The 71,320-nt window shown below is 38.8% G+C and overlaps 7 protein-coding genes across 7 annotated transcripts; all 7 read right to left on the bottom strand.

The window, feature by feature from the left end:
* Positions 1-2,728: 2,728 nt before the first annotated feature.
* On the bottom strand, positions 2,729-3,709 carry LOC133055803 (olfactory receptor 51I2-like). The gene has a single exon (XM_061140930.1). It carries the CDS (start codon positions 3,707-3,709, stop codon positions 2,729-2,731), a length of 981 nt encoding a protein of 326 aa, XP_060996913.1.
* A 3,650-nt stretch (positions 3,710-7,359) lies between these two features.
* On the bottom strand, positions 7,360-8,319 carry LOC133054110 (olfactory receptor 52Z1P-like). Its single transcript, XM_061138797.1, has one exon. The coding sequence runs from the start codon at positions 8,317-8,319 to the stop codon at positions 7,360-7,362; it is 960 nt and encodes a 319-aa protein (XP_060994780.1).
* A 13,190-nt stretch (positions 8,320-21,509) lies between these two features.
* LOC133055703 (olfactory receptor 51V1) lies at positions 21,510-22,463 on the bottom strand. Its single transcript, XM_061140853.1, has one exon. It carries the CDS (start codon positions 22,452-22,454, stop codon positions 21,510-21,512), a length of 945 nt encoding a protein of 314 aa, XP_060996836.1. The 5' UTR covers positions 22,455-22,463.
* Positions 22,464-31,635: 9,172 nt separating this feature from the next.
* Positions 31,636-32,905, bottom strand: LOC133060916 (hemoglobin subunit beta-like). The gene is made up of 3 exons (XM_061148866.1): positions 32,786-32,905; positions 32,434-32,656; positions 31,636-31,843 (listed from the first exon to the last, which is right to left on the bottom strand). The coding sequence occupies exons 1-3, from the start codon at positions 32,869-32,871 to the stop codon at positions 31,715-31,717; spliced, it is 438 nt and encodes a 145-aa protein (XP_061004849.1). The 5' UTR covers positions 32,872-32,905; the 3' UTR covers positions 31,636-31,714.
* A 15,326-nt stretch (positions 32,906-48,231) lies between these two features.
* On the bottom strand, positions 48,232-49,425 carry LOC133060913 (hemoglobin subunit beta-C-like). Its single transcript, XM_061148851.1, has 3 exons — positions 49,334-49,425; positions 48,983-49,203; positions 48,232-48,362 (listed from the first exon to the last, which is right to left on the bottom strand). The coding sequence occupies exons 1-3, from the start codon at positions 49,423-49,425 to the stop codon at positions 48,232-48,234; spliced, it is 444 nt and encodes a 147-aa protein (XP_061004834.1).
* A 6,691-nt stretch (positions 49,426-56,116) lies between these two features.
* LOC133060905 (hemoglobin subunit epsilon-4-like) lies at positions 56,117-57,545 on the bottom strand. The gene is made up of 3 exons (XM_061148821.1): positions 57,454-57,545; positions 57,106-57,328; positions 56,117-56,245 (listed from the first exon to the last, which is right to left on the bottom strand). Exons 1-3 carry the CDS (start codon positions 57,543-57,545, stop codon positions 56,117-56,119), a joined length of 444 nt encoding a protein of 147 aa, XP_061004804.1.
* Positions 57,546-65,218: 7,673 nt separating this feature from the next.
* On the bottom strand, positions 65,219-66,823 carry LOC133060907 (hemoglobin subunit epsilon-1-like). Its single transcript, XM_061148836.1, has 3 exons — positions 66,732-66,823; positions 66,393-66,615; positions 65,219-65,347 (listed from the first exon to the last, which is right to left on the bottom strand). Exons 1-3 carry the CDS (start codon positions 66,821-66,823, stop codon positions 65,219-65,221), a joined length of 444 nt encoding a protein of 147 aa, XP_061004819.1.
* Positions 66,824-71,320: the final 4,497 nt, after the last annotated feature.

Here is a 71,320-nt window from a genome sequence, read left to right as displayed (position 1 = left end):
CCATAATTGGAGGAAACAGAGGTCAATAAATGGTGTTCTTATGAATATCCAAGGAGAAAATGGTCTATATAATTTCCTGATATTCTCCATTTCCATTATTTAAATTTGATTTTAATGATATTTAATTATTTTATGATACTCCTTATAATATGATTGGTTAAAGAATGTGGTTTTGAATTGCCTAGTTTTGAATCTGGATTCTGCCACTTACTATTTCTGTGGTACAAGGCATGGTATTTATCATCTATGTTTCCATTTATGTAACTGCACCATGTAAGAAATACTAGCAATGGATTCATATATTTTTTATATAGATTAAATTATCTTAATCTATGTAAATCACTTAGTATAGTATACTGTATAGAGCTTTTGTCAAATTTATGACTTCTATTGTGATATTACTGAACCTAAAAATCAGAATATATAGGCTTTGTGAATTTTGGCTGTGTGATTCACAGACTTTTATCAGATTTGGTGGGAAAGTAATGACTACAACAAAGTTTAAGTACTTTTTGAGCAAATTCTACCAGAAACTATGCTTTACATGAATCATTTAATCTTTAAGCCATCAAAGCTAAACTGTTTTATCCTCTGTTCACAAATGAGAAAAGTTAAATTCAAACAGGTCAAGTCACTAGCAACATTCCATAGATATTAATAGTGAGAAAACTAGTTTTTGGACTTCAGTCTGATTCAACTGTTTAACACAAAATTGCAGACTCGGTTTTGGCAAGAACAATTTTTCATTGTGTGGCTTTGAAAAATTTACATAAATTCTCTTAGATTCTTAATTTGTATGATGAGAGTAATAATAGTTTCTAATTTATGGGATTATCATGGGGATTACCAACATTTACTACTATAGAATGTCTTTTCAACTACGTTGAAAATTTAAGGACTAAGCTATTAAAAATATCCTATTCCATTTGTATGATTTCACTGAATTGAGTACTTTTAAAGATAGATATTTGAAAAATGGGAAAAAATACGTTGAGTGAAGTATACAAAAGCAGAAAATATACATATATAAATGATGCCACATGTCACCTTTTACACTTATCTTTTGTTATAAGACAGTAACCTCTCTTAACTGACTGGTTATCATTCAAGACTGAATGATTTATGTGGGTATTCACTGTAGTTTGTGGAAAGACAAAATCATCTAGGGGGAAAAAATATAAAAGCTGAGTCATACAGGCCCTGCCTTAGGGGACTGCATCAGCTTGTTTCTTCTCTATGTGCCTTCCTGTTGATAAGGAGTAGGTCTACCGCTAAATTGGAGAAGGAAATGGAAACCTACTCCAGTATTCTGGCCCGGAAAACTCAATGGACTGGGGAGCCTGGCGGGCTGCAGCCTGTGGGGTGGCAAAGAGTCAGAGGTGACTGAGGACACACACCCTACTACTAAATAATTCAGGTAAACAAATCCACTCTCTCTACCATGCTTCAGGATTAAGCAAGCATGTGTGAACTTGCTCCTCAAGACCAGAGTCCAGGCTTCCCGCAGCCATCCTGTTAGTCCCACCAGCCCTCCAGCCAGCCAAAGGGACTTGACTTTCTCCTGGTGACAGACTTCAGGGCTGCAGTTGGCAGTGCCCAATATATGACTCAAACCACTCACTCCCCAGGGAGAGCTTCTACCCATGTAATCCCCCTCCTCCTCCATGTCCCCTTACAGTGACACAGGTCCTGACCTGATCTCATGTCTCCTCCCTTATTACCCACTTCCATGCTTCCATGAAATTTTTCTGACAGCCTCAGTAGCTACAAGAGTCTTTCTACCAGTCTGCAGTTAGTTTTCAGCAAGAATTGCTCCACAGGTAGATATATTTTTTATTTCTTTGTGAGAGAGAGGTGAATTTTGTTTTTCCCACTCCACCATCATGATAGGAATCCTCCATTAGTATATATTTTTTTAATTATTACAAAAATTGCAAACATACAGAGTAAACAGACTATTAGAATGAACTTTCATCTACCCATCAACCAGCTTCAACAAGTTTTCATTGTTATATTAACAATATACCATTCTCATATCTTCCATAATTTCACCCACTGTGCAACCCAATTATTATTGTTATTATCTTTTTATCATTATTATCTAGAGGTTTGCAGGTAATTTTGACATATACTGAAATGCACAAGGCTTAGTTTAGCTATACCATTTTGACAAATGGGTACACTCATGTAACATATAGAACATAACATAGAACATGTATATCTTCCCAGAGATTTCATCATGTTTCCCCAGCCATTTTCTCACCTCTGCATCCATCAGAAGTAACCACTGTTCTGATTTTCTTTACATTAAGTTAGTTATACTTATTCTAAAGCTTTCTATAAATGAAATAATACAATACATACTCTTGTGTCTTGATTCTTTTCACTCACAAAACATCACTAGATTGCACGTACCAGGAAACAAACAAAATTCCTAGTATGTATCTACCTATTTCCAGGGAGAAAAACAAATGAATAAAATATTCAAGGATTCAACGGTAAAATGATGTCCTCACAGGAAAAAAAAAGACATACCCATGTCCCATGCTTCCTTCTGTAAATATACTTCAGAGTAATGATATTCTCTATTCTCAGGAGGAAGGAGTCGAGCCATTTCTCTTCATCTACTAAAGTTTATAGTTCATGCACAAGAAATCATAAACTATATAATTTTCCCATTTGAAAGTTTAATATTCAGGCAATAGCTCTGATCCAAGTTCCTGTGTTTTCAGAGTATCCTCTGAGATACCACACCCCTCTTTTTAGACAGTGTGCGAACAGTGCTCCTGCGAATTTCCCTGGTTTTGATGCTATAAACAATGGGGTTGGCCACAGGTGGGAAGAAAAGGTAGACCTTGGCCATGACTGTCTGGAGGAGTAGAGGTAAATGATGCCCAAAGTGATGGATCAGGGAAAGGCTGACAACGGGCGCATAGTACACAAGCAGAGCTGAGGTGTGTGACACACAGGTGTTCAGAGCCCTCCACCGCCCTGCCCCAGAAGCAATACCCAGTACTGTGTGAAGAATTAGCACGTAAGAAATCACTGTGAGCAATGAGTCTAGCCCAAATGTGAAAGAAATGACAAAGGGACCAAAGATGCTATTGGGGCGGGTATCTCCACAGGGCAACTTGATCAGATCTGAGTGGAGGCAGTAAGCGTGTGTGAGGGCATTGTGGCTGCAGAAGGGCAGACGCTTCAGCAGAAGAAGCAGTGGGAACATGAGCACCACACTGCACGAGGCAATGGTGACACCCATCCAGCTGATGCGGGGAATTGTCAGAATGGTGGTATATCGCAGCGGGCTGTATATGGCCACAAAGCGGTCTACAGACATGGCCAGAAGGACGCCTGATTCCATGAGGGTAAAAGAATGCATGGAAAACATCTGTAGCAGACAACCACCAAAACTTATATCATTAATGCCAAAGAGGAAAATGCCCAACACAGTGGGCAGGGTGGAAACAGAGACGCCAAGTTCCACAAAGGCCAACATGGCCAGAAAGAAGTACATGGGTTGGTGCAAAGCAGGATCAAACCGGACGATGTAAAGAATGATGCCATTTCCTAGGAAAATGATGGTGTACATCAGGCAGAATGGTATAGATATCCAGATGTGCTCTGCTTCCAGCCCTGGGATGCCAACAAGAGTGAATGTTGCAGGTGTGAACTCAGTGGAACTATTGTAAATGTCATGATGAGACTTCATCCAAGGGTACTGAGAAGCACATGGACACTGGAAAATAAGTTGTTAGTTGTTATACATCAAATCCTGATGTATGTATATCATACTTAGGATATTTTCTTACAAAACAGATGGAAAGCTTATTTCTAAAACAAGAGCATATGCAAAGCACAGTATATGGAAGAGAAATCTGACTAGATGTATGGAAGAATGGTCCTACGTGAACTACAAGCCAAACGCTTCTCTGTTAAATAGAAATCTGTGCATTAATAGAAATATCAAGCTGGATTATTTATGGTGGTGAAATGATAATGATAATAATATAATGATAATGATAATAAGCATAGAGATGACAGCTTCATGTGGAAATTGATAACTGAAGGATCAGTTAGGTTTCTGAAGTTCGAGCAAGATTGAATTAGTAGCAAAATTAATGCAAGAAAATAATAAAGATAATTCATAGTTCTTTTAATAGACTTATGGCCTTGGGAAAGTCACTTAAGTTATCTGAGATCCAAGATTTCAATATAAACACAATAATAATAATACATAATATATGTTGTTTACTATTATATTTGGATTATATTTGGAACATAGTAAATGGCTCAGATGATAAAGAATATGCCTGCAATGCAGGAGACCTGGGTTTGATACCTGGTCAAGAAGATCCCCTGGAGAAGGGAATGGTTACCCAACCCAATATTCTTGCCTGGAGAATTCCATGGACAGAGGAACCTGGAGGGCTATAGTCCATGGGGTCGCAAAGTGTTGGACACGACTGAGTGACTAACACTTTTACTTTTCAAATATTCAACACATGAAATAAAAACAATTTAATATATTAGAAAAGAGGGACAGTTTCTTCCAGTTTTTAATATTTTCCAATGTCTTTTTTTTAAACTTATCAGTTCACTCTTTGTCCACCTGCTATCCATGGACAATGGGGAGTGCTTTTCTGTATTTTGCAGGAGGGTCAGTGTCTCTTGTTGAAATCTGGGATCCAAATTGAGAATATCACCAAAGCCATCAGGATATCACAAGCTGAGTGTGATGATGGTACTAGGGCTCAGGACCAGGGTTCTTTATCTGGGAACAAATTTATACACACTAAAATTCTACTCACTTCTAACAGAGCCTTGTGTATTAAGATAGGAGTCTCTGAATAAAAATGACTTGACTTGTACCCATTGCCAACTTCTTTGAATACTCCCATGCTGAGCAGTTTCAAGTAACCAACTGATACCACTGAATGCAGAGCCGATAGGTGATATGTTTGTAACCAGCTTTCTCAAACTGGTACAAACCAGAACCAGGATGACATTGGGCTTAACTACAGCTGGTCCTACATACCAGGTACTTACGCAGGTGGAACTGAGAGGAGGCATATGAATCCATGCATCCCTCTCCTGTGTTTCCTTCCCACTGGACTGTGGGTATAGTTGCTACCTCTCCTTATATGTGCTTAATTGATTGGCAGAGGAGGCAAGATGAGTCAGGACTCTCCCAGGAGCAATTAACCAAGCATGACTATTCTCAGAAACATCAGATATGTATTTCAATATGTATTTAATTAGGCTTACATTACATTGAATTTATAGGTCATTTCGAAGAGAATTACTAACCTAATAACGAACAATATACAATGAGCACAGGGCCCTTCAAAAATTCCAGGACAACAGTTCAGAGATGAATTTAGGAGACAACCACAGACAACAATATCCTAATTCCTTCTAGCATCTACAAACACCCAAACCCTCAAGCTGAAAGTTTCTTTAATATTGAAATATTGATTCAAGGGGGGATCGGGATTGGATATACATGTAAATCCATGGCTGATTCATATCAATGTATGACAAAACCCACTGGAAAAAAATAATAATAATAATAAAAAAAAAATTAAAAAAAAATAAAATAAAAAAAAATAAAATTCTTATCATATTTCATACATTATAGATGTGAAATTGGCATTTTCTTATTTCTCCATTGCTGTAATCATGTATAAAGAAGTCTTGTGTTTTAAGATTTATGCCACTTGAGTATTTTGTCATCATGCTGGCATCTGTTTATTCTCTTCCTGCCCTTCATTCCTTGAAGAGCTTTCCCCTGAATCAGAAGTGTCTTTGTTGCAACTCTTGTCAAGATTTTATTCAATGTCATTTTCTATGAAGTCATTTTGCTATAGATTATTGGCAGTAGGGCTAGACTCAGTTTGGTGAATTGGGTTTTTAGTGTCTATATTCATAACAATCATTATCATTCTCCAAATTTAAAAGTTAAATGCTATATCCCTTATATGGCATATTTATTTAATTATCAAACCAATAAGAAAGATTCTAAAATATCATCCCTAAAATATACTCCCTTGCTGAAGTAAAAGTGAATATATGTCAAATCATAATTCAGGACTTCAAAGGTCAAGGAAACATCCTTTCATTTCTTATGTTGACTGCTATATATAGGTGTGTTAGAGAAAAAAAAAAAAAACTGGAAAATTTGCAAATATTCAAAAGAATGCCTCTAAGCTTTTATTTATTTATTTAAGTGTGAAATTGAAAAAAAAAAAAATGTGAAAGTGTTAGTCAGTTAGTCATCTCTGACTCTTTTTGACCCCGTGGACTGTAGCCCACCAGGCTCCTCTGGCCATGGGCTTCTCCAGGCAAGAATACTGGAGTGAGTAGCCATTCCCTTCTCCAGGGGATCTTCCCTATCTAGGGGAGGAACCCAGGTCTCCTGCATTGCAGGCAGATTCTCTACTGTCTGAGCCACAAGGGAAGCCCCAAGTAATGTCAAATTTCACATTCTCATGACAGGATATTGGGCCTTAAAAAAGCAGAGACTATAAAAATGTTTAATGAAAATGAAAGAATTAGGTGAAATCTAGACATAGGCTATAGATAATTACATTTGGTGTGTTTAAAGCCTTTTTAATACGAGATTTTGGGTAAATATTCTAATCTTTAATTGCCTTTGATTTTTTTTTGCCCTGGGTATAAACCTTTCCAATCTTCTAGTCCCTCCATGAAACCTTCATTGATGATTTGGGTCTAAAATTCCCAATATGTAGAAAAAAAAATTAACTGAAAATATACCATGTACCTATTTTTTGTAGTAGACTTTATAGGATATTAGTGAATTAGAAAATATATGATTTCAGAACTCATGTTTTAACTTAAGAAATAGGTACAGACAAAAATAACTATAATATGGAGGCTTCATGCCACTCATCCAAGTATTTGCTAACTTAAGCAGGAATGCTTTGTATTTCAGCTGAATTTATTTTATCAGAATTTCAGCAGAATGTTTATAAAAAATGTATAGACTCTCACCACTCCTACTCCCCTGATCTATACAGGAAAATTCCGTTTCGATTGAGTCCTAAAATATATTTCTCTTTTTCACTGTTATCTTTATGTGCCCTTAAGAATAAGTTAAAAGACATAATAATAGCATGTTTAGCTAGGAGAATTGAAAATGACATTAATTTAAAATATTCTTTTCTAAACTCTTTAAGAACTTTAGGAAAAATGCACTGGCGTTGGCATTTTTTGGCAGATCCTAACAGTTTTTGGTGTGTTTTAATATTTTTGTGATTTTCAATTTTTCCCATTCCCCACTGAAACAGACATTTAGGCAGTGAGTATTTTATTCAGAAATACCCAATATTTAGCCTTATTTTAACAACATATGCTGATGGGGGAGAAAAATAAAATCACTTGGTCCTGAATCTGTTTGGTTTTTACCCCATAGATAATGGGGTTTAGCATTGGGGGCACCACCACATAGAGGTTTGCTACTAAGATATGGATGTGATGAGGAATGGTTTTACCCCCAAAGCGATGAGCAAAAAAGGAAAAGAATGCTGGAGCATAGAACATAAGTATGACACAGATGTGGGAACCACATGTGCTAAGGGCCTTAATTCTCGCAGTCCAGGAAGGTATCTGAAACACTGTGCAAAGGATCATTGTGTAGGACATAATGATGAGCATTATATCCAGTCCTGTAGACAGCAGGGCCACAGTCAAGCCATAAATGATGTTGATATTGATATTGTCACAAGCCAGTCTGGCAATGCCCATGTGCTCACAGTAGGAATGGGGAATGATGTTTCTCCCACAGTATATAAGTCGATGTACCAGAAAGATGAATGGAAAACATATGATAAAGCTCCTGACCACAGCTGCTATGCCAATCTTCCCAATGGCTGAGGAGTTTAAGATTGCAGTGTATCTCAGTGGATGACAGATGGCAACATAGCGGTCAAATGCCATGGCCAGGAGAATAGCAGATTCTGCCACAAAGATGAAATGTATGAAGAACATCTGGGATACACAGCTACCAAAGGATATATTCATGGAGTGGAACCAGAAGATGGCCAGCATCTTGGGGGCTGTGGATGTGGCAAGCAGGACATCTGCTAAAGCCAGCATGGAAAGGAAGAGATACATGGGCTCATGGAGACGCTGCTCCCTCACAATCAGGAAGATCAAGAAGAGGTTACCTACAATAGCAACAATGTACATAAAACAGATGGGGATGGAGATCCAGCTGTGCACATCTTCTAGTCCTGGGATTCCAATCAGGACGTACCACATATCCTGAGGACTGGTGTAATTATAAGAGGAAGGAGCCATCCCTTATGTGACTGCTTATCCCAGACTCAGGACCTTCAGGGAAAGACCACAGGGCAGAGTTAAGGTTCAGGTGCCACCTTAGTCCATGTGATGTCTGATCAGGTTTCTTTTCTGATCTGTTATTGTGAAAGGACAGTGAGATAGATTAACAAGCCTAAAATTGTACTCTTGATTCCCTCCATGGAATAACTGAATCTTGTATCCTGGAAAAGATATTAGTTAATGTTTGGTAAAAGTGTAATATGTGTCATAATACTTCATGTATATGAACTTGTTACATATATTAACCTGTTGAAAATACCTTTATGATAATCCATAACATGGCTACTATTGTTATCCCTATAAGATGAAAAAAAAAAAAAAAATCCCAAAGCTTTTAGACTCTTGCTCTAGATCCCACTGGATTTAAAATCAGCCAGAGTGAATTTGAAAGCTTTGAACTAAACCACCATCTAACACAATCTATCAAAATAAAACTAGTTACAAAAGCATGTTATCAAAATTTTCACTGATTATATCCCTAAGTAAAATAGATACATGAAAAATTGAAGTATATAGCTTATGAAAGAGGGAAGGAATTAGAGTTTAACAAAATAGGTTTCAAGGTATATGCCCTCTTCAACATTAATGAACCACCAACTTGATGCTAAGCCCTATGCCAGGCATTGAGGAGACACAAGTGAATCAGATTGATCCTGATCCTTCAATACATTTCTTAAAATTGTAGGATGCACATTGAAAACTTAAACTATGTACAATGCCAGACTGAGTTGGCTTCTTAGATGGATTTGCCTAGCATTTGCTAAAGGGAAAAAATATTCTATCTCACTTCTATCACTGATTGAAAATTAGACTATATATTTTGTATTTCTAAATATCACCACAGCAGCAAATCACAATGATTTCACATTATAAAGCAAGGGTTCACAGTCCTTCAGAAAAAGAGAAGGGTGTTATTTGTTGATCAAAATTGTCTTTAGTTCCAAAGGAATGTGGATAGAAGCAAGGAAGATGCTGAGTAAAAAGGCAGGCTGGGACATACAGTATGTGTGTGTGTGTGTATGTGTGTGTGTGTATGTATACACATAGACATATAGTTGCAAGTATAGTTATAGACATATGTACAAAATAAGTGGATTACATTCTCCCCTAGTCTCTATTCTCAAACAAAAGTTAGTTAAATTTCTTATTTTACGAGAAGGCATGTGAGCTTTAGAAACAGATGCCTCTTCACCCCTTAATTCTACTACAGTTCAGAATATTAATCATTGTACAGTATGCTTTACTACATTTATTCTTTATTAAGTATTCAATATCTTGACCTATTGTTTTTTTCTATTGGAATGTTCCAATTTGAACCATTGGACTTCCCTGGTGGTTCAGATGGTAAAGAATCTGCCTGCAATGTGGGAGACCTCAGTTCAATCCCTGGGTTGGGAAGATCCCCTGGAGAAGGGAATGGCTACCCACTCCAGTATTCTTGCCTGGAGAATCCCATGGACAGAGGAGCCTAGCCAGCTACAGTCCATGGGATCTCAAAGAGTTGGACATGACTGAGCAACTTTGTGACTGACTGATTAGAATGTTCAGACTTCTGTTTTTTGAGTTACAATTTAAAATATAAAATACTCAAATAGTCATCCCATTAGGCCTTTTCTTAACTGATATGTGATTCTTTTAAAATGCTGGAATAAAATTGAGATTCTTATGTCTATGGATCTACTTTTTAATTACATAAACCAATTATTCAATCATTTAACATATAGCCAAAATTAACTGCTTGAAATTTCTTTTAAAATACATATATTTCAGAGCGTTAGTAAAGGTTAATTTTGGAGTGTGTCTGGCACATATCTATGCCAGGGCCATGTACATGAGTGGAGTGTAGTTAATGCGGTGGAGGCTTAGAGCTGGGCTCCATCAGGACATTAGGGATGGGGGAGAGAAGAGTAATGTAATTGAAGGAAACATAGAAATGAAGATGGGAAGGAAGGAAAACAAATTTTCCTATCTTTCTTCTAATGCACTGGTGATCTTTGGGGACATCCATGATCTGCTTTAACTGTAGCCTTATAACCTGCAGTTATTAATTTGTAGGTCTGGGGATTATGGTGTTATTTTGTAATATTACTGATGGCATAATCTGACTGAGCCTGAACATGCGCACACAGGCAGCTTGTGATGAATAGAAACAGTGTAGTTCTAGGGCCACATAGAATTGTATTCAAGTGCTGGTGAAGTCATATTTTAACTACATGACTATTAAAAAGTTATTTAATTTGAAGTTTAGTAAGATATCTACAAATAAACATCAATTAAAACACGAGTCAATCACAGACAGAGAAAATTTATGATTACCTGAGGGGAATGAAGGGATAAATTAGTAGTTTGGGAATAACATACACAGAATACTATATATAAAATAGGTAAACCAAAAAGACCTACTGTGTAGGACAGGGAACTATATTCAATATCTTGTAATAACCTATGATGGAAAAGAATATGAAATGCATATGTTATGCATATAAAACCGAATTACTTCACAGTCCACTTAAAAATAATACAGCATTGTAAATGAACTATACTTCAATTTTAAAAATGTGAATTAATTCTGTAGTTAGTATTTTATGGTGGTTGATATATAACTCAGATATATTTTTGTCCTCAAAATATGAAACTAGGGCACATGCAAAATTATCATTAAGACCAAGACAATTGTCACTCAGAAGAATCTTAATTCTCTAGACTTCAGTCTTATGATCCACTAAACAGCTACTGAACTGACTTAAGGTATCCAGAAAGGCCACGACATATTTTCTTTTACCAGACATGTGGTCTCAACTGGTAATTTTCACTCCAAATCTGGCATTTTACTTTTATAAGGTGAAGGTAGTTCAGCATAGTCATGAACACCTGGGCTTAGACATGGAGTCTTATAAAAAAAAAAGAAAAAAAAAGAGAAAGAAATGGAGTCTTATTCTTGTTCCATCAGTGATGCAACATCTTTGTTATGTATAGAAGGCAGTTATAGTCTCTCAGTTTATTAATTTGCCTAGCCCAGAACCTGACATATATTACATATTCATTAAATTCTATGGGAAAATCCATGCATATATTTACATGCACGTGCATATATACACATTATATTTAATTACTAAGCTTGTTTAACTACTGAACCTTGTTTTTAACTTTTAGAATATAAGCTTAAACTTCTAAACACAACATTCAAATCTTCATATCAAAGAAAAATGACATCAACAGATTTTAAAAGAAAAAAGAATTATTTCTGCTCTTTGCAGAGTGCCCATTTAATGAAAAAACACAAAGAAACTGCAATTGTAGGTCACATGCAATTAATGTCTAATACTTCATAGGTCAGAGTTGAAAGAAATGCAAGATATTTAAGTTCTGGAAAGAATGAGCTGTTTCTGCAGTTTCCTGACATTTTCTTCACTGTTATCTTTTTCTACATGTTTTCACTGAACATTACTCAGTTTACTTACCTATGCTTCCTAAGCTTCTGAAGATATTTAACTAGTTGAGTTGCCCCAAACCTAAGTAGGAAATCTGGAACTGTCTATTTATATCTCCTTCTAAGTATCTCTCAGACCCAAGATCATCACCCCCGGGGGACTGAATTTAACTCCTCTCACAGAGATAGTTTGGAGCTGGCTCTGGTACATAACCCTCAGGGAGAAACACTCTTATTTTCTCTCCCTTTACACTTTGTGTGGCTTTTGCTCTGGTGAGAACTCTTCAACACACTAGTTAAAACATACTGCTAAATATCCAAGTTTCCTTTATGTATCAGAGACTCAGACCACAGCAGTGATGTCTTGTCTCCATGGAGTCATCTGAAAATTTGAGTTGTCAATGCCACATATTGAAGAACTACACACTTTTGAGAAGGCATTTAAAATTGGATTTTGTCATCTTATTTACCTTGAAAATTGAAGGCTCTTCGGCTTCGCCCCTCTTTCATTGGTCACATGGTATGACTTGTCAGCATCACAGGGAATCTGCCAGCATCACAGGTTGAGAAATACTATTCAGCTATTGCAGAGATCCCTTCCATCCTTTGAGGGATCCAGATGGAGGAAAGAAGAGGTGACAACAAATTCCTTGATAGACGGGAATCAAAACTGACTCCATGCAGATGAAAGATATTTGTGGAGGAAGATGTTTTCTCATTACCTTCCTCAAGTGGATCTTTCCAAATAGCCATTATATACTGATACTTAGCAAGGACTCCCAGGAAACTTTTTTTTACCTATATAAGTGTAACTTTCCCATAGATATGATGCCTGACCATTAGCTGACTTTGATTGGACAATCAATGCTAAGCTAGTACCTGAATCATCCAATCAGTTACCTAGACATTTTGTGCTCACTGGCTAAGAGAGGCTATATCTTATTCAGTCATTCAGTTCAGTCACTCAGTTGTGTCTAGCTCTTTGAGACTCAATGGACTGCAGCAAGACAGGCTTCCCTGTCCAACACCAACTCCCAGGGCTTACTCAAATGCCTGTCCATTGAGTCGGTAATGCCATCCAACCATCTCATCTTCTGTCGTCTCCTTCTCCTCCCGCCTTCAACCTTTCCCAGCATCAGGGTCTTTTCCAATGAGTCAGTTCTTTGCATTAGGTGGCAAAAGTATTGGAGTTTTAGGTTCAGCATCCATCATTCCAATGAAAATTCAGGACTAATTTCCTTTAGGATTTACTAGTTTGCATTCCCTGCAGTCCAACAGTCTCTCAAGAGTCTTCAACACCACAGTTCAAAAGCATCAGTTCTTTGGTGCTCAGATTTTTTTTTTTAATTTTGTGAATTCAAACTTTACTTAGTAATACTGTATCACATGTTAATTTCCTGTTTTCTTTTTCCATTTATTTTTATTAGTTGGAGGCTAATTACTTTACAATATTGTAGTGGTTTTTGCCATACGTTGACATGAATCAGCCATGGAGTTATACGTATTCCCCATCCCAATCCCTCCTCCCACCTCCCTCCCCACCCCATTCCTCTGGGTTTTCCCAGTGCACCAGCCCCGAGCACTTGTCTCATGCATCCAACCTGGGCTGGTGATCTGTTTCGCCCTTGGTAATATACTTGTTTCAATGCTGTTCTCTCAAAACATCCCACCCTCACCTTCTCCCACAGAGTCCAAAAGTCTGTTCTGTATTTCTGTGTCTCTTTTTCTGTTTTGCATATAGGGTTATCGTTACCATCTTTCTAAATTCCATATATATGCGTTAGTATACTGTATTGGTCTTTATCTTTCTGGCTTACTTCACCCTGTATAATGGGCTCCAGTTTCATCCATCTCATTAGGACTGATTCAAATGAATTCTTTTTAATGGCTGAGTAATATTCCATGGTGTATATGTACCACAGCTTCCTTATCTATTTGTCTACTGATGGGCATCTAGGTGGCTTCCATGTCCTGGCTATTATAAACAGTGCTGCGATGAACATTGGGGTGCACGTGTCTCTTTCAGATCTGGTTTCTTCAGTGTATATGCCCAGAAGTGGGATTGCTGGGTCATATGGCAGTTCTATTTCCAGTTTTTTAAGAAATCTCCACACTGTTTTCCATAGTGGCTGTACTAGTTTGCATTCCCACCAACAGTGTAAGAGGGTTCCCTTTTCTCCACACCCTCTCCAGCATTTATTGCTTGTAGACTTTTGGATAGCAGCCATCCTGACTGGCGTGTAATGGTACCTCATTGTGGTTTTGATTTGCATTTCTCTGATAATGAGTGATGTTGAGCATCTTTTCATGTGTTTGCTAGCCATCTGTATGGCTTCTTTGGAGAAATGTCTGTTTAGTTCTTTGGCCCATTTTTTGATTGGGTCATTTATTTTTCTGGAATTGAGTTGCAGGAGTTGCTTGTATATTTTTGAGATTAATCCTTTGTCTTTTGCTTCATTTGCTATTATTTTCTCCCATTCTGAGGGCTGTCTTTTCACCTTGCTTATAGTTTCCTTTGTAGTGCAAAAGCTTTTAAGTTTCATTAGGTCCCATTTGTTTATTTTTGCTTTTATTTCCAATATTCTGGGAGGTGTGTCATAGAGGATCTTGCTGTGATTTATGTCGGAAAGTATTTTACCTGACTGTAATCAGAAATCTTCCAGCAAACAAAAGCCCAGAACCAGATGGCTTCCTAGCTGAATTCTACCAAAAATTTAAAGAAGAGCTAACACCTATCTTACTCAAACTTTTCCAGAAAATTGAAGCGTCTTTTAATTTCATGGCTGCAGTCACCATCTGCAGTGATTTTGGAGCCCCTCAAAATAAAATCCCTCACTGTTTGCATTGTTTCCCCATCTATTTGTCATGGGATGATGGTACCATATGCCATGATCTTAGTTTTCTGAATGCTGAGTTTTAAGCCAGCTTTTTCACTCTCTTCTTTCACTTTCATCAAGAGGCTCTGCAGTTCTTCACTTTCTGCCATAAGGGTGGTGTCATCTGCATATGTGAGATTATTGATATTTCTCCCAGAAATCTTGATTCCAGCTTGTACTTCAAAATAATATCTTCTTGCACAAGTGTAAATGCTGTTTGGAAGGACAGACACTCAATGTTCCCTGCATTTCAAATACTTTCCATCCAAAGGTTTTGAAGCCATAAATGATGGTTAACAGAATAGTTTCTCCTTGAGGGTTTGGATGTAAAAAAAGAACAGTACTTATCTGCCCACTTGCCCTTGGAAAACAAGTTAAGGGAACCAAAGCATGTTAAAGGAAAAGAGATTGAGAAAGAACAATGAGGAATTAGGTGACCATAGGAACTGGCCTCTGAATCTGAGTATCTGGTGGTGATCAGAAGAACAAAGAATATAATCCAGAGGAGGAGGCTATAGGCTCTACTGATAACTCATTTTAATATTTCAAAAATTTGGAAATACATAGCTCTAGTTGTCCCATTTACCTGAAAAGTTATGCATTTTTGACCAAACGTTTTTGTTAAATAATGATTTCAGAGATATATAATCTCAAAATAGCAGTGAGCCTTTACTAGTTTAAAATCCATCTCCACTAATACCCTACACAGATGAATGAATCATTATTCATGACCCTCAGTGTGTTCAATCTCTCATAGATATCTATGGGGCTTCCCTGGTGGTTCAGTGGTAAAGAATTCACCTGCAATGCAGGAGACGTGGAGAAGCAGGTTTGATCCCTGGGTCAGGAAGATCCTCTGAAGAAGGAAATGGAAATGCAGTCCAATATTCTTGCCTAGAAAATCCCAAGGACAGATGAGCCTGGTGGGCTCATGTCCATGGAGTCACAAAGAGTCAGACACAAGGAGTAACTGAGCATTCACACACAGATATCTATAGTCTGTTACCTGAAATCTTGGGGACATGTGTTTTAGGAAAATAATTTTCCAGAGTTTAGAAAAGTTACAAGATCATATTCTTGATGTTAGATAATTATGTCATGGGATCTTGATGATTTCTTCCTAATTCGATAGATTGACATTATTTCAAAGAGCCTATGAATATTTAGTTATGCAGGATAAATAAAGATGATAAATATCCTTACATCAGTTCACGTCAGGTTTTGCCATCACTTTGGATCAAGTCGTGCAGCCAAACTTCAGGTATCAAACTTCTGTGGATTTCAAGGGACGTATAAGATATCACGGTTTTGTAACTAAGATAGTGATAGAAATTTGTTGAGCTTAAGCTTTCTATATGTTGATATTGAACTGATGGGGATTTTAGCTCTAAATCTGTTTTAGCATTTAAGAGTATCAAAACTGTCTCTGGGGAGCTGTTTGATAGGCAAGATAGAGTCCTGAATGCTAATTCCTCAGTTAGAAATTGAGAGAATTCTCATTAAGCTTTCAGTTTCCTATAGGACCTAAAAAAAGAACAGTTAGAAAGGAACCCCAGAGATTCCTTATTTGGGACCGCTAATTTGGACATAACTGGATGTTTTCCTTCTTTTCATTCTTAAGACAATGCTGCTGGGAAATTGTATTAGACAAAAAAGCATAACTATTTCCTTTTCATTAGTAGGATGTATCATTTCTCAGTGATTGGGAGGAGTGATTCTGAAGTCTTAAACTTTTCTCAAAGTAATTTGTTCTGCCACATTGAAGAATATGTTTAGTGACAGCAACTATTCTGTCCACTTGTTCTCTGTAAATCACTTTTGTGAGGATCTTTATCTGGGAAGAATCACTAATGTAGTATCTCTTAGATTTGCTACTATAAGGAACTTAAGGTTATTAGGTAACTTGTTCTGAGGAAAAATATACAAGGACTATCTGTAAGGCTTAAAGAGGTTTGTGCTTTTTCTAATATATTGCAAAGTTTGGGCTTTACATAGACAAACTAGCATAGGGGCCAGTGCAACTGCTTATATTAAAAAGAACAAATTTCAATCCTTTATTTTGCCTTTTTTTAATTCAGTATGTTTTATTAGGTTTTGTTTAATTAAAAGAGTGAGGCATGCTCATTATAACAAATCAAATGTAAGATACTTAAAGCAAATGTTAGTCATCTTTTTTTCCTCCTTCTGATGATATCCAATGTGATCAGGATGGAGTCATTTTACCCCTTTGTCTGTGCTTAGAGACATGAAAACTTTATGTAAGTATGTTATCCCAGTTGGGAGATACTACATGTCTTATTTAGCATCTTATTTTTTCACAAAAGAAATCATAGATTTCAATTAAGAAATCATTGAATCCCTAAATCAATGAATTTGATATATATCCTTGTTTGTAACAGTTATATAATAATAAGTAGATGGATGTATGAATAATTTATGCCATACATAAATTATTTACTATTTGTCTTTCCTTGAACGCAAGTTTTCCTGACTCTGCTCCTAGATGCTAACTAACCATGTTCCGTTCCAAGCAACTCAGGGCTCTAAGACACTCGGGCCTGCTTGTATTTCCAAGTGGCCTCACATCCAGAATGGTAGGGTTCAATATGGTGACATCCACCTCTGTATGAGAGTGTTCCTTTTCATTTTTCCCCTTTGCTTAAGCAAAGGAAGCAGATAGAGGAGAGTCTGAGCCTTTGATCCTCCATAACTGCTCACTTTTAAGCAAAATGAGGGCATCCCTGGTGGCTCAGTTGGTAAAGAATCTGCCTGCAATGCAGAACTGGGTTTGATCCCTGGGTTGGAAAGATCCCCTGGAGAGGGAACAGCTACCCATTCCAGTATTCTGGCCTGAAGAATTCCGTGAACTATATAGTCCATGCAGTCACAAGTAGTCAGACATGACTGAGTGACTTTCACTTCACTTGTCTTTCCTTGAGTATTCAGATTTGAATGAGGCAAAATTATCAGGGGAGAAAGATGTAATGAAATACATTGGTGGCAAGATAAGATAGACTGACATGGTAATAGGTGGAGAATGAAGATTACAGCTAAAAAAAATGCATCCATTAAGTAATGCAGCATATAAAATGTATTTGATTAGTAGTTTTTCAAATTTATAGCAGTGTGTTCATATAGCATCGAAAATAATTGTTATGTTATTTGGTAGAAATAAATACATAAAACTTAAAGACTGAACAAAACATGACTTGATATGACATATGAAGATGCATAAACACCAGAAACAAACTGTAATCTGACATAATGAGGTTTATTGACTCACTGCAAAGAGGAAGACAGCATATCAGAAGAACCAGAGGGCATTTCCCTAAGAAAATAATAAAGTCATTATAGATTCTGGGGAAAGTTGAGACATAACTAAAATTTAAATAAATCCATTTTTTACAGTTTTATCAAAGTACAGTTGCTATACAAAGACTGCACATATTTAATGTTTACAGTTTTACAACATCGTGTTTTATGCCTAAGAAGGTAAATCTCATGTTGTATTCTTATAACAAAATGAACAAATAAACATACACAAAAGACACAAAGAAACTTTTGGAGGTGACAGGCATGTCTATTACCCTGACTGTGGTGATAGTGTCACTGGTGTATGATATATATCCAAACTCCCCAAATAAAGTCATATTTTAATAGGCAAAAGCAAGTACTCATACAGATTCTGATTCAGTAGGAAGACTAGAGCCCAAGATTCCACATTTCTTATGAGTTCCCCAATGGTGCTGAGGTTACAGGATTAGAAACCGCACTTTTGGTAGAAAAGTTTTTAAGATATAAATTTCCACTGTAAAAGAGCTCTTGGCTGAATTGGTAGTATTTTTAAAGTGTTTATCAGAAACAGTCTAGAAAATGATGCAATTTCATTTTCCTCCTCTGGAAGTCTCTATTTATTACTCTATCAGAGTCTTCCTTTTTCAAATAATTGTCACAAAAATCCCAGGGAACAGAAACATAGCCTCCTGTAGAAAATCCTTTGTATATTTAACAAGATCATTTTAGGAAAATTAGGAGGTATAGTATACAGTGAGTATCTGATTATGAATTTGTTATAGCGGATTATTTTTTTACTAAAATCACAGTTCTAATCCATGGCCATGTTCTGTCATTTGTAAGAATCACTGATCTCTCCCATTCTGGACCTTAACTTTTTGATATGAGAGCTAAATGAATACCAGCTGAGCCAAGACTTTCTAATTTCCTGCACCCTACTTCTGCCACCACACCCCAACTCTTTTAGTTTTCTCATTATTTGTTATGATTTCATTTTAGGGAGCAGTGTGCAATGACATCGGAGAAGGCAATGGCACCCCACTCCAGTACTCTTGCCTGGAAAATCCCATGGATGGAGGAGCCTTGTAGGCTGCAGTCCATGGTGTCACGAAGAGTCAGACATGGCTGAGCGACTTAACTTTCACTTTTCACTTTTATGCATTAGCGAAGAAAATGGCAACCCACTCCAGTGTTCTTGCCTGGAGAATCCCAGGGATGGGGTCGCACAGAGTCGGACATGACTGAAGTGACTTAGCAGCAGCAATAGCAGTGCAATGACATGGCAGTCTACCTATAATAAAAGGAAAAAATAGGAGAACCTATGTTTTTATAAACTTACTGTGACTGTTTTAGAAGTATTTCTTACCCAAGCTGGATTATACCTTTTAGGCTTTATAATAAGGTCATGTCAACTCCTAAAAAGTCATTATTTCTCATTGTCTCTTCAGGCCACCAGACTGACAACAGCCCCAGGGACTGCTTAATTCATAGATGACAGATGTCTTAGTCCTTGGAAGCTGGATTTCTAGATTCTATGGAATAATGGCTCTATTGATCCCTCCTAAGAGATTATAGAATTATTTAATTGATTGTCCTCTTTGTCTCTGCACAGATATCTAAGTGACTCTTGTGTTCCTTCTTTTGAAAACATAACTAAATTCTTTAGAAGGGAACCTGTGTTAATTTACATTTGAACTCAGAATCAGTGGTAAACAGACAGTTTCACATTCACCTCTTTAGATTTAAAAGATTCAAAATAAATTGGCTTCTAGCCCAAAGGCAGTGAAGTCTACATATAAAATGTAACAATTAAGTCTGCATATAAAAATAACAAGTGTTATATAAAATATAACAATTTAAATTAGATTCCACAAAAGTTAAATCCAAAGTCATATTTTGTTATACGCCCTCTTTACATTCTAGATCTACACTGTTTAATGCAGTAGCTACTGCATTGTCCAGTGTAATGGCCTTTTAACATTTACAGGTAAATATATAAAACACAATAAAATGGGGCTTCTCCAGTGGCTCAGCAGGTAAAGACCCACCTGCAACCCAGGAGACACAAGAAACATCAATTCAATCCGTGGGTCAGGAAGATTTCCTGGAGCAGGGAATGGCAATGCAATTGCAGTATTCTTGACTGGAGAATTCCATGGACTGAGGAGCCCAGTGGGCTACAGTCCTAAGGGTTGCACAGTCAGACAGAACTAAGAGATTAAGCACATTAACCACAATAAAACAGAGTTGAAAATGTAGTTGCGCAGTTGTACTACCTACATTTCAAGTGTTCAGTAGCCATATGCAGCAAGCAATCTACGTTGGTACTTATTACTCTATTTTAGAGAACATCTTTATCATTTTAGAAAAATTATTGTTGTTGTTCAGTCACTAAGTCATGTCTGGCCCTTCACTGCCCTATAAACTGTAGTACACCAGACTTCCCTGTCCTTTGCCATCTCCCAGAGTTGGCCCAAGTTCATGCCCATTGTATCGGTGATGTCATCCAACCATCTCATCCTCTGTTGCCCTCTTCTCCTCCTGCCTTCAATCTTTTCCAGCATCAGGGGTATTTTCCAATGAGTCAACAGCTTGAAGCAGGTAGTCAAATTATTGGAGCTTCAGCATCAGTCCTTCCAAAGAGTATTCAGGGTTGATTTCCTTCAAGGTTGATTGGTTTGATCCCCTTGCATGCCAAGGGTCTCTCAAGAGTCTTCTCCAGCACCACAGTCTGAAAGTAACAATTCTTTGGCACTCTGCCTTCTTTACGGTCCAGTTCTCACAACCGTACATGGCTACCGGAAAGACCATAGCCTTGACTATATGGATCTTTGTTGGCAAAGTGATGTCCTTGCTTTTCAACACACTGTCTATGTTTGTCATAGCTTTCCTGCCAAGAAGCAATCATCTTCTAATTTCATGGTGTCTTCTAATTACTGCTGTCACCATCTGCAGTAATTTTAGACCCCAAGAAGAGAAAATCTGTCACTGCTTCCATCTCCTCCCCCTCTATTCACTATGAAAAACACTAGTGAACAAATCTGGCCCAGACAATCATCACAAAATTTCTGTCAGTTGGAAATCTTCCCCATTTTAAAGATTAAGTAACTGAATCTCAGATAGTCGAAAATGCTTCAAGTTACCCACTTTTGAAACTAAAAGACCAAGTATTTAAATCTTACTTTGTTTCCGTGCAAAAAAAACTGCTCAAAAAGCTATTCTGGGCATGTTAAATAGGTTTATACATTTTTGAATATGGTCACAATTATGGCATTACCTATGTCTGTCTTGTTTACATAAATTTAGAAGGAATCCATGGAATGCTTCAGATAGAATCTCCCACCTCCATCCCTAAAAACAGCTGACTTCCAAGACATGGGCTAGAATGGGACTTGTCTGAGGTGATTCTCTACATTTAAAGTGTGTTTTAAAATCAAGGATCATGGGTTCAGGGCTAAAGTCTTAATTCCAACAAAGTGTATTTTTGTATTGATATTCACTGGTTTATTTTTATGGCTGCTATTTTGTTTTTTGAACACTGGAATATCTCAACATATTTTTAGAGAAAAGAGTCTGAGGATTCTGCTACGAATCTGTTGGATCTTGACACTGTAGATGATAGGGTTCATCAAAGGTGGAAAAAGGATGTAGATGTTGCCCATAAGGACATGGACCACTGGGGAGAGATGCTTGCCAAATCGGTGCACCATTGTAAGGCTAATGATAGGAATGTAGAATACCAGGACAGCACAAATGTGGGAGATGCATGTCTGAAATGACTTACGCTGTTCCTCCCAAGAAGCGATTGCCAACACTGACTTAAGAATCAGGACATAGGAGAAGAGGATAAGTACAGCATCCAACAATAGTGTGCAAATAACCAGCATCAGGGCATAGTAGCTGTTGAATCGAATGTCTGAGCAGGCTAGGCGGAGAAGGTCTTGGTGCAGGCAGAATGAGTGAGAGAGGATGTGGGGACGGCAGTAGTAGAAGTATTTCAAACGGATGATAGGGGGTGTAATAAAGAAGAAACTCCTACCTAAAATGGTGAGCCCAATTTTGGTAATTCTGGAATTAGTCAGGATGGAGGAATAACGCAGTGGATTGCAAATTGCAATGTACCGGTCAAAGGCCATAGTCAGGAGAACAGAGGATTCCATGAAGGACAGACCATGGATGAAATAGGCCTGGGTAATGCAGGAATCCAGGCTGATCTCTTGAATCAACCCCAACAGGATCCCCTGCACTGTGTTCACTGTGGACAGTCCCATGCACAAATCAGTGATGGCCAGCATGGCCAGGAAGTAGAACATGGGTTGGTGCAGGCTAGGTTCTGTCCAGATTACATAGAGCACCAGGCAGTTACCCAAAAGAACAACAGCATAAATGGTGGAGAAGGGAACAGAGATCCAGGGATATTGCTGCTCCAGACCAGAAAATCCAGTAAGAAGGAAGGAGGAGGAGTTCATGTTAGGGCTTACTAAAGCTATCATTCTGGATCTGAGATAATTTTTTTAGGCAGCAAGAAAGTATTTTTCAAAGAGAATGCTCTGATTTCAGATGAGGTAGAATTTCCAAGTCAACAAAATTATGCTAAAAGTTAACTAACTTTATATAATGTAGTCAAGCAACTCTGTCCTTTAGAGGCATATTATCTGTTGGCTGGAAGAGAATGGTGCTCTCCTAATGTCATTTATGTGTCGTTATCCATCCACTGGCAGAGATACCTTAGAAGACACCTGTAATGATGAACAGACTGGAGCAGGAAACTAATTTTTGGGAAGGATATGTTGCCTGGGACATTTTCCCAGGGATGCTGGTGAGATGGTATACCTATAAAATTGAGAGAGAAGATTCTCGAAAGAATGCTTAGTTTCCTCCTTCCAACTCATAAAGCATTTAGAATGAAGAGTACTATTTGACCTTTAAGTTTGCAAAATCCATTTAAGTAGTCACTCTGCACCCATACTTTTCCATCTGTGTTGTTTCCAAGCATATTTTCCTCCAAATAGTACTTAGTGAAAATGTTCCTGTTTTCTCCCACTGACATAGCCAGCAATTAGTTTTTCAACCTTAGTGATAAGCCAAGAGGAATATTTATGCATGAGACCTGTGGCAAGTGATTTCCCATGAGAGCTCGTACCCTCTGGGATGTTCAGCCCATGAGTGCTCCTGTGACTTGGAGACTCAGGTTGAAGACACTTTGCCTCTGACATCAACCCAGAGTTCTGCACCCACTTATTCATTCATGTCATCCGTTGGCTAAGGATTCATTTAATAGGCACTTATTGAAAGGATGAGCAATTATTTTCCCTTCCTTAGAAACTGCCATTCTAAAGATCAGAAGGTCAATGTTGAATAACTAAGACTAAAGGCCTCTTTGCAGCAGAATTGATTGGCTTGTTTTTCACATTATTATCCTGATTTGAATTCTGGCCCTGGAAATCATTACAAAGATTTAATGGCTCATATCATGTAGGCAGGTGTTTAAAACTTTATACTGACTTTCATATTTGATTATGAAACATGTTGATTAGTCCAACGTGTTAAAGTGGCTTCGGATTCTGGCTTCCATCTGTAGCCTATCCTTCATCTTTATCATACCAGTCTCATCAGGCAGCTTCTTCTAGGAGCCTATCCATTTTTATTTCTTGCTCTGAGCTTCCCCCATGACTCAATGGGTAAAGAATCCACCTGCAGTGCAGGAGACATAGAAGATGTGGCTTCAGTCCCTGGATTGGGAAGATCCTCTGGAGAAAGAAATGGCAACCCACTCCAGTATTCCTGGCCAAAAATCCCATGGACACAGGAGCCTGGTGGGCTACAGTCCAAAGGGTTGTAAAGAGTTATACATGACTGAGCAACTATGCACAGGCACAAGCAAGCCCCTCTCAACATTAGATAACTTAGTTCACTATTTTTAGCACATTTTCTTCATTGAGTGCCTGGACTTTCTTCGAACACATTTATTTTTCAAAACCACCACTGCTCTTTTTTCACAAGATTTTTCTCCTGGTGTTCTCTCTGCCAAGATGTGTTTCTCCATCTTCTACCCAACCTCTTTATTCTATTTTTCAAACAATGCTGCATTTTTCCTCTTCATCTGAAACATCACTTTTCAGGAAGCCCCTTAACTTGGACAGATTTTCTCCAGGTACCTATTATTTTGGTAACATACATTCATCTTTATATAACTCATTCAATTTATAATTTGATAGTCATTAGATGACTTATTTCACTAAGGTTTCTGTTACACAGTAAACTGTAAGTTTCCTGAAGGTGAAGAGAGTGTCAGTTTTTACTCACTATAGCACCCTAAAATTTACAAGGCTAAGTTTTCACCCCTTCTGTGACTTTAGACTCATGGATATAATTGTCTCCTTGATAGCTCCACTTTGGTATTTAATCCAAAAATTATAATTATGGAAATTAAGTACTTCATTCTCCCCCCCCCAAATAATTCCCTCCCTATTTCCTCCAAATATCACAAAATGACTCCCTCAACCTACTGCTTATAAAAACTCTAGAACCGTTCTTGCTATTTCTCCCCTCTCCATCAAATCCTTTATCAGTTTCCATCATTTCTACCCTAAAACATACCCTGAACCTGCTCACTTTTCACCCATAGACCTGTATATTCCCAGTATCTTGGTTCATAACATCATCATCTTTTCTGTGGTTATTGTAATAATTTGCTATCCAGTTTAATTTTTTTTTGCACTTGTCTCTAAAAAGGCAGAGGAGCCAGACTGCTTTCCTACAAAACTCTACTAGATAGCATAAGCCTTTCTTTAAAAAAAAAATTCTGATGGATTATTATGCTCTTAAAATAAAATGCAAATTATTTATCATGGTATCATGATCAGAAAACTTTACATGACCTGACCCATCCACATCTACGTCTACATCATAGACCACTGTAGGCTTCACTTCCGAATCTCTAGGCATCTTTCTCTTTCTCAAAGCAAATTAAGAGTATTCATCTTTCAGTATCTTTGACCTTGAGCTTTTATCTGCTTAGAATTATTTAATTCAAGTTCTTTGCACAAAATCTCCTTTAATCATTCAGGCTTTAGTTCAATGTTGCTTCTTTAGGGTGACTTTTGTAACCCTGCCATTATTGGTTCCATTTTCTCAAAGAAGTCACTCTCATTGCTATATCCTGCTTGGTATTTATACTATTTGTTATATGCTGATTGTCCATTAGATCTACTGGAAGTTCTAGAAGACCAGGAGTTATGTGGGTTTTGTTTTTTTTTTTTTTTTGTCACTGATATATAAAATGAGATTTAGAATAGAGTGAGCATTTATCAAACAAATATTGTATTAATGAATTTTGTTACCTTCAGTTCAGTTCAGTCACTCAGTCCTGTCCGACTGTTTCCAACCCCATGAATCGCAGCATGCCAGACCTCCATGTCCGTCACCAACTCCCAGAGTTTACTCAAACTCATGTCCATCGAGTCGATGATGCCATCCAGCCATCTCATCCTCTGTCGTCCCCTTCTCCTCCTGCCCCCAATCCCTCCCAGCATCAGGGTCTTTTCCAATGAGTCAAATCTTCTCAAGAGGTGGCCAAAGTATTGGAGTTTCAGCTTTAGCATCAGTCCTTCCAATGAACACCCAGGACTTATCTCCTTTAGGATGGACTGGTTGGATCTCCTTGCAGTCCAAAGGACTCTCAAGAGTCTTCTCCAACACCACAGTTCAAAAGCATCAATTTTTCGGTGCTCAGCTTTCTTCACAGTCCAACTCTCACATCCATACATGACCACTGGAAAAACCATAGCCTTGACTAGATGGACCTTTGTTGGCAAAGTAATGTCTCTGCTTTTTAATATGCTATCTAGGTTGGTCATAACTTTCCATCCAGAGTAAGTGTCTTTTAATTTCATGGCTGCATTCACCATCTGCAGTGATTTTGGAGCCCAAAAAAATAAAGTCTGACATTGTTTCCACTGTCTCCCCATCTATTTCCCAAAAGGTGATGGGACCAGATGCCATGATCTTAGTTTTCTGAATGTTGAGCTTTAAGCCAACTTTTTCCACTCTTCTCTTTCACTTTCATCAAGAGGCTTTTTAGTTCCTCTTCACTTTCTGCCATAAGGGTGGTGTCATCTGCATATCTGAGGTTATTAATATTTCTCCCGGCAATCTTGATTCCAGTTTGTGCTTCTTCCAGCCCAGCATTTCTCATGATGTACTCTGCATATAAGTTAAAGAAGCTGGGTGACAATATGCAGCCTTGATGTACTCCTTTTCATATTTAGAACCAGTCTGTTATTTCATGTCCAGTTTTAACAGTTGCTTCCTGATCTGCATATTACAGAATTATAAAAACAAGATAAGTTTGCAAATAGTTGCCATGTGGCCTAAGCACTCATATCTTAAGGTACTCATATCTTGTCCCTGTTGGCCACACATTTTCAATCTTGGGTCATCATATGTAAAATTTATATGATATGTAAAACAGATGTCATCCTAGAAATTCTTGCTGATTTTGGTCATAAAATACAAAATTTGAGTATGATTCCTATCATGCCCAGCGTGATCCAGACATATAGGCTCGACCCTGGGATTGATGCCAAAAGATGCAACTATTCTGTGAATGTAGGCCTGCACTGAAAGAACATACTTTCCTTCAACTTCTTCAGACAAGCCGTGAATGTTAATGGTACTGCCAAAGAGAAAATCAACATTACAGCAACAGGAGAGTAATAAATATTGGAATCTTTTTTTTAATTCTGTTTTGAGATGTAGGATGTGAGTAAGGAAAATACAGTGTTGATGAGAACAATAAATGAAAATTTCATAGGGAAAGTATTCAGAGATGTCCGATGCTTCACCTGTACCAAGAAGGAAAAAAGAGACCCATTATTTCCCCAGACATCATGCTGCGTTATGTGACCACCACAATCAGGATACAGAATACTTTCTGAATTTTGGGCAACCAGAATAATGTCTGGCATAAAATAAATAACTGGAGAGGGCAAGCATAGGTGAGTTTCCATCCAATGCAATGATAGGGTCATGGTCTTCCTCTGTGCACTTTGTCTGGAATGCTGATTTGGAAGCATATCTGGGACCAATTAAACAGAAAACGTTTTTCAGGACAGTCTTTTCTTATATTCTACAGTTTAAACTGACTTATGTGTTCAGATACCTATGGTATTTTTTTTTTTCTGTACTTTGGAAATGATTCTCTATGTGACTACTTCATGACTTTTTTTGGAATAGGTAATGACCAACAATCTTTGCTTAACCTAAAAGCACAAGAAGTGTTAGTTGCTTAGTCATATTTGACTTTTTGCAACCCCGTGGACTGTAGCCTGCCAGGCTCCTCTGTCGATGGGATTTTCCAGGCAAGAATATTTGAGTGGGTTGCCATTTGCTACCCCAGGGGATCTTCCTAACCCAGAGATGGAACCCAGGTCTCTTGTGTCTCCTGCATTGGCAGACAGATTCTTTACCACCTGGAAAGCCAAAGGCACAGAGGGAGAGTAGAGTGTTAAGTCTAAAAGTCAGTATCTTTATAATTACACTGAATTAAAAAAAACTCTGTATTCCAGGACAATCCAGATTTTTGCTTGTACTTCAGCATAATTATTTAATGGCACCCACACTGGACCTGCCTTGAAAAATTCATGATAGTGTCACTCTTAAATAGATGATTCTTCTCATGATGCTATATGGGAACCAGCAGGGGGCAGGAACAGGCTGTGAAATTTTCCCTTTCTTCAGAGATGCTTAATGTGCTTAATAGCTCAGTCCTGTCAAACTCTTTGCGACCCCCATGGACTGTAGCCTGCCAGGCTCCTCTGTCCATGGGGATTCTCCAGGCAAGAATATTGTACTGGATTGCCATGCCCCACTCCAGGGCATCTTCCCAGGTCTTTTCCAATGATCGAACTCAGGTCTCCCACATTGCAGGCAGATTCTTTGCCATCTGAGCCACCAGGGAAGCCCAAAAGAGGAATAAGATGCATAAGGCAGATTTGTTCCGAATTGAGTGGATACAGGTGAGGTCAAGTATTTAAGAGTTTTGGAATGATTGAAAAGATAAGAACCCTTTATAAGCCTAGTCTAGAGAACTAGATGTTCGAGGGTTGTAAATACATTTGCATCAGAGACAGCTTACTTGCCACAAACCTAGAATAGTCTTAAAATCACAGTTTACGTGAATGGCTATAACTATTCATTTCTTGAATGTTATCCTTTATTATGTACTATCTTTATGTATGTTTACATATCTATACATATGTATGTTTACATATATTTATGGTAGCTCAGCTGGTAAAGAACCCACCTGTAATGCAGGAGACTCAGTTCCATTCCTGGGTTGGGAAGATCCCCTGCAGAAGGACGCGACAACCCACTCCAGTATTCTGGCCTGGAGAAACGCCATGGACAGAGGTGCCTGGTGGGCCACAGTCCATAGCGTCAGAGTCGGACATGACTGAGTGACTAAGCACAGCACACTATTTTACTTACTACGTATTGCATAAGACATCTATAAATAATATTCTTATAATGAATGAGTATTGAAAAATGACTATCCATTACTTAGAAGCATGATAAAAAATTATGTTGCAGGGTGCATCTAACTGCGGTCATCTGGGTGTTTGAGAAGTACTCATCAGGATTTGTATGATTTGATTAGACTGTAGCATAAATGAACATCCATGATCTTATAAACCATCCTTGAAAATACTCAGCAACAGCAAAATAGAAAAGAGGGCATTTGATGATCTATGCATCAGCCAACTGATTGACAGTTTTATATTATTTGATACCTTTGTCTCTTTTTTGTGCTCTGTGTTACTTCAACTGGATTGTTCTCAAACTGCTTCCTACCATCAAACATTTTCATTTCTGATTTGAACCCCTAAAACCTTTGACCTAAAAATGAGAGACTTTTCTTTAACTTGTTGATTCCAGACATTCATAGTAATTCAGCTTTCTTCTAGACATGGATGCTGCTAGCATGGATGCCTTGTTGTTAAGGTCCATTAAGAAAAAGGCCCCCAAATCCCCTACTCTTCAGTATTGCCACCCCAGCCTGAGATCTTTTGCACTTAGGAAGAGATGTAAAATGAGTCAGCCTACTCTATGTAAATTCTCACCTGACATTAACTTTTGTTAAAAGTCAAAGTAGGGAATTGTGTTGAGACTTTTTTTTTTTTCCATTTTCCTGCAAAATGTAAAGACGACATGTTTATACACACATTGACAGCTGATTTTTCACAAGGTCAGAGATAATAAGCAGTAATTTTTTTTTTCAGTCCTGGATGTATGATTTCAAAATGATGTTCTAAAGTGTTAAACTATCTTACTTGTCAATTGGCAGTGCAAACATCTCGTGAGTAATGGCTGAAATGTGTCCTCTTGTTTATGAATTTTTGACTTTAAGAATACCCTCCACCGTGTTCACCAAAATTTATAATCTATTCTATTTTATCTCAGACAGTTTTGCTTCAGTTGTCCTTCCTGTTTACCTGAAATTTTCAGAATACACACATTATTCATCAGTGATTTGGCCTATGCTAGCCTTCTTTTCTTTTCTGACTTTTGTCTTTTTGTCTTTTGGACAATTGTCTATACTACTTATCTTTACCACCCATTTCATACCAAGGGCTTCATCCTCAGATCTCATAAAAGCTTTGTATACTCATTTACAGTCACTTGTTAGGTGCATTACTTTCAGAAACTCCCCAACTAGATTCAGAATAGGGAAAGGAGTAGGTCAAGGCTGTGTACTGTCACCCTGTTTATTTAACTTCTATGCTAAGTACATTATGCAAAATGTGGGGCTGGATGTAGCACAAGCTGGAATCAAGATTGCTGTGAGAAATATCAATAACCTCAGATATGCAGATGACATCATCCTTATGGAAGAAAGCAAAGAGAAGCTAAAGAGCCTCTTGATGAACGTGAAAGAGGAGAGTGAAAGAGCTGGCTTAAAAGTCAGCATTCAAAAAACTAAGACCATGGCATCTTGTCCTATCACTTGATGGTAAGTATATGGGGAAGAAATGGAAACAGTGAAAGATTTTATTTGGGGAGGCTCCAAAGTCACTGAAGATGGTGACTCTGGCCTTGAAATTAAAAGACGCTTGCTCCTTGGAAGACAAGCTATGACAAATCTAGAAGCATATTAAAAAGCAGAGACATTACTTTGCCAACAAATGTCCATCTAGTCAAAGCTATGGTTTTTCCAGTAGTCATGTGTGGATGTGAGAGTTGGACAATAAAGAAAACTGACCACTGAAGAATTGATGGCTTTAAACTGTGATATTGAAGAAACTCTCGAGAGTCCCTTGGACTGCAAGGAGATCAAACCAGTCAAGCCTGAAGGATATCAGTCATGAATATTCAATGGAAGGACTGATGCTGAAGCTGAAGCTTCAATACTTTGGCCACCTGATGTGAAGAACTGACTCTTTGGAAAAGACCCTGATGCTAGGAAAGATTGAAGGCAAGAGAAGGGGACAACAGAGGATGAGAGGGTTGGATGGCATCACCAACTCAATGGACATGAATTTGAGCAAGCTCCAGGAGTTGGTGATGGACAGGAAAGCTTGGCATGCTGCAGTCCATGGGGTCATAGAGAATCGTACACAACTGAGTCACTGAACTGAACTGAACAGAGATTCAGAATTAGGATGCAAGGATTACTAAAAATTCACATATCATTTCCAGAATCAAGTGTCCGGGTAAGTGATTATTGAAGAAGAGGATTAAATTGGCATATGTTGCTTCTGGTAACACTATGCTAATGACTACAAAGGCAGAGAAGCCATCAGAGACTGGATAAAGAAGAGGGCAGACCTCTAGTCACTTCCGTGATGTAGATGATAAAGCATCCTGAGGAGAATGGAATTCTATTTAGTGGAATCCCATGAAAGGATTGCAAGACAGCAGTGACTATCAAGTCACAAAAGTCCCTTTTTACATTCTTGTCAATCCAATATTTATCACAATATTATAATACAAGCAAAGAGAGACCAAAATGACCTCCCCCCTGCAGTCCTTGGGATCACAAAGAATCATACACAACTGAGCCACTGAACTGAAGTGAACTGAGATTCAGAATTAGGATGCAAGAGGGAACAAAAATTACTCAAAATTCATATGTCGTTTCCAGAATCCAGGCCAGAAGGTTCTGTCCTTCTTGTAGTTCTTTATAAGATGACAGAGAAAACTAAGATAAAAAGAGGTCAGGGGAGAAAGAGCAATGGGGACAGTAAAATGCCTAAAAAACATTTTAAACAGTGGTGTCCATAGGCAGAAGAACTTAATGGATTTAAGTGAAGTTCTTTACAATTAAAGAGAGAGGAGACATTTACAAGAAATGTGAAATAACATAATTGATTTAAATAAAACATACCAATGATCTAACTCCCAAATCAAGCTTCAACTTGAATTCATTAAGGAAAAGTAAGACTAAGGAGCAGAGTCTGTTTTCCACTAACATCAGCTATTTACAACCATTCCTGTCATGGGGTCCAAGATACTGATATATTTCCTCAAGGTCTCAACTTAGCCCTTCATTTCTTTATGTCTTCAGTGCTTTGCCCTCCCATGTGCCCATCTGAGTAAGAGACAGTGAAATAATTTAAATACACCAGTGCAATGAAAATAAAAGTTTTTATTAGGCAGAGGTCAGATGCTCAAAACACTCCATAATTTTTCCATATTCAGTTTTTGGGCTCTTAGGATGAAAAGACCTTTCCTGGAAATCAGGAAGGGGAACTTAATGATATCTGTGGGCCAGGGCATTGGCAACACCGGTCACCACCTTCTGAAAGCTAGCCTGCAACTCCGGGGTGAATTCACCACCGAAGCGGCGAGCCAGCACAACCACCAGCACATTGCCCAGGAGCTGTGTGGAAAACATATTAAGCAAGGGCAGGGTTAGTGCAGGTACCCAGGTTAGATTCAGAGTATTTCAGACTCATCCCAAGCTGTACCCCTAGGATATTAGCACAAAGATGACTAAAGTATAGATGCTACTACTGATGTGAAGGTACCCATATCCAGCCTGAATTTATATTTAGAAATGTTTCTCTCTTTCTACCTTAATACAGAACTTGTTATCATTTTTATTATTTTGAATCATTTCAAAAAGCAATACAACATTTTATCCCTTGAAAGAAACAGATCAGAGGAAAATATTAGATATCATTTTTAAAGTAGATAAAAGAAGAAATCTTTTTTCAAATTGAACATTCAAAGAGCATAACTAAAAAGAAAAGACATTGCAGACCACAGAGAACAAGAATGAATCAGAGGAAATGATGGTTGTGAGCAAAGAGGTTAAAAGAATCTAAATGGTTCTGAGGACTCCTTAGCACTCTAACCAGAATACATCTTCTCCATTCTAAACTGCGTCCTGCCATTCAGACTTCTCCCCATGACACGAGCTTCACCATAAAAAGAAGAAGGAGAGCACTGAGGATTCCACAAACTCACCCTGAAGTTCTCAGGATCCACGTGCAGCTTATCACAGTGCAGCTCACTCAGCTTAGCAAAAGCACCCTTGAGGTCGTCAAGATGCTTCAGGCCATCACTAAAGGACTCAAGTACCTTCTTGCCATGGGCCTTCACCTGAGCGTTGCTCAAAACAGCATCAGCAGTGGACAAGTCCCCAAAGTGCTCAAAGAACCTCTGAGTCCAGGGGTAGACAACCAGCAGCCTAAGGGGTGAAAAGGGCACAAGGTCAGAGAAACTCAGTAGCTTTCAGAATCTCAGGAGACGGCTTTGTCCTCACACGCCCAGGTGCCATTCATTCTCCTTAAACCTGACTTGGAAGCGGGATACCTACCTGCCCAGGGCCTCTCCACCAACTTCATCCACTTTCACCTTGCCAAATAGGGCGGTTACAGAAGACTTCTCCTCAGCAGTCAGCATGGTGTCTGTTTGTGTAGTTGCTAGTGAACACGGTTGTGTCAGAAGCAAGTGTAAGCAGCAGCTGGCCCAGCTCTTCCTTTTATGCCCAGCCCTGCCTCTGACCTCTCTGCTTCTGTGAGCAGATTGGCTCAGGCCAAGGTGTGGTTCCACAGGGTGAGGCTTGAATCATGATAGTCATACCTCTCCTTAGTCTTCCTGACACTGACTTCAGACCTTCAGCCCTCTTTCTGGGCATCTCAAGGTCTCAATTATTCCAGCAATACAAATTGCTACTAAAATCATCTTCCTTAGCAAGTTTGCTTGTAGAGATTTTAGAATCACAACAAGGTAACCTCTTGGAAACCACCTCTTCAATTTTGTTATTACACAAATGAAGAATCCGGGGTCCAGAAAGTGGAAAGGATTTGTCCACTATGATTCAACTTAAGACTATGTGGATGGATCATCTCCTGTGCCTTCAGAATATGCAAAAGAATTACAAGGACAGCATGGATAAAACCTCTGCTGCTCTTCTAAATATGCATCTCTTTTGTTCGCTTGTTTGGGATTAAATCGTTCTGGTATGAAAACAAATATTCATTTGCTTATCTACTCATTCAATTTTTTATTAATTTAATTTATGACCAAATAAATAATGATAGAAAAATAGAATAAGTATGGATCAAGAGGTCCTGTGAAATGCTTACTCCATTAATCCGTATGTGAAAACATAGAGACCTCTCCATGTAGTAAGAAATACAAACAAGTAAAAAATCAATCAAACCCCCAAAGTTTCAATAACCCTGAGAGGCAATGTGTTCAAAGACTAGACTGAGGCTTATAAATTGTTTCCTCATGGACTGACCTGAGAAAGTGTCTTGAAGAACTGAGAAGCTTCTCCATGATTTAAAAGGAGGGATAAAATTGTGGAAGACATTCCAGTTTGAATCAGATTATTTGTTTTTCTCCTCTAAACCTCTAAGAGTACTGTGTGCTTAAGAATTTCTTCTATTTCAATTCATCTTTAATTCTGTTTTCTTTATATACTTTGTTTATATCTTCTTCTACTAAAATTTATCCTTCTTTATCTACAGCTTTTCATATATTTCTTCTCTCTCTGCCCCTCCTCCCACCCACGTAATAAATCCTGTTACCTTCTTAGGGAAGAAAAACTTCTGAAGTATAGAGGTCTGCTACTTACTACTAGAAGATTCAATGAAAAAGCAAAACCAGCAAGCATTTCTGAGCTCAGCATAAGATCTCAGAGTTTCATGAGGATCCCCAACTTTCTATTACCTCTACTTTCTGCATCTTCCTTTCTTCTTGAATTTCCCCTTTCTTTCAGTAAGGATAGGAGCATATTTACTTCCCTTCTCTCACCTTAGAACCTTACCCTTATTCAGGCACCTTAATGTCTAGAATCACCTCTCTCTCACTTTTGCCATCACTGACAAAACATGTTTTTAAAAATCTCTCATTCTTTCAGCTCTATGTCTCTGTAACTCCAACTAATATATTTTTAGCTGAACTAAAAGGAAAGGGCTTCTGCATTTCTAGTTGTTACAAAGAAATTCATAAATGTCCAGCTTTCGTTACTCCATCCTCAAAAATATTTTTTCCGTCATTCCTAGGTAAATGAAGATTCCTCACCCCTTTGACCTGGCCCATTCCCCATCAAATACTTGTGAACAAATTCATTCTGATATTTTCAGACATGTAGAAAAGTCTTGGCTCTTGCCTGGCTCTCTGGAAGTTAGGGTAGGATTATATGTCCACAAGATTATAGGGGAAAAAAATATAGAGTTTAAACATTTTCAATTTATAGTCACTCTTTTCTGCAACCTTCAAAGAAAGAGGCTCTAACTATTGGTCTAAACTTAGAAAAAAAAATTCCACATGTTGACTTCTGGGAAAAGAGATCTTTCAAATGTTTTAAATGTTAAAAACAAAAAACAACAAAAAACTACATTTGGTTTGACCTTTAGTTTTGTTTCAATTGATTAAATTGAAATCTCCATTAGCTTTATCATTGTTTTATATTTGTACTCTTTAAAAGACCCTATTTTACACCTCTGATATCAGAGGTCAGGCATGTGTGAGTTAAAGGACTTCTTCTGGAAAACTTTGGACATGTCTTCTCAGGAAGTCTGTGTTATGGAAAATTCACAAAACTTACTAAATAATAGTATATTCTAGTCTTATATTTTCTTGTGCAGAAGCCAAATAATCAGGGCTACAATTTTGCTGCCTGGACTGACAGAAATTAGCATGTACTTAAAGACTTCCCCCATCATTTTATGTTTTCAGAGATGATTTCCATAATTCACTTTATTTGAATTAATTATTTTTGAATATTTGATCTATAATATTATATTAGTTTCAGGTATACAACATAGTGATTCAGTATTTCTAAGGACTATGCACCTTTTAAAGTTGCAATAAATTATTGACTATGTTTTCTATTCTGTACAATATATCCTTGTTGCTAATCTATTTTGTACATTGTAATTTGTATCTTTTAATCCCCTACCCCTATCCTGACCCTCCCCTCTCCCCTCTCCCTATGGCTAACCACTAGTTTGTTCTCTGTATCTGTGAGTTTGTTTCTGCTTTGTTATATTAATTTGTTTGTTTTGCTTTCTATGTTCCACATAAAAGTCACAATAAACAGGATTTTGTGTTTCTTTGTCTGACTTTTCACCAAGCATAATATCCTACAGGTTCATCCAAGTTGTTGCAACTGGCAAATTGTCATTCTTTTTTATATATTCTCATTTATATTTATATCAGTATATATGTGTGTGTGTGTGTGTGTGTGTGTGTGTGTGTGTGTGTGTACACATGCATGTACATATATATATATATATATACACACAAATAATTCTACTGTGTCTTCTTTTTTAAGTCTTCCTTTGCCATGAATGGTCTATGAGCCCCTCTTTTGTACTGACTGCTGCAGCCACCATCATGCAAGTCTCAGAGCAAGAGTTGTTGTCTCCACCATTGCTACTTGGTATGATTAAAGAGTGAAACATGTTTTTTCTTTCTATTACCATAACTCTGCAGGGACAAGGCTATAAGTTGTTATAAGACAATCAAAAGTTCAGGCAAAAATAAGGAAAAGTGAATAGTTATATAGGTAGGGTTATGTTCAGAGCCTAAAGTGCAAATCCAGGTTGCCACTAAAAAGGTTTTGGTATGCTTCTTAGACCTACTACCATCTTCACCATCATGAGCTTTCTTGTACTCTGTGAAGGGATCCACAGCATGTCTGCTCTACTTTGATTCCAGCCCCATTGAGCACTGAACATACACACACAAGAACACACTCATACAAGTCCACAGAGAGAGAAACAGACAGTTATTTTGTTGTTGTTTTCTTCCCCTTTATTCCATTCTGGCAAGGTCACCTAATTATCAGTGTTCTATACCAGGATGGGTCTAATCTGAGTATAATTATGTGGGTGAATATTGACTTTCTTCAAGAGAATCATGACATTCATCCAGAGATGTGTGGTTTCATCATTTGGTTCAAAAATTCCACTCAAATAGAATTCTTTTGTACATGCTTTGATGTTCAATTTTTAATTACCCAAGTAGAATATTTCACCAAACTCATCTGTATTTTTCTGGGTAAAGTAGCTATTTATTTGATTATTTTCCATTAAAGTTCATTACAAGATAAAGCAGCTATTATTTACTCCTCTTCCCTAGATATACAATATCTTAGTTACCTCAGTTTTCGCATTGTTTCAAAAATAAAGTAAAATAAAATAAAACAAAAAAAACAAAATGAAGTAAATTCTTCTTGAAGAGCAGAACTCACAGAAACAGAGGTCATAAACAGAACAGTCTAGAAATGGTGCAATTTAACTCATGTTTTTAAAGGTCATTTTTTTTTCTAAAAATAGTAAAATCAATATAGCAATAACATTGATAAAATATATCCTAAATATTACAGGACAGTTAATGTCTCAGTTTATCAATTTCATATTAATATTTCCTCCACTGGGCTCAGGTTTTAATTCATTCAGAATTAGCTTTCATTTACCTCAAAAGTGGGCTATGGTACTGATTTATCAAGAACAAAGGGGCAGTCTTTCTCAAGTGAAATTTGAAGCTGTATGTCTGGAAAGGCAGAATCATGGCTTCAGAGTGGGCACCCTTGACAAATATATAAGGCATTAATTCCCAAAGCCAACTTTTAGGGCACTTCTCTGAGGCTTAAGAGATGGAAAATCTAGAATAGCATCCTAAATTCCCATGACATTCAATTGACTGATTTTAAAATGATTATGGAAATCAATGCACAACATTACTTACTTCTTATTCTCTCTCCTCTCCTTTCTCCCCTCCACTACTTCCCTCCCTTTCTCTCTCTCTCCTCTCCTCTCTCTGCACCCCCCCTTCCTTCTTCCCTCCCTTTCTCTCTCTCTGACTCTCTGTGTCTCCCTCTCTCTCGCTGTCCTTCTCTCCTTGCCTCAGGTCTCTTTGCATCTTTCTTTCTTCCACACATACCCCATCTGAATTAACACACACTGAACATGATCTATAAAGCAACATGATAGGGAGGAACTAGAAGTAACTATTGGGTAAATTATCAAATAAAATCAAATATTAAGGAATTAATTTTACTCTTAGACTTTTACAGAAGCTCTGCTTTAACAAAGAATTAAAACAGATAACAAGCTGCAAAGTCTTTTTCCATCCTTTGACTTCCTCACTCCCAACATGGAGACACCAACACCAACAATACAGCAAATGTTGGAACTTTATCCAAGTCCCACCCCAGTGATGTTCTCTTGAATTCTCCAGTATTGGGATTTTCAGTCCCAACTTCTTGTCTAGATTCATTGGCCAGTTCCAAAGGTGAAGGAACAAAAGACAGTACAGTAATTTCTTCAGATATTCTTTAGTTTTTTATGAACATTTAGAAGGAAGAAGGATACTTTGCTTTCTCATTCCAAATTGTGAAACACACAGTCTCTCTTATCCTCTTTAAAATCTTTTGAAAATGTCTAATTCTTATGATGACTTTTCTGTGCTCAGGAGTGTTAAAGTAAACTTCCTAAGATTTTCCTGAGATGTCTCTGATCCTGGGATGTGACCCAGGTAGTCAAGTTTAAATTTAATCAACAGGAGCATGATATAGATTTAAAGAAATGCATGCAAGTTAGAAGGTTCTAGAAGTCCTTCCAATTTTACATGTGACAAAAATAATTTCACGAGAGATAGCTAGTGAGGGAGTTTGGGATGGACAAGTACGCACTGCTATCTTTAAAATGGATAACCAACAAGGTCTTGCTGTATAGCACAGGAAAGTCTGATCAATGATATGTGTCAGCCTGGATGGGAGGGAGTTTGGGGAAGATTGGAAACATGCATATAAATGGTTTAGTAACTTTGCTGTGCACCCAAAACTATCACAACAGTTTTAATTGGATGTACTCCATAGTAAATAAAGAGTTAAAACGTTTTTAAAAGCACTACCTATAATCAGAAAGCAAATATCTAATCAGTGATTTCCTTTCCTGTGTGCTTCTTCATTATATATTATAGGACTAACACCAAAGAAACACTATGCAATAGCGTATTTTTCAGATTGTCCTCTACTCCCAAGAGCTTTGGGACAAGAAATAATTGTTCATTCATTGATTACTTCACTTAATAAACATACATTTACTGTCTATGGAGGATCTGCTATAGAAGACATGGTAATCATGTAGGATAGTATACAGCACACAGGGTGTGCTAGACAGGAAGAATGCTAGACAGGAAGAAATGTGAAAAGTTTGGAATGGGAGAGTTTAGAAGAATTTCCTTAGGCAATACTGGAAATTTCACTGATGCCAGGTCAAAAGATTCAAACAAGTGTTATGTGAGCACTGATCTTTACCTGAAATGGAAGGTTGAGGTTAATTTCAGAGGTGTTTTGGGGCTAGTGGGAGAGGGAGATTATACATTAGAATGGGAACACCTCATGTAACATGGCCTTGTTGCCTAAAATGTGCAGGCAAGGGAAGTATGAAAAAAGGAAACGTTAATAACAGTCTCTTGAGCAATCATTATGTCTCTGATTGAGCACATTATTTCTTGAGTAATTAGTGGATATGGATCAGAGTGTTAGCCTGACGTTTCTGTTTAGATTTGAAGTTTCCCATGAGCCCCTGTAATGCTAGTATCCTCACTATATTTTAAACCTTCTTATAGTTCTTACGCTTTGAGACAGGAATGTCATCTATTGTTGACTGTGTGTGGTCCCCTTACTTTTCTCATTTCCCTTGTTCTCTCTGTATAAGATACAAAGGTTGTCTACCTGTAGACCCTCAGGGACTTTCCGATATCCTTAGCGGAAAGGAAAAAAAAAATGAGCAAAATGAATCAGGAAATTGAGCTGAAAGTTTTTTTATTAGGAAGAAGTCATATCATTGAGGGTGAACATTATTTCCCCGCGTTCAGAAGATAAAATCTGGGGAAATACTGGGACTTGCATGACAGTCTAGTGTTTAAGGCTTGTTCTAACGCAGGGGGTGGGAGTTCTCTTTCTGTTCAGGGAGCTAAGATCACACATACCTGTGGCCTAAAACCTGGAACATAAAAAACAACAGAAACATATTGTAACTCAAAAATGACTTTAAAAAATTTGAATTATTAAAAAATAGAAGAACGTAGGGAGATAGGATCTTCCAGTTGAGAGAGTGAATGCTTAGGTAGATTGATAAGGAGTCTGGGACCTTCAAGGGGTCTGGAGCTCTTGAGGAGGAGAAAAGGAAAAACTTTTTTTTTCTACATTACATTGTTTTAGTCACAAAAGAAATTTTTTCTTAAACTTTGAGTTGTTTTGACAACAATCTTGAAGATTAACTTTCTTTAAGCCCAGAGCTAATGATTAAACAACAAAACAATTCATTTTGCTCAAGGGTATGTTTTTCTTTAAACTTTGTACTAATGATCATATAAAAACAATGGATGTTGCTTGAGGACATGGTTCTCCGCCTTAAGAACATTCTGACTAACCCTTTTAGTTTATGAATTAGGGAGAGGGTTTGATAAGACCTTACTATTGTTAGTAACCAATTGAAAAATTACATAAGGTCTTAATAAGACTAGCTAGTGGGGCACTCTCCTGTTCCCCTCCTGATGTCTATGTCAGAAGCTTTCTCTGTCCTTTTTGCATTGTAATAAAACTTCTGCACAAAAGCTCTGAGTGGTCAAGTTTTGTCTCTGACCCTGGATGGAAACGGTCTCCTCTGGAAGACAAAAATCTGACACCCTTCAACATAAGCTATCACAATGGTCATCAACTCAAAATTGGAGCTCTGTAATAACCTAGAGGGGTGGGAATGGGCCAGAGGTGCAAGGGGAGATTCAGGTGGGAAGGGAAATATATACACCTATGGTTAATTCATATTAATGTATGATAGTAATCAAACCCATATTGTAAACCAATTGTCAATCAATTAAAAATAAATATTCCTTTGGGGGGAAAAAAAATAGGACAGGATCTCAATGGTATTTGTAGGTGAGGGCATTAGCCACATCAGCCACCACCTTCTGACAGGCAGCCTGCAACTCTGGGGTAAATTCCTTGCCAAACTTTCAAGCCAGTGTACTCACTGGTATGTTCCCCAGGAGCTGTGTGGTAGAGATAAAAAAACAAGGACACTGTTAGCAGAGGCACCCAATTTGGACTTAGTATTTCAGCCTCATCCCAAGCTGTGCCCCTAGAATATAAGCAGAAAGATGGCTGAAGTGTAGATGTTACTACTGATGTGAAGCCACCCATATCAGCCTGAATTTATATTTACATATGTTTCTCTCTTTCTGTCTTAATTCAGAACTTGCTATCATTTTTTAATTTTTTTGAACTCTTTCAAGAAGCAATACATCATTTTGTCTTCAAAATTTTTAAGTGACTTAAAAGAAGAAAGCTTTAATACTCAAACACTTAAACACTCAAAATGTTTAAATATAAAGAAGATACTGCATAGAACAAACAGAGAAAAGCAAGAATGAATAAGAGGAAACAATGCCTGGAATCAAGGTAAAGCATTGCCCATAAATCAGCAGAGGACAAGTCCCCAAACAGGCAAAGAAACTCTGAGTCCAGGGGTAGACAACCAGCAGCCTGGGGGCGAAAACAGCATAAGGACAGAGGGAGTCAGTGCCTGCCAGAATCTCAGGCCACAGTTCTGTCCCCACTCGCCCAGCTGACACTCACTCTCCTTCAGCCTGCTTTGTAAGCTGAGTACCTGCCTGCCTAGGGTCTCAGCACCACCTTCATCCACCCTCATCTTGCTCCACAGGGCAGTGACAAGGAGCCTTCTCCTCCAGAGTCAGATACACCATGATGTGTGCTTATGCAGCTGCAAGTTGTATCAGAAGCAGGTGTAAGCAGCAGGGGCCCTGGTCTTCCTTGTGAGCCCCACCCAGCCTCCTGCCCTCTCTGCTTCTGAGAGTAGATTAGCCCAGGGCACAACACAAGTTCATTGGTTTGGGGGAATGTAAGATGCACTCTTATTCCTCAGTGCCCTTCATCTGTGATTGGCTGATCCAGTGTGTCTAGACTCAGAAACTCTACTCTCCCTGACCTTATCTCTTAGCTTCATTTCCTTCATCCATCCATTGTCTCTACAAATACATTCCCAGTCTCATTTATGCATAAATATTTTAGTCTGATATTATGTAATGTATCTTAAAGTTTAAACCTATGAATTACATTTTACCTATGAATTTTAAAAATTAAATTCATAGATAAGAAAACTAAGACTTAGAAAACAAAAATTTTATTAAGTTGATTTTATATGGAGCTTCACCCTGTTTCTGGAAATATTTGTAGGTGGTTGAAATGGATAAATATTTTGTCTTAGATTTAACTTGCTTTCTTTCTCCTTGTATAAATACTTTGGGTCAAAAAATTTGATTTTCACCCATCCTGTCATTGAAATAAAGCTCTATCAAGTTAATGAAAAATAATAAATATTGTCTTTCTAGCAGCTACTGAACGAGGTTTATGGAGCATGGATGATAATGGGAACAATTTAATAAGAAATAAAGAAAAATATCTGATACTTATGGTATGACTGTAGAGAAAATGCAGGGGAATTGCAAACAAGATTTATCTTATTCAGCTTGATAAAGTCTGACAGGATTTCTGGGAAAACACCAAGTGCAGAAATTTCCACATCTGCGTTCTCAGGAAAAAAGTGAAAATGAACCCAGGAATGAACATTCAAATCAAATTTCATTCTTCTCAATTCAGATAATACTACAATGATATACAAATATATACCCACCAGCATACCTGGAAAGAAGGAAGGAAGGAAGAAAAGAAGAAGAAAGAGAGGAAGGAAGGAAGACTGGATGGAAGAAGGGCCTAGGAGAAGGTAAAATAATGTAATGAAAGGGAAGGAAGAGGAAAAGAATATAAAGAAGAGGAGAGCTTGACAATTCCAAACTTCTACAAACCTGTAGATAAAGAAAAATGTTCATACTTTGCTAGTGATAACGTAAAACAGTATAATTGATTTTGAAAATATTTTATGGTGTCTACTGAAGCAGAGGGGCTTCCCTGTTAGCTCAGCTGGTAAAGAATCCTCCTGCAATGCAGGAGACCCCAGTTCAATTCCTGGGTGGGAAGATCCTCTAGAGAAGGGAAAGGCTACCCACTCTAGTATTCTGGCCTGGAGAATTCCATGGACTGCATAGCCCATGGGATCACAAAGAGTCAGACACAGCTGAGCGACCTTCACTCATTAAGGATTGCAAGACAACAGTGACTATCAAGCCACAAAACTCCCTTTTTGCGTTCTCGTCAGTCCTATATTTATCACAATATTATAATACAAGCAAAGAGGGAGCAAAGCTACCTCCCCCTGGTTTCTTTCCTTCATGTAGATCTTTATAAAATGGCAGTGATAACTAGGATAAAAAGATGCTAGGGGAGGAGGAGCAACGGTGACAGTAAGATGCATAATCTTAGAACAGTGGTGTCCTTAGGCAGAAGAATTTAATGGATTTAAGTGAGGTTCTGGACAATTAAAGAGAGAGAAGACATTTACAAGAAAGGCTAAATAACATAATTTATTTAAATAAAACATACCTTCTTTGTCTCTTTTCACAGCCTTTATTTGAAAGTCTATTTTATCTCATATGAGTATTGCGACTCCTGCTTTCTTTTGGTCTCCATTTGCATGAAATATTTTTTTCCAGCCCTTCACTTTTAGTCTGTTTGTGTCTCTTGTTTTGAGGTGGGTCTCTTGTAGACAGCATATATAAGGGTCTTGTTTTTGTATCCATTCAGCCAATCTTTGTCTTTTGGTTGGGGCATTCAACCCATTTACATTTAAGGAATTATTGATAGGTGTGGTCCCGTTGCCATTTACTTTGTTGTTTTGGGTTCACGTTTATACAACCTTTCTGCATTTCCTGTCTAGAGAATATCCTTTAGCATTTGTTGAAGAGCTGGTTTGGTGGTGCTGAATTCTCTCAGCTTTTGCTTATCTGTAAAGTTTTTGAATTCTCCTTCATATCTGAATGAGATCCTTGCTGGATACAGTAATCTAGGTTGTAGGTTATTCTCTTTCATTACTTTCAGTACATCCTGCCATTCCCTTCTGGCCTGGAGGGTTTCTATTGATAGATCAGCTGTTATCCTTATGGGAATCCCTTTGTGTGTTATTTGTTGTTTCTCCCTTGCTGCTTTTAATATTTGTTCTTTGTGTTTGATCTTTGTTAATTTGATTAATATGTGTCTTGGGGTATTTCGCCTTGGGTTTATCCTGTTTGGGACTCTCTGTGTTTCTTGGACTTGGGTGGCTCTTTCCTTCCCCATTTTAGGGAAGTTTTCAGCTATTATCTCCTCGAGCATTTTCTCATGGCCTTTCTTTTTGTCTTCTTCTTCTGGAACTCCTATGATTCGAATGTTGGGGCGTTTCACAGTGTCCCAGAGGTCCCTGAGGTTGTCCTCATTTCTTTTGATCCTTTTTTCTTTTTTCCTCTCTGCTTCATTTATTTCCACTATTTTATCTTCTACCTCACTTATCCTATCTTCTGTCTCCGTTATTCTACTCTTGGTTCCCTCCAAAGTGTTTTTGATCTCATTCATTGCATTGTTCATTTTTAATTGACTCTTTTTTATATCTTCTACACTACATAATGATCAAAGGATCAATCCAAGAAGAAGATATAACAATTATAAATATATATGCACCCAACATAGGAGCACCACAATATATACAGCAAACACTAACGAGTATGAAAGAGGAAATTAATAGTAACACAATAATAGTGGGAGACTTTAATACCCCACTCACAACTATGGATAGATCAACTAAACAGAAAATTAACAAGGAAACACAAACCTTAAATGACACAATGGACCAGCTAGACCTAATTGATATCTATAGGACATTTCACCCCAAAACAATCAACTTCACCTTTTTCTCTAGTGCACACGGAACCTTCTCCAGAATAGATCACATCCTGGGCCATAAATCTAGTGTTGGAAAATTCAAAAAAATTGAAATCATTCCAGTCATCTTTTCTGACCACAGGGCAGTAAGATTAGATCTCAATTACAGGAAAAAAATTGTTAAAACTTCAAACACATGGAGGCTAAATAACACACTTCTGAATAACCAACAAATCATAGAAGAAATCAAAAAAGAAATCAAAATATGTATAGAAATGAATGAAAATGAAAACACAACAACCCAAAACCTATGGGACACTGTAAAAGCAGTGCTAAGGGGAAGGTTCATAGCATTACAGGCTTACATCAAGAAACAAGAAGAAAGCCAAATAAATAACCTAACTCTACACCTAAAGCAATTAGAGAAGGAAGAAATGAAGAACCCCAGGGTTAGTAGAAGGAAAGAAATCTTAAAAATTAAGGCAGAAATAAATGCAATAGAAACTAAAGAGACCACAGCAAAAATCAACAAAACTAAAAGCTGGTTTTTTGAAAAAATAAACAAAATTGACAAACCATTAGCAAGACTCATTAAGAAACAAAGAGAGAAGAACCAAATTAACAAAATTAGAAATGAAAATGGAGAGATCACAACAGACAACACTGAAATACAAAGGATCATAAGAGACTACTACCAGCAGCTCTATGCCAATAAAATGGACAACTTGGATGAAATGGACAAATTCTTAGAAAAGTATACCTTTCCAAAACTGAACCAGGAAGAAATAGAAGATCTTAACAGACCCATCACAGGCAAGGAAATCAAAACTGTAATCAAAAATCTTCCAGCAAACAAAAGCCCAGGGCCAGATGGCTTCACAGCTGAATTCTACCAAAAATTTAGAGAAGAGCTAACACCTATCTTACTCAAACTCTTCCAGAAAATTGCAGAAGAAGGTAAGCTTCCAAACTCATTCTATGAGTCCACCATCACCCTAATTCCAAAACCAGACAAAGATGCGACCAGAAAACAAAACTACAGGCCAATATCACTGATGAACATAGATGCAAAAATCCTTAACAAAATTCTAGCAAACAGAATCCAACAACATTTAAAAAAATCATACACCACCACCAAGTGGGCTCTATCCCAGGAATGCAAGGATTCTTTAATATCCGCAAATCAATCAATGTAATATACCACATTAACAAATTGAAAGATAAAAACCATATGATTATCACAATAGATGCAGAGAAAGCCTTTGACAAAATTCAACACTCATTTATGATTAAAACTCTCCAAAAAGCAGGAATAGAAGGAACATACCTCAACATAATAAAAGCTATATATGACAAACCCACAGCAAGCATCACCCTCAATGGTGAAAAATTGAAAGCATTTCCCCTGAAATCAGGAACAAGGCAAGGGTGCCCACTCTCACCACTACTATTCAACATAGTGTTGGAAGTTTTGGCCACAGCAATCAGAGCAGAAAAAGAAGTAAAAGGAATCCAGATAGGAAAAGAAGAAGAGAAACTCTCACTGTTTGCAGATGACATGATCCTGTACATAGAAAACCCTAAAGACTCTACCAGGAAATTACTAGAGCTAATCAATGAATATAGTAAAGTTGCAGGATATAAAATTAACACACAGAAATCCCTTGCATTCCTATATACTAACAATGAAAAAACAGAAAGAGAAATTAAGGAAACAATACCATTCACCATTGCAACAAAAAGAATAAAATACTTAGGAGATTAATCCTTTGTCTGTTTCTTCATTTGCCATTATTTTCTCCCAATCTGGAGTATATCTACCTAAAGAAACAAAAGACCTATACATAGAAAACTATAAAACACTGATGAAAGAAATCAAAGAGGACACAAACAGGTGGAGAAACATACCGTGTTCATGGATTGGAAGAATCAATATTGTCAAAATGGCTATTCTACCCAAAGCAGTCTATAGATTCAATGCAATCCCTATCAAGCTACCAACGGTATTTTTCACAGAACTAGACCAAATAATTTCACAATTTGTATGGAAATACAAAAATCCTCCAATAGCCAAAGTAATCTTGAGAAAGAAGAATGGAACTGGAGGAATCAACCTGCCTGACTTCAGACTCTACTACAAAGCCACAGTCATCAAGACAGTATGGTACTGGCACAAAGACAGAAATATAGATCAATGGAACAGAATAGAAAGCCCAGAGATAAATCCACGAACCTATGGACACCTTATCTTTGACAAAGGAGGCAAGGATATACAATGGAAAAAAGACAACCTCTTTAACAAGTGGTGCTGGGAAAACTGGTCAACCACTTGTAAAAGAATGAAACTAGAACACTTTCTAACACCATACACAAAAATAAACTCAAAATGGATTAAAGATCTAAATGTAAGACCAGAAACTATAAAACTCCTAGAGGAGAACATAGGCAAAACACTCTCCGACATAAATCACAGCAAGATCCTCTATGACCCACCTCCCAGAATATTGGAAATAAAAGCAAAACTAAACAAATGGGACCTAATGAAACTTAAAAGCTTTTGTACTACAAAGGAAACTATAAGTAAGGTGAAAAGACAGCCCTCAGATTGGGAGAAAATAATAGCAAATGAAGAAACAGACAAAGGATTAATCTCAAAAATATACAAGCAACTCCTGCAGCTCAATTCCAGAAAAATAAATGACCCAATCAAAAAATGGGCCAAAGAACTAAACAGACATTTCTTCAAAGAAGACATACAGATGGCTAACAAACACATGAAAAGATGCTCAACATCACTCATTATTAGAGAAATGCAAGTCAAAACCACAATGAGGTACCATTACACGCCAGTCAGGATGGCTGCTATCCAAGAGTCTACAAGCAATAAATGCTGGAGAGGGTGTGGAGAAAAGGGAACCCTCTTACACTGTTGGTGGGAATGCAAACTAGTACAGCCACTATGGAAAACAGTGTGGAGATTTCTTAAAAAACTGGAAATAGAACTGCCATATGACCCAGCAATCCCACTTCTGGGCATACACACTGAGGAAACCAGATCTGAAAGAGACACGTGCACCCCAATGTTCATCGCAGCACTGTTTATAATAGCCAGGACATGGAAGCAACCTAGATGCCCATCAGCAGATGAATGGATAAGGAAGCTGTGGTACATATACACCATGGAATATTACTCAGCCATTAAAAAGAATTCATTTGATCCAGTCCTAATGAGATGGATGAAGCTGGAGCCCATTATACAGAGTGAAGTAAGCCAGAAAGATAAAGAACATTACAGCATACTAACACATATATATGGAATTTAGAAAGATGGTAACGATAACCCTATATGCAAAACAGAAAAAGAGACACAGAAATACAGAACAGACTTTTGAACTCTGTGGGAGAAGGCGAGGGTGGGATGTTTCGAGAGGAATCGGGTGGAGAGGGAGGTGGGAGCGGGGATTGGGATGGGGAAGACATGTAAATCCATGGCTGATTCATATCAATGTATGACAAAACCCACAAAAAAAATAATAAATAAATAAATAAAAATAAATAAATAAAAAACAAAGAAACAAAAAAATAAATAAATAAATAAAACATACCAATGATCTAACTCCCAAATCAAGCTGCAACTTGAATTCTTTAAGAGAAAGTAAGACTAAGGAGCAGTCTGTTTTCCACTAACATCAGCTGTTTACAGCCATTCCTGTCATGGGGTCCAAGATACTGATATATTTTCTCAAGGTCTCAATTAGCCCTTCATTTCTTTTTGTCTTCAATACTTTGCCCTCCCATGTTCCCATCAGAGTGAGAGACAGTGAAATAACTTTAATACACAAATGCAATGAAAATAAATCTTTGTATTATGCAGAGGCCAAATGCTCAAAATTCTTCATAATTTTTCCATATTTGGTTTTTGGGCTCTGAGGATGAAAGGACCTTTCCTGGAAATCAGTTAGGGGTGCTTAGTGGTATCTGTGGGCCAAGGCATTTGCCACACCAGCCACCACCTTGTGAAAAGCAGCCTGAATTTCTGGGATGAATACCTTGCTAAAGTAATAAGCCAGCACAATTATCAGTAGGCAGCCCAAGAGCTATGTGGAAAAGATGAGAAGCAAGGGCACAGTTAGTGCAGGTACCCAGGTTAGATTCAGAGTATTTCAGTCTCATCTCAAGCTGTGCCCCTAGGATATTAGCACAAAGATGGCTGAAGTGTAGATGTTACCACTGATGTAAAGCCACCCATGTCAGCCTGACTTTATATTTAAAAATTTTACTCTCTTTCTACCTTAATCCAGAATTTGTTATCATTTTTACTCTTTTGGATTATTTCAAGAAGTGATACAACATTTTTTCCTTTGAAAGGAACAGATAAGGGGAAAATATTAGACAACAGCTTTTAAAGTTTTTTTTTAAATAGGGAAAGTTTTTTTTTTTTTTTTTTTTTTTTTTTGCACACTCAAAAAGAATCATTTTGAAAAAGAAAGAGAAGACATTGCAGAGAACAAACAGAGGAGAACAATAATGAATAAGAGGAAATGACAGTTGTGAGCAAACAGATTAAAAGAAATTAATGATCCTGAAGAGTCAGTCCCTAGTACTGTAATCAGAATACCTCTTTTCCATTCTGAACTGTGTTGTGCCATTTATCTCTCTCGCCATGAGAAGAATCTGGCCAAAAAAGAGAAGAACATTGAGGGTCCGATAAACTTATCCTGAAGTACTCAGAATCCACACGCAACTTATCATAGTGCATCTCGCTCAGCACAGCGAAGGTGCCCTTGAGGTTGTTGAGATGTCTTATGCCCTCACCAAAGGAGTCTAGCGTCTTCTTGCCATGGGCCTTCATCTTAACGTTGCCCATAATATCATCAGCAGAGGACAAGTCCCCAAAGGACTCAAAGAGCTTCTGAGTCCAGGGGTAGGCAACTAGCAGCCTAAGGGGTGAAAACAGCACAAGGTCAGAGGGAGTCACCACCTCCTAGTATCTCAGGGGACGGCGCTGTCCCCACACTCCTAGCTGCCATTCACTCTCCTTAAACCAAGGTAGGTAAGCTGAATACCTGCCTGCCTAGGGTTTCAACACCAACTTCATCCACCCTCATCTTGCTCCACAAGAACATGAAAGAAAACTTCTCCTTAAAAGTCAGTTTAACCATAATGCCTGTTTGTGTAGTTGCAAGCTGTGTCAGAAGCAAGTATAAGCAGCAGGGACCTGCTCTTTCTTTGAACCCTGCCCAGCTTCCTGTCCTCCCTACTTCTGAAAGCAGATTAGCCCAGGACATAATGCAAGTTCATTAGTTTGGGGGAAAGTAAGACGCATTCTTGTTCCTCAGTGACCTTCATCTGTGATTGGCTGATCCAGTGTGTCTAGACTCAGAAACTCTGCTCTCCCTGTTCTTATCTCCCAAATTGATTTCCTTCATCAATTGCTTCTACAAATTTATTCCCAGTCTTCTTTATGTGTCAATATTTTAGTGTGATATTGTACAATGTGTCTCTTACAGTTTAAATCTATGAATTACAGTTTAAACCTATGAACTGCAGAATTACTTACAGAAAGTAAGACTCAGAAAGCAAAAAATTTATCAAACTGTTTCTACAGGGAGCTACACTTTGTTTCTAAAAATATTCGTAAGAGGTTGGAATGAATACTATTTTGTCATAGATTTAACTTGCTTTCTTTCTCCTTGTATAAATACTTTCGGTCACAAAATTCTATTTCTCCCCATCCTTTCTTTGAAATAAATGCCCATTAAGTAAATGAAAAAGAAGAAATGATGTCTTCTACCAACTACTGAAATAGACTTAATGAACATGGATTTTATAGGGAAAAATTAAATGAGAAATAAAGAAAAATATAGCTATGATATGACTATAGAGAGAATGCAGAGGAATTACAAACAAGATTTACTTATTCAGCCTGATAAAGTCTGACAGGATTTCTGGGAAAACAAAAAGTGCAGAAATTTTCATAGCTGAGATCCTCAGGGGGGGGAAAAAAAGTGGAATTGGACCCAGGAATGAAGATTCAAAGTAATTTTCACTGTCTTCAACTCAAAATAATACTACAATTATATACAAATATATTCCAGGATAGCTGGAAGGGAAGAGATGGAGGGAGGATGGAAAGATGGAAGAAGAGAAGGAGGGTCTAAGAGGAGAGAAAATAATTGCATGAAAGGGAAGGAGAAAAGAAATAACATAAAGAAGAGACTGACAATTTCAAAATATTGCAAGGCTGTAGATAAACAAAAACTTTTATACTTTGCTTGGAAGAGAGTTCCAGAAAGACATCTATTTCTGCTTTATTGACTACATCAAAGCCTTTAACTGTGTGGATCACAATAAACTGTGGAAAATTCTGAAAGAGATAGGAATACCAGACCACTTGACCCACCTCTCGAGAAACCTATATGCAGGTCAGGAAGCAACAGTTAGAACTGGACATGGAACAACAGACTGGTTCCAAATAGGAAAAGGAGTATGTCAAGGCTGTAAATTGTCGCCCTGCTTATTTAACTTATATGCAGAGTACATCATGAGAAACGCTGGGCTGGATGAAGCACAAACTGGAATCAAGATTGCCGGGAGAAATATCAATAACCTCAGATATGCAGATGACACCACACTTACGGCAGAAAGTGAAGAGGAACTAAAAAGTCTCTTGATGAAAGTGAAAGAGGAGGGTGAAAGAGTTGGCTTAAAGCTTAACATTCAGAAAACTAAGATCATGGCATCTGGTCCCATCACCTTATGGAAAATAGATGGGGAGACAGTGGAAACAATGTCAGACTTTATTTTTTGGGGCTCCAAAATCAGGGCAGGTGGTGACTTCAGCCATGAAATTAAAACACACTTACTCTTGGAAGGAAAGTTATGACCAAACTAGATAGCATATTAAAAAGCAGAGACATTACTTTGCCAACAAATGTCCTTCTGGTCAAGGCTATGGTTTTTCCAGTGGTCATGTATGGATGTGAGAGTTGGACTGTGAAGAAAGCTGAGCACCGAAAAAGTGATGCTTTTGAACTGTGGTGTTGGAGAAGACTCTTGAGAGTCCCTTGGACTGCAAGGAGATCCAACCAGTCCATCCTAAAGGAGATCATTCCTGGGTGTTCATTGAAAGGACTGATGCTGAAGCTGAAACTCCAATACTTTGGCCACCTCATGCGAAGAGTTGACTCATTGGAAAAGACCCTGATGCTGGGAGGGATTGAGGGCAGGAGGAGAGGGGACGACAGAGGATGAGATGGCTGTATGGCATCACCGACTCTATGGGCATGAGTTTGAGAAACTCCGGGAGTTGGTGATGGACAGGGAGGCCTGGCGTGCTGTGATTCATGGGGTCGCAAAGAGTCAGACACAACTGAGCGACTGAACTGACTGACTGAGTGAGTGATAAAGTGCGGCAGCTGCGCAGCTCTGGAGCTTTGGCAGCGTGGAACTGGAGCGACTGTGAGGAGATACCCCACATCCAAGAGCAAAGGAAAAGCCCCAGCAAGACTGTAGGAAGGGTGAAATCGCATTTAGAATCAACCCCATACCCATCAGAGATGCTCAGAGGGCTCACACATACCTTGTGCGTGCCAGGACCCAGAGACCCCACAGAGACTGAGACAGAACTGTGTTTGAGCATCTCCTGTGGAGGTATGGGTCAGCAGTGGACTGATCAGGGGCAGGGACTCTGGGTGCTGTAGATCTGGATATGGCATAAGCCCTCTTGGAGGAGGTCAACATTAACCCTACCATAGAGCCACCAGAACGTACACAGAAAGACCCTTGGAGGGCACAAACACAACCTTGTGCATGCCAGGACCCAGGAGAAAGGAGCAGTGACCCTACAAGACATTACCCCAGACTTGCCCGTGAGTGTCCAAAAGTCGCTGGTGGAGGTGTGGGTCAGTGGGGGCCTGCTGCAGGATTGGTAGCACTGAGTGTAGTAGTGCGTTCAGGGGACATTTTGAAGGAGGTCACCATTATATTCATTACCTCCACCATAGTTTGGCCTCAGGTCAAATAACAGGAAGGGAACACTGCAGATCCAACAGAAAATTGGATTAAAGATTTACTGAACATGGCCCTGCCATTAGAACAAGACCCAGTTTTCCCCTCAGTCAGTCTCTCAAATCAGGAAGCTTCCATAAACCTCTTGTCCTTCTCCATCAGAGGGCAGACAGACTGAAAACCACAATCATAGAAAACTAACCAATCTGATCACATGGACCACAGCCTTGCCTAACTCAATGAAACTATGAGCCATGCCATGTAGAAGGCATGATCCAAAATGGATGGGTCATGGTGGAGATTTCTGACAAAAAGTGGTCCACTGGAGAAGGGAATGGCAAACCACTTCAGTATTCTTGCCTTGAGAGCCCTATGAACACTATGAAAAGGAAAAAAGGTATAAAAATGAAAGATGAACTCCCCAGGTCGGTAGGTGCCCAATATGCTACTGGAGAAGAGTGGAGAATAATTCCAGAAAGAATGAAGAGATGGAGACACAGCAAAAACAACGCCCAGCTGTGGATGTGACTGGTGATGGAAGTAAAGCCCAATGCTGTAAAGAGCAATATAGCATGGGAAACTGGAATGTTAGGTCCATGAATCAGGGGCAAATTGGAAGTGGACAAACAGGAGATGGCAAGCATGAACACCAGTATTTTAGGAATCAATGAACTAAAATGGACTGGAGAGGGTGAATTTAACTCAGAGAATCCCTTAGAAGAAATGCAGTAGCCATCATACCCCACCAGTAATGCTGAAGAAGCTAAAGTTGAATAGTTCTATGAAGACCTACAAGACCTTCTAGAAATAATACCCCAAAAAGATGTCCTTTTCATTATAGGGGGCTGGAATGCAAAAGTAGGAAGTCAAGAAACAGCAAGAGTAACAGGCAAATTTGGCCTTGGAGTACAGAAAGAAGCAGGGCAAAGGCTAATAGAGTCCTGCAAAGAGAATGCACTGGTCATGGCAAACACCCTCTTCCAACAACATGAGAAGACTCTATACATGGACATCACCAGATGGTCAACACCAAAATCAGATTGATTATATTCTTTGCAGTCAAAGATGGGGAAGTCCTATACAGTCAGCAAAAACAAGACAGAGAGTTGACTGTGGCTCAGATCATGAACACCTTATTGGCAAATTCAGACTTAAATTGAAGAAAGCAGGGAAAACCACTAGACCATTCAGACATGACCTACATCAAATCCTTTACGATTATACAGTGGAAGTGAGAAATAGATTCAAGGGATTAGATCTGAGAGACAGAGTGCCTGAAGAACTATGGGCAGAGTATCATGACATTGTACAGAAGGCAGTGATCAAGACCATTCCCAAGAAAAATAAATGCAAAAAGGCAAAATGATTGTCTAAAAGGCCTTACAAATAGCTGTGAAAAGAAGAGAAGCAAAAGGCAGAGGAGAAAAGGAAAGATATACCCCTTTGAATGCAGAGTTCCAAAGACTATCAAAGAGAAATAAGAAAGCCTTACTCAGTGATCAATGCAAAGAAATAGAGGAAAACAATAGAATGGGAAAAACTAGAGATTTCTTCAAGAAAATTAGAGACACCAAGGGATCATTTCATGAAAATATGGGCACAATAAAGGACAGAAATGGTATGGATCTAACAGAAGCAGAAGATATTAAGAAGAGATGGCAAGAATACACAGAAGAACTAGACAAAAAAAGATCTTCATGACCCAGATAACCACCATGCTGTGACCCCTCACCTAGAGCCAGACATCCTGAATGTGAAGTCAAGTGGACCTTAGGAAGTATCACTACAAACAAAGCTAGTGGAGGTGATGGAATTCCAGTTGAGCTATTTCAAATCCTAAAAGATGGTGCTGTGAAAGTGCTGCACTCAATATGCCAGCAAATTTGGAAGCTCAGCAGTGGCCACAGCACTGGAAAAGGTCAGTTTTCATTCCAATCCCAAAGAAAGACAATGCCAAAGAGTGTTAAAAATGACCGCAAAATTGCACTCATCTCACACCCTAGTAAAGTAATGCTCAAAATTCTGGAAGCCAGTCTTCGACAGCATATGAACTGTGAACTTCCAGGTGTTCAAGCTGGATTTAGAAAAGGCAGAGAAACCAGAGGTCAAATTGCCAACATCTATTTGATCATCAAAAAAAGCGAGAGAGTTCAAGAGAAGCATCTATTTCTGCTTTATTGACTGTGTCAAAGCCTTTGTCTGTGTGGATCACAACAAACTGTGGAAAATTCTTAAGAAGATGAGAATTCCATACCACCTGACCTGTCTCCTGAGAAATCTGTATGCAGGTGAAGAAGCAACAGTTAGAGCTCAACACGGAACAATAGACTGGTTCCAAATCAGGAAAGGAGTACTTCAAGGCTGTATATTGTCACCCTGCTTATTTAACTTCTATGCAGAGTAGTACACCATGAGAAATCCTGGACTGGAAGAAGCACAAGCTGGAATGGGGATTGTCAGGAGAAATATCAATAGCCTCAGATATGCAGATGACATCACCCTTACGGAAGAAAATGATGATGAGCTAAGGAGCCTCTTGATGAAAGTGAAAGAGGAGAGTGAAAAAGTTGGTTTAAAACTCAGTATTCAGAAAACTAAGATCATGGCATCTGGTCCCATCATTTCATGGTAAATAGATGGAGAAACAGTGGAAACAGTGAGAGACTTTATTTTGGGGGGCTCCCAAATCACTGTCAATGGTGACTGCAGCCATGAAATTAAAAGACCCTTACTCCTTAAGAGAAAACTTATGACCAACCTAGACAGCATATTAGAAAGCAGTGACATTTCTTTGCCAACAAAGGTCTGTCTCGTCAAAGTTATGGTTTTTATGACTCTTTGCAACCCCATGGACTGCAGCCTGTCAGGCTCCTCTGTCCATGAGATTCTCCAGGCAAGAGGACTTGAGTGGGTTGCCATTTCCTTCTCTTCTGGACTCTGGCAGATTCTATAATTTTATATTACCCCACTGTTCTTAAAGAGCCAATTTATCTTCCTTGAATTGGACCTGACAGGATGGATCTTGAATTTGTCATATTTCCTCATAAATGGCCTTTACCTCTGTCAAAGGCTTGATAGAATTAAAAATGTGTTCCAGGTCGCAGAGCTCACAAGTAATATAGCATTAGTACCATGGTATGGCAGCCCACGCCAGTATCATTGCCCAGAGAATCCCATGGACAGGTACTGTAACCTGGCAGGTTATAGTCCATGGGGTGGCAGAGTCAGACATGACTGAAGCGACTAAGCATGAACCATTGAAGATGCAAGGAAAAAGTTAAGAGCAGAGCCCTTGACTGGGTGTCTAAAAATACCATCTTCACTGCACTTATAGCTACTAAAAATATGACTCATATTAAATAAAACTGGTCCAGAAAGAGCTCTATCCAGTATTTATACAAATAACAGACTATACAGGTCCCTTACTTTGTGTCCTAACAGCTCACTATTAACAATCATTTTCCATCTCTCAGGAGTAACTTCATTTCTTTCCTTTTTCTAAAGACCCTCTCCATTTCAGGAGTCTAATTTCCTCTCCTAGATTAACTACCCACTGAAATGACTTTTACAGAATCTTGTTAGGGTTCCTTCTATAACCTTCCCAAACTCTCAATCTCCAGTATTCCCAGGTCCAATAGGAATGCTTTTTTTTTTTTTTTTGAATCAACTTATAAAAGATAAAAACAAAGAGAAAATACAAGGACATTCATTATAGACCCTGACTTTTATTTCATTTGTATTATATTGGAGTTGTGTCTGGAATCAGAGCTCTCTCCGTCTTCAGGAGATGAACTGCTGGGACACTGGGCCCTCAGATAGGCACCAACATGGTTGGCCAGGCAACTAGTGGTACTTGCGGGCCAGAGCATTAGCCACAGCATTTGTCAGCTTCTGCCAGGCAGCCTGCATCTGCGGGGTAAATTCCTTGCTGAAGTGGGTTGCCAAAACAATCAATATCATGTTGCCTAGGAGCTGGGAATAAAAAGAAGATAGTACATAATGAAGAGAAGATCTCAGGCTGCCCTTCCAGCAAATAGATGCAACATCCATTTCCTTCTTCATAAGAGGTTGAGCAGCTTTCAAGGCCATGTTCCCACAAAAGTGCATCATTACAGACCTGACATTGGCTTCAGTGACTCCCAGTCTGAACCCCCACTGTGTTATATCCTTCTCCCATTTTCTCTGTCAACTTTCAACCCCAGAGCATTGCTATGGATTACTTCTCTCCTTTATTTTAAAAGTTAACTTATAGTGCTGAAAGGGGACTTGATATGCATATTGTGTCTTCAGATATTACACACATTCAGATTGTTTGGACATCCATTGAACAAATGGATACATTTTGTATACAAAAATGTTTTGTATACAAAAACATTTCATCTTTGCTAGAGATGAGAGGAGGAGGCACAAATCATGAAAAGTTGCTCTTATTTTGCCCTGTTTAGTCCTGATTCAAAACTCAAAAATCATAAAGAAATGTATTCATCAATTTTCATCAAAAATTTCAATTATCAAAGGCAAGATATTCTTTTGCTTGGCTCAGTTTGTATTCTCCAAGCCAAAACACATAGCTCAAGTTAGGTTAGTGTTCTTCACAGCATTTTTTTCTTTTTTCAGAATTATCAGATGACCACTGACCTCCACTAGTCATAGAGTAATTACTTGGTCTTACCTTTGACCTATAGAACAATCTATCAAAATCAAGCCTTTCTCTGAAATATTACCTCCAGAAAATACTTCTATAGCACAAGACTTAAGTCAGTGTTCACTATTATAAGGGCAGCACAGACACCTGGATGAAAGAACAAAGCACAGACATGCCCAGAACTCACCCGGAAGTTCTCAGGATCCACATGCAACTTGTCACAGTGCAGGTCGCTTAGATCTGCAAAGGTGCCCTTGAGGTCATCCATGTGCTTAATGGCATTTCCAAAGGAGTTCAGCACCTTCCTGCCGTGGGCCTTGACCTTGGGGTTGCCCATTATTGCAGACTCAGAGTATAAGTTACCAAAACTGTCAAAGAACCTCTGGGTCCATGGGTAGACAATCAGGAGCCTATGGGATGATCATAGTCACAGAACAGATGAGAAGTCAGAGTATGTAAGAAAGCTAACCAGTCCCTCTTTTCTGGAACACTTTCTGCCTTTCTACATCCTGTCCAACCTGTGTCCAGTGCTTACCTTGCCAGGCTCTCACCGCCGACCACCTCCACATTCACCTTGGCCCACAGGCTGGCAACAGCAGCCTTCTCGTCGGTAGTAAAATGCACCATGGTGTCTGGGAGCTTACTGGTGAGCCTAATGGGCCAGAAGCAAGTCCGTGCTGCTTCTTCACTGCGTGACCTTTTATTCCTCATCTCCTGTCCCCAGGTCCTTCCTTCCCCCAATGAAATGAGACTATTGGTCAAAGGTGGGGGGCTACCCCCAGGGGTGGGACTTGGGCAAGGGAGGGTCAGCAAGATGGACATTTGTGTCTCTGATAGTGTTGGTGGCTCTATCAGGGATACTCTGCTGTTTTCCCCCCTACCCTCTACTGTGCAATTCATATCTCAAAGTCCCCACCACTGTTCCTGAAGTGACCAGTAGGCTGACCATGAAGCATAGCTAGAGTTAGGAAGAGCAACGTTTAGAACTCTGGTGAGCATTGTGTCAGGTGTTTACAAGACACGGTTCTGCTGTTCAGCCAGGGTATATTAATAGAAGAAGCCACAGCTCTTCTTGGGTTACCAATGCTCCTAAAGCTTATATGGGGCTCATATTTTGTAGTTCTTGTAACCAAGTAAAAATGATCCTAATCCAGCATCAATTTAGAAACAAGATAGGTAAGAACTGGGTAATTTAGAGAAGAACTGAACATCACCCCTTTGTTACTGAGTTCTATCAGTAATAGGTGAACTTGTCTGAATAATTTTTTTCACTCTGATTATATGGAAAGTGTCTCTGGCCAGGACATGTATCTATGCATTCATATCAGAGAACACACTATTGAATATTGGGGAATAGGTGCTTCTGTGTTTAATGAAGAGAGTATTAGAATTCTCCTTGGCAGTGGCTCCGGATGAACGGAGTTGTCTCATGTGCTGGGTCCACACTCCTGGCCGAGTGTGGCTTTTCTCTGTATCTAATCAGTCAGAGGCAACCCTCACTGACAGTACTCCACACACCACTGCCACTGTGATCTAAGGTACTTTGTTCTCATGCATCCAAATAAGCATTTACAAGACTGGAAAAGATACATTTATAGTGGGAGAGGGAATGATTCATTTTATCTCAGAATTTGTTGCTCCCACATTTTGACCTCCAGAAAGCTGGTTTGTTTCTCTCTGAGATCACTCTTACAAATATATGTACATATAATAAAAATAGTTTTCATGTGTATTTATAGAGGGACTCTAAAATTTAGAGTTCAACCCAATGTACTGTATTAATAGCCAAATTTCTACTATTAGAAAATAAATCCTTTCTGTCTATTTGATATAGTGAGACACTTTTATCGATTCAGCCTGGAAAAGACTTCAATGTAAAATGTGGATAAAAAAATTCTGTTTCTGGAAGCTGGTTTACCATGACAGAGTGGATAATCTGTGAGCACTGATTTATGTGAACACTTTGGTACAGAGAATAAAGTAGTTTGGATTAATGTCAAAAGGATTTGCTTCAAGGAAAGAGGTCAGAAAAATAAAAGAAAGAAGAGGAAACTATGACCACAGCCAGGAAAATCACTCACACTCAGCTGGGGCCTGGCCTGCACAGTTGGTTCTGGGTACTGTCTATCTCTAGCCCTGATGCCCATCTTCAGCAGAGTATGTGCCCCCTGTAAGGCCCCAGACTCAGGGGCTTCTGCAGCTCTGAATGTTGGGGAATAACTGCCCATCTTTTCAGCAAAGCAGGCAATGATTCTGGAAGTTGCCTCTAACTCCTGATTTTCTCTCACACTTTTTAGACAGTCCCTCACTCTGAGCAGTTTACAATGGTCTCTCTTCCTTGAAATGCTATAGCCAGCCTGCTCACGTGTGTCTCCTCATAGCAACAATCAATTTAACATTCCCTCCCTCGTGGTCTAGTGGCTAAGATTCCCGACAACCAATGCAGGGGCCCCAGGTTCCAACCCTGGTCAGGGAACTAGATCCTACATGCCACATTTAAAGTTCCTGCATGGTGCAAAGTCAAAGATCCTGTCTGCCACAGCTAAGACCTGGCACAGCCAAATAAATAAATAAAAATAAATATTTAATTAAAAAAAAAAAAGAGTCCTGGGACAGTTGGGGGAGGGGTGTAATTAGCCTTCCTAAAGCAGCTCTCTTCACTTTAACCAGACAGTTCTTTAGTAAAACCCATGTGCAGTTCTTTGAAGTTGACTTTGAAAAGAGGTATTCCCCTGCTCTGACCTCCAACCCCTCCCATCCGAATCTCTCTTCACAAGGGCTGAGACAAGCCAGCTGCTTTCAGAAAATGTGTTCTTAGAATGGACATCCTTACCTGGACATCGCCATCTTAAGACCTTGGCTAATTTTCCTGTAAAGAATCTCCACTTTGCTACTCTACCTCCATGCAGAATCTTTGCCTTCACTGAAGTCTTTTTGCAGACCCACTTAACCATCTGATCCTGAGGAGTTCTTGTCTCCTGATACCCTTCCCCTACCACCTGAATGCTACTATATCTTTAACTAGAAAAACTCACTAGTATATACTTCTCCCAAGTGTATGTCCCAACCACATCCCTTCAGTGCTCTGTTTAATTTTCCTGCAGAAATTTCTACTTCATGCAAAAACTGAATGGTGAACCTCCCCAATCCCCCCCACCCTGAATACAGTTCAACATAGAGTCCCTAAGGTTTTCACATATTTAAAAGCATATGAGAAAAGCAGACCTGAGGACAACTACTCTGAGAAGAACTCTTAGCAGGGCATTACTGCTACTGCTTCTCTTGTTGCTGTTATTATTATTATTAATTCAATAAAGCTTTTCCTTGGTGACACTGTACTACTAGGCAGGGCCTTCAGTGATATTTGTGGGCCAGGGTGTTCACCAGTCAAGTCACTGTTGTCTTCCAGGCAGCCTGCACAGGGGGGTTAATTCTGTATCAAAGTGATTTGCCAGATAATCGCTAGCACAATTTCCAGGAGCTGTGGAGGTGGCGAGAGATAACAGATGTGCACAGTGAGCAGAGAGTTCCAGGCTGGCCTCTCCATCCCATTTTGAACTGAGTGATATCAACTTCCCACAAAGCCTGGGACCTCGCCTTGTCTCTAAGCACAGCTAGTTTGATCCCCTTGCTAGACTAGGACTTGACCATGATTTCCCTCCTATATGCCTAGCACCAGAAACTTCATATTTTGTGGGCATAAAAATAAACACTCATAGCTTTATTATTGTACTCACTCCAGCCCACGTGTTCCAGCTGTTTTCCTCCCTCAGAGACACTTATCCCACTTCTGGATTTATAGGATGCAAACTTGAAATGACTGCCTAGAAACAATTCTGTACAAATGCTCAGCCAGTGTATGAATGTGCTGTATGCTTAGTCACTCAGTCATGTCCGACCCCAGGGACTGCAGCCCACAAGGCTCCTCCCTCCATGGGGATTCTCCAGGCAAGAATACTGAAGTGGGTTGCCACGCCGTCCTTCAGGAGATCTTCCCAACCCAGGGATGGAACCCAGGTCTCCCACATTGAGGGCAGATTTTTTACCATCTGAGCCACCAGGGAAGCCCTTATGTATGAATAGCCTTAGCAATATATTTGTGAACTCTAGGTACTTTCCCTTATACAGAGCCAGTATATGCTGCATAGACATTTCTCCTTGGTATTTTTTTTTCCTGCTTCCAGGAGTTGAAAAGTGAAAAATAACAAAGGCATAGTTCCTTTCATACAGTTATACTTTCCAGAAGACACTTTCCTCATCCCTATATAGGTTTCTTCTAAAAGTAAACAAAGTCCGAACAAACCCCTCTAGACTTCTGAAAGCAGTCTCTAGTCCCTGATGCATTACCTCTTGGTCTTAGTTCAGTCTTCTGGAGTTTCTTTCCTTTCAACCTCAGTATTTCCAAAAGTTTCACCTCCCACAGCTATTCTTGCTTCCTTACCATCCCTCTATTTTTGGACTCATCTCTTTTCTTTCCTCTAGACCTGTCTTGCTGTTTTCTCAAATTCAGGCTTTGAATTTTCCATTTCCTTACCAAATAATCTTTTATTTCCACCAAAGCTCATTCAGTTTCAATAATGATAACTATCCTTATAGCTTTTTTAAAAAAAAACATTATTATTAGAAACAAAAGATCACATATATTTATGAATACATACACATATATAATGCATATAGATAGAATTTATAGATAACATAAATACTACTGCTAAAAGTTAGAAGTTATAGATACAGTCAATTATTTTTAGAGAAAGAGATAAAGAAAGCTTATGTTCCAAGTAGTGAACTAAAGATGTGGGATATATTAATGCATTTAATTCTCTAAAAAATGAACTTAGATAAACATGATCAGTGAATGAGAGCTTAAGGTATTAAGTGATGCATCTCAAATTGTAGAGCTAGCAGGATGCTCAAGTTCAAAACAAAGCAGCAGGTTCTAAGGTCTTAGGGCTGGCTCCCCATTAGTACAAATGACAACACTGGGGAAAGGCCAAAGGCCCTTGATTGTACTCTGAGAAACACATTCCATCTCAGGACAGCTGATCAAACACTATGTTTCTTACATCAAATAAAATTAGCTATAACATTTTTTTCAAACTTTCATTCCCTTGGGTCCTCAAATGTACATTCAATAACTCTTTGTTGAATGACTTTGTGTTATAATTGTTCTATGTACTGGAGATTTAAGATAGACAAAGAAGAATCTAACTTTGGGGTGGAAGATACAGAAAGTGAATAAGTAAACCCATCAACAAATAATCTGAGCTATTATCATTTGTAATTAAGGAAATTAATATCTGGACATAATGAGAGAGGGACACAATTCCATCAGAAATAAATCTCTCTAAGAAGGCCATAGTTGAGGCAGCCCAGAATGAAAAGAAGGAATCTGTCAGTGGAGAGTTGGGATAGATGTCCTGAAAGTTGGGACAGTGGATCCAAACCTCTAAGGAAGGTAAAACAAACGTCTGGTATGCTAGAGATATGAGTGATGGGTTGTTTGATATGTAAATAGTAAAAGTGAGAATGGCAGAAAATACTGTTGTAGAGAAACCATAAACCTAATAACTTAGAACTTCTCCTCAGTGATACGGAATAAGAAGTCATTATAGGATTTTAAACCTAGTAATGACAATCTCTAAACCCTCTGACTCTTACTTAGATTAATATTCCCAGATAATTGTGTTATCACATTAATTTTCTCAGCTGACTTTTATGGTCTATCAACAATTAGACATCTTTTCATCTATTAAAGATTTGAGCCCTCTAGACCTGAATGTATGCATATGTGTGTGTGTGTAAATTATATGCTTTTGTTTTCAGTTCAATTATCCTGAACTGGCAAAATCCAGGTCTAAACCTAGATCACTAATGGTTGAAGAATGTATCTTCTGTTTGCTCCTTCACTATCACCATCCCTGACCCCCTGATATTCAGAGTCGGAGTGATAGTTGAGAGGCAAGAAGGATGAAAAAGAGATCGATTGATTTAAAAAAAGCACATTGCTCTCAATCATTGACTGACTGGATGAGAGATTTTCATGTCACAGAGAGCCTTTCTTTACTCTTTTAGGGGCAATTAAGAGGCAATGGGGAACTTTCTTGGTGGTCCCTTGGATAGGAATTCATCTTACAATGCAGGGGAGATGGATTCAATCTCTAGTTGGGCAACTAGGATGCCACATGCTGTGGGGCAACTAAACCCAGAGATGCAACTACTGAGCTCAAATGATGGAACAAAGATCTCCCATCCATTACTAAGATCCATTGCAGTCAAATAAATAAATAGGCAAGGGAGCACAGACAGACCAGTGTGTTGACAGTCTGCAACAATGTAACCACTGGTCTTTTACCCCCATTGTGAAGACAAAGGGCCAAATTTGAAGGTAATTCACAAGACATATTGACTCATTTGAAAAGACCCTGATGCTGGGAAAGCTTGAAGGCAGAAGGAGAAGAAGCCGACAGAGGATGAGATGGTTGGATGGCATCACCCATTCAATAGACATGAGTTTGAGTAAACTCCAAGAGTTGGTGATGGACAGGAAGGCCTGGCCTGCTGCAGTCCATGGGGTCACAAAGAGTTGGACACGACTGAGCTACTGAACTGAACGGAACTGATTGTAATTAATGTATGGAAGTAATGAAATGAATGCCTCCCAGAGTTAAATTTGCCAAACCTCAAGAGGACAGTTTGACTCAAAGCCTGGAGCTCATGATTCCCTAAGCAATCTGGCAGTGACACCCTCAAGAATAATTCAGTTAATGCTTCTCTTACATGAAGTCCCCAGGACATTGCAGGCCTCTTCTTTTAGAGTCAGGTTGTGAGTTTTCTCATCTGCTGCCACCCCCTTCCTTCTCATCCACTCCAGTCAATCAGAAAATATGTCCTCTTCACTCTCCATTTCTTCATCCTTCACTTTTTGCAGACCTCCTTGATCTTCTTTCAGAGCTTCCCCGGAGGTCAGTGGTAAAGAATCTGCCTGTCAAGCAGGAGATGCAAGTTCCATCACTGGGTCAGGAAGAACCCCTGGACAGGAAATGGCAACCAGCTCCAGCATTCTTGCCAGGAAAATCCCATGGATAGAAGAGCCTGGTGGGCTATAGTCCACACAGTCACAAAACTTCAGACACAAATAAGCACACTGCTTTTCTTGGATTGAGTCCATTATGTCTATTCTCCTCAACTAGCATCCATGTCTAGTCTCTGCAATTTTCAATTCATTTTGTGTGAATTAAGCAGATTACTTGCCCCCTCCAAATCCTACTCTTTGAGTCATTTAAAGTTCTAAGAATACTTATTGCTTACCCTTACTACTATCAAAGTAATAACTTTTACTTTTATGTTCAAAGACTTATATTATCTAGTCTTTCTTAATCCTCTACCTATGTCTTACTCTCTTTTCCACTTTCAGAGAGACATTTTCATGCACTTTGCCAACCTCTGGCTGGCTAATTTTAGACCATGAGACTTAGTTAGTATCTTATCTCCTAAATGAAGTCTTGGTCATCCCCCTGTTCATCCAAATTCATATACTATCCTAAGTCTAATTTTACTTTAGTACATATTACATTCAATCAGAATATGATTCAGAATGATATCAATTGTATTAGACTTGGCTTTGTAAGGAGACAGTGGAATCCTTTAGAAAAGGGTAAGCTATTGTTGGTTCATGGAGATTTTTTGAAAATTCTCAACCATCCTTCAACTGATCTTCTTATCTCCAATTCAGTCTCGTAAGATATATGATAACTTAGTTGACTCAAAATGTACATTGGTGTAAACTGAAACAGTAACCTGAGTCTAGATGATGAATCCCTACAAAACTTTAATTTTTTTCTGCAAACTCTCTGACATGTACCATAAATCTACCTTATTTACTCTCAGACACCACTTACTACATCTGCCTTCCTGCTACAGTAAATTTTTGCCACACTGCCCTGTGGCAGTCAGTCCCCAACCACTAAAATAAGCATTTCCAACCCCAGAAAACTTCTTTCTCCACCTTAACTTTCTCTCAATAATCCTAAATCCTACCAGAATGTCTGTCTCCCACTGAAGAATTTCCCAATGCTTCTCAAAGGACTGTTACTTCTTCCTATATCTCTCCCCATCCTTCAGGTAATGAACCATTTCTCCTTCAGCACAAGATGAGATGATAGAGAAGATACAATGTTAATTTTTGATCCCTGAATAGAATGTACTTTATTAAACAGAAGCTGGGTTCTCAAGGCCAAATCCCGGTCCCCACGGGCAGAAGGAAGGCACTGGGGACACAAAATGGTGAATTGAAAGAGGATTCAATGGTATTTGTGGGCCAGAGCAGCAGCAACACCAGACACCAGCTTCTGCCAGGCAGCCTGGATGTCAGGGGTGAATTCTCTGCGAAAGTGAGTAGCCAGAACAATGACAATCACATTGCCTAGGAGCTATTGGGTGAGAGACAGAATGACAGTTAAGTATCCCAAGTAGAAGTTTCCTAAAAGAGTTGCAGAAAACAATGGCTTAGTAACTACACCCACTCCCAAGTCCACATCTTAAACTGCTCTGTGGGTTGTACCTATACAATAAACCTAGATGAGCTTTTCCTTCTATTTAATTTAAATTCTATGAGCCCTCCATTCAATTATTTGTCTACCTATATCCCCTGCCTCTCTCCTATTTCACTATTTTTATTTGCCTCTCTCCCTCCCTCTAATTTTTATATTCATAGGATTTCAGGACTGCATGGGTTCCTAGAATGAGTTTAGTAAAGCCTCCAACCAATGCAGCAATAAGCCTCCACTTAGTCACAATACTGAAGGGCAATTTAATAGAGAATTGATCTATTTCTCTTTGGGTGAATGGTCTAAAAGTTATTCTCCCAAATATTTTCCCAACTTCAGTCATTAGGAATCACATAAGATATTTCTCCTTCCTTGAGATTGGACTTCATTTATCAAAAGTCAGATTTTATTTCTCCTTGAATAAATATGCTATTCTTTGATATTCTCTGGAGTAAATACATCCAGTTCTGACAGAAGTTCCAGAAAATTTTTAAGAAAACTTAAGGTTATTCACTGTGACACTAATAATAAAAAACCTGCCTGCCAATGCAGGAGATGTAAGAGATACAGATTTGATCCCTGGGTCAGGAAGATCCACTGGAAAAAGAAATGGCAGCACATTCCTGTATTCTTGCCTGGAGAATCCCATAGACAGAGGAGCCTGGTGGGCTACAGCCATGGGGTCACAAAGAATCTGACACATAAAGAGACTTAGCATGCATGCACTATAAGGCTGCTTGAGCTCTTTATGTCACTAGTCCTGAATCAAGGGGGTCTCGGTATGCCCACTGGAAGTTTGTCCTCCTAACACCTAGTTTGATCTATGATTTCTGAGATCTTTGCTAGTCTTTCCAATAAAACACTCAACTTCCATTATTATTCCAAAGTAAAAAGCCAAAGGGAACACATGAACACTTCCCGAACTCACCCTGAAGTTCTCAGGATCCACATGCAACTTGTCACAGTGCAACTCACTCAGCTTAGCAAAGGCACATTTGAGGTTGTCCAAATTCTTAATACCTTCTCTGAAGGAGGTCAGTACCTTCTTGCCATGGGCCTTGACCTTGGGGTTCCCCATTATGGCAGAGGCAGAGGACAGGTTGCCAAAGCTGTCAAAGAACCTCTGGGTCCGGGGGTAGATGACCAGGAGTCTATGAGATGGAAACACAGCAAATGGAAAATCAGCAACTCAAAAATTTTAACGAATTTGCTGATCAATTTTCCAGGCTCATATTCACCATCCTCCCCCATGAAGTCCACTTCCTACCTGCCAAGAACCTCGCCTCCAGCCTCTTCCACATTCACTTTGCCCCACAGGCCAGTGATAGCAGCCTTCTCCTCGGCAGTAAAATGCACCATGATGTCAAGTCGTGGAGCTTACAGGTGATCACAGAAGCATCAGAAGCAAGTCTGTGCTGCTGCTGGATGCTGTGGCCTTTTATTCTTTACTGCTGAACTTCTGCCCCCTTGTTCCCCCTTGTCCTTTGAAGTCATTGGTCAAGGTTAGGCTGTGTCCCTCAGGAGGGGAGTCAGGTCAGCTGATGGTCAAAAAGGAAGACGAGTTTATGATAACATGTTGGTTCCTGAGACATCATTCATTTGTTAGGGGCTCCTCCAGCCTCAACACTATTTTCTACTCATTCCCTATTTTCCCCCTCAGCTCTTCCCATGTCCTCCTCCATAACAGCATCCATTTTTCCCATTCTCCTTCTCCCAGAATGATCCATAGAGTGTAGCTAAGTGCCAGAGAAAGAAGGAGTTCTATTCAAACTATTTTAATATTGGTTAAGCATGGTGAGATGGTGACAAGGACAAAAACATGCACAAGATAAAAAATACAATTGGACACAAGAAACTCAATCAGCTCTAGCTCTCTCAAGGAGTGGATTATAGCCAAGCTCTGGATTTTAGTTTTCCAAGGGAAAAGAACCAAACAAAACAGACACTTATGGTTACTTCATGAAGCTGAATGGAAATGCTAGGGATCTAAAATAGAACTAAGAGCTCAATCCCGAATTAAAATATCCAAAGGTTATTTCATAGAAAGAACAGGCAGAATAAGCTTGCATCATGTGCTTCCAGGGAACTCTGTCCATCTCTCTGTGAAAACAAGGGAAACATCCTACTCTGGTGATATTGCCCTGAGGGTTCTTACTGATTTTCTCTTCTTATTTATACCAGTGAGGCAGCTAAGAAGTTTGTAATTATTTAAAACCAGGACTTGTGATCACACTGAGGAATAAATGAATTAATATGAGAGGTTAAGGGTTGGAGTATGTTTAATTTTTGTTGAAGCCATCAGTGATGGAGACTTTAAAATTCTCTAGTGTCCTTGTTTCATTTTGTATTTTAATGTCACTGTTGTCTGTAGGCTTCGCTAAGAACACAACATCATCATGAAATAGAGTCTGCACCGTACAACTTTTTCAGCTGCAATCCACTATTATTTTACTTGAGTCCTATTGATATGATGATAAGAAAAAGGGGAGGAGAAGCAGCCTATAACTGTATAATTAAAAATCAGCCATTAGTGGATCAGTTTTCCTGGGCTGTGACCTTTACAAGTATTTCTAAGCTTCCCCCTCCCTTCAGAAAAATAAAAAAGACACCCTGGGATAGGCTACCTAACCTCAGTCAGTTAGCTCAGTTGCTCAGGCATGTCCGACTCTTTGCGACCCCATGGACTGCAGGAAGCCAGGCTTCCCTGCCCATCACCAACTCCCGGAGCTTACTCAAACTCATGTCCATCATATGGGTGATGCCATCCAACCATCTCATCCTCTGTTGTCCCCTTTTCCTCCTGCCTTCAATCTTTCCCAGCATCAGGGTCTTTTCCAATGAGTTGACTCTTCACATCAGGTAGTCAAAGTATTGGAATTTCAGCTTCAGCATCAGTCCTTCCAATGAATATTTAGGACTGACTTTCTTTATGATTGACTGGTTGGATCTCCTTGCAGTCCAAGGGACATTCAAGTGTCTTCTTCAATACCACCGTTCAAAACATCAATTCTTCGGCACTCAACTTTCTTTATAGACCAACTCTCACATCCATACATGACTACTAGAAAAGCCATAGCTTTGACTAGATGGATCCTTGTTGATAAAGTAATGTCTCTACTTTTTAATATACTCTCTAGGTTCATCATAGCTTTTCTTCCAAGGAGCAAGCATCTTTTAATTTCATGGCTGCAGTCACCATCAGCACTGATTTTGGAGCCCACAAAAATGAAGTCTCACACTGTTTCCACTGTTTCCCCATCTATTTGCCATGAAATGATGGGACCAGATGCCATGATCTTAGTTTTCTGAATATTGAATTTCAAGCCAACTTTTTCACTCTCCTCTTTCACTTTCATCAAGAAGCTCCATTTTCATCAGAAGCTCCACTTTTCATCAAAAGCTTTGCTTTCTGCCATAAGGGTGGTATCATCTGCATATCTGAGGTTATTGATATTTCTTCCAGCAACCTTGATTTCAGCTTGTGCTTCATCCAGCCTGGCATTTCACGTGATGTACTCGGCATACGTTAAATAAGCAGAGAGAGTATACAGCCTTGATGTACTCCTTTCCTGATTTGGAACCAGTTAGCTGTTCCATGTCCAGTCCTAACTGTTGCTTCCTGATCTGCACACAGATTTCTCAGGAGGCAGGTCTGGTGGCCTGGTGTTCCCATCTCTTGAATAATTTTCCACAGTATCTTATGATCCACACAGTCAAAGGCTTGGTGTAGTCAATAAAGCAAAAGTAGATGTTTTTCTGGAGCTTTCTTGCTTTTTCAATGATCCAGCAGATGTTGGCAATTTGATCTCTGGTTCCTCTGACTTTTCTAAATCCAACATAAATATCTGGAAGCTCACAGTTCATGTACTGTTGAAGCCTGGCTTGGAGAATTTTGGTTTGCTAGCATGTGAGATGAGTGCAATTGTGCAGTAGTTTGAACATTGTTTGGCATTATCTTTCTTTTGAATTGGAATGAAAACTGACTTTTTCCAGTCCTGTGGCCACTGCTGACTTTTCCAAATTTGCTGGCATATTGAGGGCAGCACTGTCACAACATCAACTTTTAGGATTAGAAATAACTCAAACCTAGGATGGCACAATTCTAGGTCAAGAGAGCAGATATTGTATCACTGAAATAGAAGACCAATGAAAGGACAAGAAATGTCTGGCTACACTGTAAAGAATAGCCCTTGTGTGAATAAGAGTATTTTTTCCCCTATATTTGGTTGCAATGTTATGTTAGTTTCAGATGTTCAGCAAAGTGATTCAGTTATACAGTAAGCCCCTATGTATGAACTTTCAAGTTGCAAACTTTCAAAGATGTGAATTTGTGTTCCATCAACTTCAGGTGTGAGTGGAATTGCAGTTTGTTCTCCATCTCCTATTGCTGATGATCCTTCAGCTCTACCGTCTCCCACCTCTTCTCCCTCCTCCAGGCAGTAACTCTTCTTGCCTGTTCACTCAGTGCCAGCCCTTGTTTGCCAGCTGCTGTGCTGTAGTACTGTAGTTTTCAAGACAGTATACTTTAATATCAAAAATGTTTTCTTTATTTTTGTATTGGTTTGTTTTTTTATATTATTTGTGTAAAAAGTATTATAACACTTTGCATACAGTACTATATGTCAGCTTATATTAGCTGATTATCTCAGTTGACTGAGTGCATGCTCAGTCATGTCCAGCTCCTTGCAACCCTATGGACTGTAACCTGCCAGGTTCCTCTGTCCATGAGATTTTCCAGGCAAGAACACTGGAGTCGGTTGCCATTTCCTTTTCCAGGGGATCTTTCTAACCCAGGGATTGAACCCGTGTCTCTAGCATCTCCTGGATTGCATGTGGATTCTTTACAGCTTGAGCCACCTGGAATGCCTTGTTAGTTCGGTACCTAGGCTAACTTTGTTGGGCCTAGGATAGGACCCTCAGAATTGAACTCATTCATATAGAGGGGATTTAATGTTTATATATATATTTTTTTCAGATTATTTTCCCTTTTAGTCTATTACAAAATATTGCATATAGTTCCCTGTGCTATGCAGTAAATTCATCTATTTAATATATAATAGTGTATTTATGTTAATCCCGACCTTTAATTTATCCCTTGCTCACCTTTCCCCTTTGGTAACCATAAGTTTTTGTTTGCATGTCTATTACTCTTTTGTATATAAGTTCATTCGTATCATCTTTTGGGGAGCTTACCTGGTGGCTCAGTGGTAAAGAATCCACCTGCCAGTGCAGGAGATGTAAGTTTGATCCCTGGGTCAGGAAGAGCTCCTGGAGGAGGAAATGACAACCCACACTTGCCTGGGGAATCCCAAGGACAGAAGAGTCTGGCAGGCTACAGTCCATAGGGTTGCTAAAGAATCAGACAGAACTTAGTGAGTAAAGAACAACAATACTACCGACACACACACACACACACACACACACACACACACACACACACACACACACATACAGGGATTCCCTGGTGACTCAGATGGTAAAGAATCCGCCTGCAATGCGGGAGAACTGGGTTTGATCCCTGTGTTGGGAGGATCCCCTGGAGAAGGGCATGGCAATCCACTCCAGTATTCTTCCCTGGAGAATCCCCATGAACAGAGGAGCCTGGTGGGCTACAGTCCATGGGGTCACAAGAGACAGACACAACTAAGCAGCTAAGCATAGCACACAACACACATACACACACACACACATCTTCTTTATCCATTCATCTCTTGACAGACATTTAGATTGCTTACTTGTCTATTGTAAATAATGTTACTTCAAACATAGTGGTGCATGTATCTTTTTGAATTACATTTGATATATTAATTAGTAGAATTAGGGCTCTAGGATTCCAAGGCAAATTTCTACAGATCC

This window comes from Dama dama, chromosome 1 (genome assembly GCF_033118175.1).
Source record: "Dama dama isolate Ldn47 chromosome 1, ASM3311817v1, whole genome shotgun sequence".
NCBI lineage: Eukaryota > Metazoa > Chordata > Mammalia > Artiodactyla > Cervidae > Dama > Dama dama.
This window is presented reverse-complemented; position numbering and strand designations above follow the sequence as displayed.

Excerpts from the sequence above, each read along its gene's own strand:
- LOC133060913 (XM_061148851.1), bottom strand. The coding sequence starts at position 49,425 with ATGGTTAAACTGACTTTTAAGGAGAAGTTTTCTTTCATGTTCTTGTGG. Across the intron at positions 49,204-49,333 it reads GGTGTTGAAACCCTAGGCAG|GCTGCTAGTTGCCTACCCCT; the intron begins GCAGGTATTCAG and ends TTCACCCCTTAG. Across the intron at positions 48,363-48,982 it reads TGTGGATTCTGAGTACTTCA|AGCTCTTGGGCTGCCTACTG; the intron begins GGATAAGTTTAT and ends TCTTTTCCACAT.
- LOC133060916 (XM_061148866.1), bottom strand. The coding sequence starts at position 32,871 with ATGCTGACTGCTGAGGAGAAGTCTTCTGTAACCGCCCTATTTGGCAAG. Across the intron at positions 32,657-32,785 it reads GGTGGAGAGGCCCTGGGCAG|GCTGCTGGTTGTCTACCCCT; the intron begins GTAGGTATCCCG and ends TTCACCCCTTAG. Across the intron at positions 31,844-32,433 it reads TGGATCCTGAGAACTTCAGG|CTCCTGGGCAATGTGCTGGT; the intron begins GTGAGTTTGTGG and ends TTTTCCACACAG.
- LOC133055703 (XM_061140853.1), bottom strand. The coding sequence starts at position 22,454 with ATGATAGCTTTAGTAAGCCCTAACATGAACTCCTCCTCCTTCCTTCTT.
- LOC133060905 (XM_061148821.1), bottom strand. The coding sequence starts at position 57,545 with ATGGTGCATTTTACTACCGACGAGAAGGCTGCTGTTGCCAGCCTGTGG. Across the intron at positions 57,329-57,453 it reads GGCGGTGAGAGCCTGGCAAG|GCTCCTGATTGTCTACCCAT; the intron begins GTAAGCACTGGA and ends ATCATCCCATAG. Across the intron at positions 56,246-57,105 it reads TGGATCCTGAGAACTTCCGG|CTCCTAGGCAACATGATATT; the intron begins GTGAGTTCTGGG and ends TTTTATTCCCAG.
- LOC133060907 (XM_061148836.1), bottom strand. The coding sequence starts at position 66,823 with ATGGTGCATTTTACTGCCGAGGAGAAGGCTGCTATCACTGGCCTGTGG. Across the intron at positions 66,616-66,731 it reads GGAGGCGAGGTTCTTGGCAG|ACTCCTGGTCATCTACCCCC; the intron begins GTAGGAAGTGGA and ends TCCATCTCATAG. Across the intron at positions 65,348-66,392 it reads TGGATCCTGAGAACTTCAGG|CTCCTAGGCAATGTGATTGT; the intron begins GTGAGTTCGGGA and ends CTCACCCAATAG.
- LOC133054110 (XM_061138797.1), bottom strand. The coding sequence starts at position 8,319 with ATGGCTCCTTCCTCTTATAATTACACCAGTCCTCAGGATATGTGGTAC.
- LOC133055803 (XM_061140930.1), bottom strand. The coding sequence starts at position 3,709 with ATGAAGTCTCATCATGACATTTACAATAGTTCCACTGAGTTCACACCT.